At 37.0% G+C, this 72,089-nt stretch overlaps 1 protein-coding gene and 2 pseudogenes across 1 annotated transcript; 1 reads left to right on the forward strand and 2 right to left on the reverse strand.

Annotated features, from left to right (window-relative positions):
- Nucleotides 1–1,157: 1,157 nt before the first annotated feature.
- On the reverse strand, nt 1,158–24,195 carry AGR3 (anterior gradient 3, protein disulphide isomerase family member). Its single transcript, XM_003252610.3, has 8 exons — nt 24,156–24,195; nt 20,545–20,680; nt 15,803–15,866; nt 4,340–4,392; nt 3,714–3,790; nt 3,126–3,189; nt 2,269–2,352; nt 1,158–1,382 (listed from the first exon to the last, which is right to left on the reverse strand). The coding sequence occupies exons 2-8, from the start codon at nt 20,651–20,653 to the stop codon at nt 1,333–1,335; spliced, it is 501 nt and encodes a 166-aa protein (XP_003252658.1). The 5' UTR covers nt 20,654–20,680; nt 24,156–24,195; the 3' UTR covers nt 1,158–1,332.
- On the reverse strand, nt 5,979–8,017 carry LOC100603800 (annotated as a pseudogene).
- Nucleotides 24,196–31,248: 7,053 nt separating the features above from the next.
- LOC100604138 lies at nt 31,249–31,519 on the forward strand (annotated as a pseudogene).
- The last annotated feature ends 40,570 nt before the right edge of the window (nt 31,520–72,089 follow it).

The following is a 72,089-nucleotide window of genomic DNA, read 5'->3' on the forward strand; positions in this document are numbered from 1 at the left end:
ATCTACCCAATAATTACGAAAAACAAGTAGCTGGATGCAGTGGCTCAGGCCTGTAATCCCAACACTTTGGGAGGCTGAGGCGGTAGATCACCTGAGGTCAGGAGTTTGAGACCAGCCTGGCCAACATGGTGAAACCCTGTCTCTACTAAAAATACAAAAATTAGCCAGGTGTGGTGGTACACACCTATAATCTCAGCTACTTGGGGGGCTGAGGCAGGAGAATAGCTTGAATGGGTAGCGGTGGGGACGTGGAAGTTGCAGTGAGCCAAGAGTGCACCGCTGCACTCCAGCCTGGGCAACAGAGCAAAACTTTGTCTCAAATAAATAAATAAATAAATAAATAAATAAATGTAGTTGAAGTTTTAAAATATAATTAGGTTTTAAATGTCTTAGTGTAAAGTATGAAAAGAAGTAAGTGGTTAGTGCTGTAATATGTAGCTAAAAATTAAAATCACAAGTGGGCAGAGATTTATCCACTTGTTTTGGTAACATGGAGATCATTTATGACCTGGGTTAGCAGGTATGGTACAGTGGAGGAGACAGAGTTAAAATTAGATTAGTTGGTGGTTAGACCAGGACAGTGGCTCAGGCCTATAATCTTAGCACTCTGGCAGGCCAAGGTTGGAGGATTGCTTGAGCCCAGGAGTTCGAGACCAGCCTGGGGAACATAGTGAGACTGCATCTCAAAAAAAAAAAAAATTTGGCCGGGCGCGGTGGCTCACGCTTGTAATCCCAGCACTTTGAGAGGCCGAGGCGGGCGGATCACGAAGTCAGGAGATCGAGACCACGGTGAAACCCCGTCTCTACTAAAAATACAAAAAATTAGCCGGGAGTGGTGGCGGGCGCCTGTAGTCCCAGCTACTCGGAGAGGCTGAGGCAGGAGAATGGCGTGAACCCGGGAGGCGGAGCTTGCAGTGAGCCGAGATTGTGCCACTGCACACTCCAGCCTGGGCGACAGAGCGAGACTCAGTCCCAAAAAAAAAAAAAAAAAAAAATTTAGAAAATTAAAAATAAAATTAGATTAGTTGATGGAGTGAAGGAGAGGTGAAGAAACAGAGTCAAACGGTATAGGCATCTCTTATTTAGGTCCTCCTGTCTCCACTATAACTCTTGGCAGGCTTTCTTTGCTACTGATGAGGCAGAAATAAAACTATATTGTCAGTCTGATTTAAAAAACATTTATTTTAATAAGACTATTGCAAACACATTAAAAAAACTAAATAGTAATATTACAAAATCTATATACTTGCACATTTAGTATTTGTCAATGTGCCAGAGGTTTTCTTCATGAAATTTGACTTCTCTGAAGTGAAGGCTTTTTTCCATCATCTCTTATAGCTCTGATTGAATAAGTCTTAATGCTTTCTTCATGTTTTCTATCACTGAAATAAGAGTTAATATATATTATGCTATTAATAAATGAAAGTACAAATGCTATGATCTATTAACTCTAGAACCTGAAATTGACCCATTTAAATTAATAGCTTTGAATATGGGAATTCGTCTATGACATTAAAGAATATGCTAAAAGTGTACATGTAAATTTAGGGATTAGACCATTGAGAGCTGGTTGATCAACTTTATCTTGAACAATTTCATCAGAGGGGTTTTGAGGAGTACCTCTTTTTTTTTAATGGATCACTTTGTATTAGTATTGCTAGATCTTATAGGCACAGTTGTCTTATTAAATATAGTTGATAATGAATGTTGTAAAAAACAGATTTGGCCAGGCATGGTAGGGCATGCTTGTAATCCCAGCATTTTGGGAGGCTGAGGTGGGAGGATCACTTGAGGCCAGGAGTTTGAGACCAGCCTGGGCAACCAAGACCCTGTCTTTACAAAAAAAAAAAAAAAAAAAAAAAAAAGAAAACAAAAAGGATTAAAGTCCTAAGTAAGACTGTACCTCCTTGCTTATAGGCATTAAAGAAAGATGAAATGATTTTACTATCATTTGATGAAATCTACATGATATCTTTGATACTAGAAGAATGAACTGTCTCAAGTTTGTGTCATTTTAACGTGTACTATATTCTTTTTAGTGAGCTCAGAATTTAGTAATCATAAAATCCCTTAGACATCCCTGTTAAAATAGATTCTGAGCTACCCCCAAAATTCTGATTTTGGTGGGAGCTAGAAGTTGGCATTTAAACACCACCACTAGCCTCAGTGACTGGTGTGTAGAAGCACTGATGTAGGGCATCATTGGCCCTTAACAAATAGTCAGGGGTCAGCTATGACCACTGTTTGAGATCATTTGTGAATACTTACATAGGGGTAAATCCCGAGGCTCATATGTGTACAATCTGTTCGAGTATCTTCCAGCTATATCAGCTCTAACTGTTAAAGAAGGGTCTGTCAAGAAAAAAACCAAGTCACAAAAGTATAATTTAGCATGCTCTTTTCTTTACTCTTGTAAAAACTTTATTATTATTTTATATTTGGGGGTTATGTGTACAAGTTTATTACATAGATATATTGAGTGATGCTGAAGTTTGGGCTTCAACTGAACCAACACCCAAATAGTGAACATAGTACCCAACAGTTAGTTTTTCATCCTTTGGCCCCCTCCCTCCTTCCCCCATTTTGGAGTTCCTATTGTTTATTGTTCCTCTCTTTATGTCCATGTGTAACCAGTGTTTAGCTCATATTTATATGTGTGAACATTCACTATTTGGTTTTCTGTTTCTGTGTTAATTTGCTTAGGATAATGGCCTCTGGCTACATCCATAAAATGTTCTTAAAATCATTTTTGTTTCTTAATCTAAAACAAATGTCAAGCCAATTTATAAGCAAAATTAGTTTTCATACATGTCGGTTCATGATGAATTAACCTGAATTCTCCTTTTAGTGTGTCATAGATCTCTGTCAGGCTAGTCTGGGGCACTATATTGAAAGTACATTGGGATACAGATTTAACAGCATACATGCTTTGAAAAAATACTTAAAATTTTCAAATTACAGATATAGTGGATTTTGATTGTAGAACTAACAAGAGCTGATATTATTGGATTAGAAATGACTTATCTTTAAAAAGAATAGTACTTGAACTAGCATTTAAAAATAAAAGCAAGAATGCTGATTTTTACTAATTTTGTAGATCTGATGAAATGAGATCACATACATACCTACAAACATGATTCTAGGCACATATTGCCCATCAGGTGATAAATTCTTATCAGTGGTTTCATGCTAGCAGGAGAAGAAAAAAAAGAATGTTATTGGATTCATTTGTTTTTGATAGTTTCAAGATGATTTTATGTGACTGTCAGTAAATTCTATTTTGGCCTTTTATAATTCCATATAACTTTCTGTATTATCAACATTTAGCTCTTTGTCCTTTAAAAATAGAAAAAAAGGAGGCTGGGCACGGTGGCTCATGCCTGTAATCCCAGCACTTTGGGAGGCTGAGGCGGATGGATCATCTGAGGTCAGGAGTTTGAGACCAGCCTAACCAACAAGGTGAAACCCCGTCTCTACTAAATACAAACATTAGCTGGGCATGGTGGCAGGTGCGTGTAGTCCCAGCTACTTGGGAGGCTGAGACAGGAGAATTGCTTGAGCCAGGGACGCTGAGGTTGCTGTGAGCCCAGATTATGCCACTGCACTCCAGCCTGGGCGACAGAGCGAGACTCTGTCTAAAAAAAAAAAAAAAAAAAGAAAAAGAATTTTCCATGAAATTATAATATTAAGAAAACATCATAAAGTTTATGTACCATAAGGTTTAGCATGATGAACTTATTCTGAGCCATTTCTTGTATTTCTTCATTTTGGGCAAATACTTTCTTTAGTGCTGTAGGGGAAAACAAAATTGCCAGTTAGTTTTAAGGATCAAGAGACCTTTAATGTAACATAGCAAAATAAAGCTAATATTTAGCATTTGTTTGCATATATAACTCAGGTGTAAATATTAATAATTCATTGGCCTATTGCCACTTTGTCCCTCATTGGAAAGCAATGAGGGACAGTCCGTTCAAGGAGACATCAAAGGTTAATCACAGTGAAGACACTAGTTTTATAATTTTATGTAACTCATTGACTCATTGGTTAAGACAACAACTTTTTTTCAGTGTTTCTACACCCTCTCAGCTCACCCTTTTCTTTTCTTGGGAAGAAGAGGAATATCTAATGCCCAAGGGAATATAATAGAAATATTCAGTAGATTGATAACAATCATTGTGGTCTTTAAGCCCTTTAGTAAAATGATGGTACTCTGGCAGTTGCCTATTTGTTTTTAATGGGATTTGCTGAGCACCTTCTTAGCTATTATTACCAGGTCACTTTTCCTATTTTATATTGGAAATATTATATATTATAATAAGATCTCAGGGGCTAAAATTACCTTGGGAGTATTGACAATCCTCCAGGTGATGAATAACCATTAATGGCTTCTTACTAAACAAAGAAAGTATGGAATTAAGTCAAATGATTAACTTTGGGTCAAAACATACAGTAGAGTTAGATTTAAAATTTTATTAGCTTCAATAAGACTTACAGTAGTAATCTCAGATTTACAAATCATAGCACTATAGTCAATAGCAGTGTTACTGTATTTGTGGTCCCAGAACTGATAGTATCAGTATCACTAGGTAACTTATTAGGAACTTAAATTCAAAGGCTCCATTCCAAAATTAGGAAAGGCTTCATTCCAAAATTAGCTGGGCATGGTGGCGTGAGCCTGTAGTCCCAGCTGCTCTGGAGGCTGAGACATGAGAATCACTTGAACCCAGGAGGCGAGGTTGCAGTGAGCCGAGATGGCGCCACTGCGCTCCAGCCTGGGTGACAGAGCGAGACTCTGTCTCAGAGAGACAAACAAAAAACCAAAGGCTTTATCCCAGACCCATTTAATCAGAATCTCTGGGGTTGGGGTGGTTTCAGGAATCTGTAGCTTAACAAGCTTATTAGGTAATTCTTATGTACTCTATAGTGCAGTTAGAGAAAATCAATTCTGTATCCAGAGATAAAGGGATATTATGAACAATGTATTCATTTCCAGTGAACACTTAGTATAAGATTTCAGGAAAGTCAAAGACTTTTAAATTTAGTTTTTTAAAAAGTTTTTACAAAAAAGCTGTTAATATTTGGCTATTTTCATATCCTTTCGTTCTTGCACATTGCAGAATGTACAAACAACCTGAGTGGGAGTTCTCTATTTAATACATTTTTGGGGGGTCATTTTGATTTTAACCATAAAAAGTTAAAAAGATAAAAATTCTTCCTCCTGCTGGCTTCTGTAACTATGCTGTATTACTTTTTCTTATATTTTCTCCCAGAGGTTTTCAGGTCATATAACTGAAAATCTATATGAATATGTTTATATATTGTATATACCCAGATGCATGTTCACATTTATGTGTATTTATTTCTTTTTAAAAAACAAAAATACTAGCACACAAGTATCTACATTTTGCTTTTAAAATATAAATCTTAGATATGCCACTGTTCTTTTATATTATATTCTATTATATATTTTATCTTATTAGTCTCCCCAAAGATGGATATTTAAATTGTTTCCAATCTCTTGTGTTTAGATCGTTCCTAAACATTTACATTTGTACATTTATTTGCTAAACATGCTGTTTTTTTAAGGCACACAATTTCTTTACACTCATAATTGCATCCTAAACTCTTGTATAGTTCATATTTACAACCCCCTATAAAGTTTTTGCATTCTGAATTAGTCCTTCACATTTTGATATTTGGCATAATGTTCAAACACACTTTATACACACTGACCTCTCCTTAAACCACTCAGAGATTTAATAAATCCTACAGAAAAACATTCAGAGATTATTTGAAGGCTTGATCTTCTATTTACTTCAAGGTGACAGAAGAGTTAGTTTCTCGTGATGAAATACTACAAGAACGGAGAATTAACAAACTGTTGTGTAATTCATCAGAGAAGTATATTAACTCTGCTGAAGTACCACTGAATGAAACAATGAATCTGTGAAGTAGCAATCTGATTAGCAGGCTGCCTTCTATGTCCCATCACTCTCATAGTCTTCTATTATTACCTTTTCTTCCACATCTCCTTGGGCTGGAAAGGGCTGAGGCTGGCTGGCACGCAATTCACTGGCACTATTCTGACTCAGAGGAAGAGACCAGGTTTCTGGCTTTGTGTCCTGAGCGGGTTGACCCAGAGATTCCTCGGCAGAATGTCCTCCATTAAGCTGGGCTTCATTTCCGCTGTCAGGGTCTATCATTCCATGTTCCCTGTCAGTCAGGGCTTCCATTTTCAGTCTTCCAAAGTGTTGCTTCAGAGGGAGCCTTCCAATATCTTGGATAAAAGAAATCTGAGCTTGATTTCTCATTGGAATGGTTAGTAGAGCAAGGTATGGCAGTAGCTGAGTTTTGAGGCATAAAGCTCGTAGGCAGAAGTCAGGAAAAAGTGCTTTTGCTGCCAGGCAATTTTCCCAACACTTTTTATTTATTAGAAACCACTGGGGTGTGTGCAACGGTCAAAAACTTGATTCTCCTCCTTGGCAATGAGCATATCCTCCGGCTTTGCTGGAATGTATCACACCTCTCATAGCTGTAGATGTCCTATATTTCCTGAGTAAAGAGCATGTATTCCAGTCACCACTGAGGATATCTGCAGAACTTAGAAATTCACTGGCTCTCACAATATCATCAATTTCCATGAAGAAATCTATGTAGTTTTGGTGAAGATATAAATTAGTCTCCTGGCATGTGTGACATTTCTACTACCTCCTCAGGTTCAACAAGTGTGTATCCCGTTCATATGCAGATAAATGAGAGGGCAACCGAGGTGAGTCTAATTCTGTTAAAGATGCTCTTTTACTATATAGAATTTTCCCCAAAGCTCGGAAAAGAAACAGAGAAACATCTTTGCCATCAATAGCTTGGACCTCTTGATTTTCAAAAACCCTATCAGTTTTTTTTCTTCGTTTTGATTTTGACAGCATGGCATTCGATTTTAAAGACATTCATTTTTTCCTTGGCCATAAGTTGTTTTCTCCTTTTGAAGACGAAATCTGGAGGCTATTTATTGCACTTCTCATATCACCAGAACATCCTTGACAGAGCACCTCTAGAGAAGTTTTGTCAGGGACAGTAATTTTTCCTCCATTCTTGTTAGCTTCTATAGTCACTATTTGATTAAGAAATTTCATCATAATTGTTGGTGCCACAGGATTGAAACTAATATTTGAGGTAGAACACTCTTCCTGATTTCTTTGGGAAACAAGAAACTTTGATTATTATCACCACTGAGACTGTCAGAGATTATAAATATAAGAGGATATTGACCAATCTTCACATACTTCCGTAGAACTTCATGTAAAGTATGAGAATCCCGATAAACTGGTTAGGTAAATCTTCAACCAGAATTATCTTCTTATCAGTTCTCAGATGATCTCCAAGCATTTGTAACTTTGTTATACTTTGTTGCTCTTAGTAGAAACTCTTTGAAAACTGCTATCTGAGACTGATAGGGAACCATATGGAAGCTTGATTCAGTATGAAACATTTCCTTGAAATCATCTTTTTGGAAGTCTGGTAAAACTGGATTAATCCACTCTTGTACTTGAATACCATGCTCCTTTGATAGTGTGTTTTTTGGTCATTGTCTTTCCACATCCAGGAGGACCTGTTATTAATAAAATAGATTCATCCTGTTTTGGTTGCCTTTCTAAGACTTGAGCTTTTTACCAGATTTCAACTTCTTCGATTTTCTTTTCATGCACAGCAAGTTCATGCTAAGTTTCTGGTTTATATTTATCTACCCATGGTTCATTTTCAGACAGGTAGTCTTTTGAATTTTCTAAACCATAAATCTGTTCTAAGGAAGACAGATTTCCTATTTTTCTAGCTGGAAACATCTTACCTTCTAATGTAGAAGACTCATTTTTTCTCTATGACTTCAGTTATTCACACCTAATGATGTGGCAGTAATAGTAGAGATGTCTCTACACTCTAGAAAATCATTGAATGATGGACCAATCCAGTCTGTTACCTTTGTGGAAGATACCTTTGGTCTAAGAAAAGTTTTTGACATTATAAGCTGTAATAGTTCCCATCCGTAGTATAGGACTTGTAGTACATTAAACTATAATTCACCTGCTTAAAAAGCAGGTAACTGTCCCTGAAGATGCCAGGTTTCTGAAATGAGAGACCATGCTGTTTTTTTAAAAAATGATTTTGCACATAGGTGGGTATGTTTGTGAATACATTTCCAGAAGTAGAATTTCTGGGTCAAAGAGTGTGTGCATTTATAATTCTGATATATATTCTCCATAGAAGCTGTACCAGTTCATACTCTCTCTGGTAGTGTGAGCAGTAATTGTTTTCGCTATTCTCACTAAAGCTGGTTATTAGTTTAAATTTTTTTTTCTCCAACAGGTGAAAAGAGGGAAACGAATGTGGTTTGTCTTTCTTATAAAAAATAGTCAACCTTATATGTTTGAGTTATTTTTCTATTCTGTGAACTTTCATAATCTTTGCTCACTTTTTTCTGTTGACTTGTTGACCTTTTTCTTATTAATATATGAGTATGTTGTATATTAGAGAAAGTCACCCTTGTAATATGTGCTGCAGTTTTCCATTTAAAAGAATATTTTTCCTTTGTTTACTGTAAGTTTTCGGTTATGCAGAAAATTCCATGTAATTGAAAATATTAGTAATTTCTTTTTAGACTTTTTCTTTTATCTTCTCCTTTTCTTTGTTTGGCTAAGCTCAAGCCTAGCACACAGCACTAGCATGAGGCCAGGGGAGCATCTAGAGGACTCAAATTAGAGGCTTTATTTTTATACCCCAGGTATCTTTCCTGCCTCACTATAATCTTGGTTCTCCCCTATTCCAAGCATTTAAAGAAATAAAATTTTGCAGTAGTATCTTCTAGCACCTTAACGATTTAATTTTCATAATTATATCTTTCTAATTTATTTTTGCATAAATGTGAGATATGGATGCAAATTTATTTGTTTTCCCCAGATGGCTATCAACTTCTGATACTAATTATTACATAACGTGTCTCCCCTATTCCTGATTTAAAATACCACTTTCTGTATTAAAAAATTCCTGTAGTATCTATTTATCTATGGAGTTTGTCAACTACCTATCAATAATTGATTTACTTATTTATTTGGCAAGTAAAAGTTGTATATATTTATGGTGTACAATATGATGTTTCGATATGTGTATCTGTTGTGTTGTGCAGTGGCTAAATCAAGCTATTTAACATATTCACCACCTCACATACTTATTTTTTGTGGTGAGAATATTTAAAATTTACTCTTAGCAATTTTCATGTATAAAATATATTGTTATTAACTATTATTCCCACAATGTACAACAGATCTCTTCAATTTATTTCACTTAACTGAAATGTGTGTCCTTTGAGCAAGAACTCCCCATCCTCACCCCCAGACTCTAGTAACCACCATTTTCCTTTGTTTCTATAAGTTTGATTTTTTAGATTACACATGTGAGATTATGTGACATTTGTCTTACTGTATCTGGCTTGTTTCAGTCACCATAATGTTCTCCAGGTTCTTCTATGTTGTTGCAAATTACAGTGAACCTGGGAGTGCAGATATCTCTTAGACATGCCGATTTTATCTTTTCGATATATGCCCAGCAGGGAATTGCTGGATCATATGGTAGTTCTATTTTTAATTTTTTGAGTACTCTCCATACATTATGCTTTCCATAATGGCTGTACTAATTTACATTCCCACCAACAGTGTAAAAGGGTTCTCTTTTCTCCACATTCTTGCCAACACTTGCTATTATTCATCTTTTTGATAATAGCCTTTCTAAAAGGAGTGAGGTGGTATTTCACTGTGGTATTAATTTGCATTTCCCTAATGATTAGTGATGTTAAGTATTGTTTTCATCTACCTGTTGGCCCTTTGTATGTCTTTTTTTTTTTTTTTTGAGATGGAGTTTCACTCTTGTTGCCCAGGCTGGAGTGCAATGGTGCGATCTCGGCTCACCACAACCTCCGCCTCCCAGGTTCAAGCGATTCTCCTGCCTTAGACTCCCGAGTAGCTGGGATTACAGGCATGCACCACTACGCCTGGTTAAATTTGTATTTTTAGTAGAGATGGGGTTTCTCCATGTTGGTCAGGCTAGTCTCGAACTCCTGACCTCAAGTGATCCGCCCGCCTTGGCCTCCCAAAGTGCTCGGATTATAGGTATGAGCCACTGTGCCCAGCCTGTATGTCTTCTTTTAAGAAATGTCTATTTAGGTCTTTTGTCCATTTTTAAAACACAAATTCCATTTTTGTTTTGTTACTGAGTTGAGTTCCTTGCATATTTGCCTCTCTTCAGATGTACGGCTTTCATATATTGTCTTCTGTTGGTTATTTCTTCACTCTGTTATTGTCTCCTTTGCTGTACAGAAGCTTTTTAGTTTGATGTAATCTCACTTGTCTATTTTTGCTTTTGTTACTCATGTTTTTGAGGTCATATGAAAAAAAAATCATTGCCCAGACTAATGTCTGGGTATATAGAATGACTTTTAAATACTGCTTTAATTTTAAGTGGATTGTGAGCATCAAAGGAGATAGGCTCTTTGGATAGCTATTCAGGATTTCCTTCATTTCAATGGCTGAATAGTGTTTTATTGTGTACATATACCATATTTTATCAATTCATCTGTTGATGGTCAGAAAAGATACTTGATGTAATTTCAGTCTTCTTAAATTTGTTAGACTTGTTTTGTGTATCATGTGATCTGTTCTAAAAAATAATCCCTACGCTATGAGAACGTATCTGCTCTTGCAGTTTGATTAAGTGCTCTGTATATGTTTGTTAGGTCCATTTGGTCTACAGTGTAGTTCAAGTCCAACGTTTTCCTTATTGACTTTTTGGATGATCTGTTCATTGTTGAAAGTGGGGTATTGAAGTCCCTTACTATTATTGTGTTGTAATCTATTCCTCTTTTCAGATCTATTAATATCTGCTTTATGTATTTAGGTACTGTGATGTTGGATGAACATATATTTATAATTGTTATACCTTCTTGGTAAATTAATCTCTGTGTTATTATATAATGACCTTCTTTGCTTCTGTTTACATTTTTTGATTTAAAGTCTGTTTTATCTGATATAAGTGTAGCTACTTTTTTTGTTTTGTTTCCATTTATATAGGATATACTTTTTGATCCTTTCAATTGCAGTTAATAAACATCCTTCAAGGTGAAGTGAGGCCCGGCATGGTGGCTGATGCCTGTAATCCCAGCACTTTGGGAGGCCAAGGTGGGAGGATTGCTTGAGCTTAGAGTTTGAGACTAGACTGGGCAACATGTCTCTACCAAAAGTACAAAAATTGGCCCATGTGGTGGCACACATTTGTAGTCCCAGCCACTTGAAAGGCTGAGGCAGGAGGATCGCTTGAGCCTATACTTGGGTCTTGTAAATTTTTTTTTTTTTTTTTTTTTTTTTTGCAGGGGGCAGGGGGAACCTGTTTTTTAACCCATTGAGTCACTCCATGTCTTTTGATTGGAGGTCCAAATCCATTTACATTCAAAGTTTTATTTCTATACTTTAGTTATATTTTATGTATTTACAAGTACCTTACTGTTTATTATTGCTTTGTAAAATGTTTAATAATGATAAAGGCCTAATCCCTATTGCTCTCTTTTCAGAATGTTCCTAACTATCCTAACTACTCATGTCTATTTTTTCATTTCAATTTTAGAATTATCTTTTTAAAAAATCTTATCACCGGCCGGGCGCGGTGGCTCACGCTTGTAATCCCAGCACTTTGGGAGGCCAAGGCGGGCGGATCACGAGGTCAGGAGATCGAGACCACGGTGAAACCCCGTCTCTACTAAAAATACAAAAAATTAGCCGGGCGTGGTGGCGGGCGCCTGTAGTCCCAGCTACTCGGAGAGGCTGAGGCAGGAGAATGGCGTGAACCCGGGAGGCGGAGCTTGCAGTGAGCCGAGATCGCACCACCGCACTCCAGCCTGGGAGACAGAGCGAGACTCCGTCTCAAAAAAAAAAAAAAAAAAAAAAAAAATCTTATCACAATTTATTGTGATCGTCTTAAAAAGTTTTTTAAGTATAGAGAGAATTGGCATTTTTATGATGTTAAAGTCTTTCTATCCAAGAATATAATAAGCACTGCCATTGGTTTGGAAATTTCTTTTTTCTTTTCAGTGTATTTAGGTTCATATAGATTTTGCACATCTGTCAAGTTTGTTCTGGGGTATTTTCTTTTTTGTCATTGTAAATGAGGTATTTTACAAGTTTTTTTGGATGTGTTTTTCTATATATAAATGCAGTCAATTTTTAAATATCAATTCTCATCTAATTCAACAGAATTTTTGTTATTCTGAATATTTAAATTTTTTAGTTTTTCACATATATAAATTATCATTTGCAAATAAAGATATTTTAACTTTTCCTTTGTACATTTTCTTTTTCCTCCTATAATTGCATTAGTTAGTACCTCTAGAAAAATGTTAGTAATTGTTGTGATTGTAGATACACTTGTCTTATCCACACTTTAATGGGACACTTCTATTTGTTTTCCCAGTAAGCATGATGTTGGTTTTTTGTTGTTGTTGCTACTGCTGGAATGCTATTGTTGGGTTAATTTAAATAAATTAATATTGTCAAATACAAAGTCTTAAAAATTCAAATATAGATGTTTTATTCTATTAATGCATTTTCAGAATTGATGGAGATGAGACATACTTGTATGAATTGTCTCCTTATAAATATTAAATTATTTTAATTAGCACATTTCTTAATCCTAAACCACCCTGGCATTCCCAGACTAAACCTCAATTTATCAGGGTATATTTTTTAAATGTTCTGCTGGTGCTCCTTACTAATATGTTGTTTGTTTGTTACAATGATATTTGGAAGTAAGATTCTTCTGTAGACTTCTTTCTTTTCTAATACTTGTCCAATATTGAAACAATAGTCAATTTGGAATCTTTATTCATCTTTAAAGAGTATTTCCATAGAATGTTCTTTAGATATTTCATTAATTCTTGGGGAGCTTTTAATAATATGTTTCTCAGCTTCATTCCCAAAAACTTAGTAGGTCTTTAAGAATAAAAATGGTATCATACTTGGTCATTGAGCCTAGAACAGTGTCTGGCACATAGCAGTGGACATTCAAGGAATACTTGACTGATTGATTATAAATTTGGATTTTTTAAAAAGCTACTCAAATTGCTCTGATATTCAAACAGGCAGGCCTTAGAACTGCTTCCCTAAACCAGTTTTCTCTCTAAGCTTGTATAATGCCTAATAAGTAATACTACTTTGTTTATACAACATACTTAAAAGCTTGATTGAGTAATAAAGACATTAATACAGAGGTATTTGGAGCTTTTGTTTATAAAATGCATTCTAATAGCAACTATTAGTCCCTTTGGCATACAATAGCAGAGCAAATACTTGTGGCATCCTTTTGAAAACTAAAATGCTTTTTTTGATTCATCTATGAGGTATCTATATGATCTGTTAAAATTAACGGAAAGTGGGAGGATATAAAATCAACATGCAAAACCAGTAGCATTTCTATACAACAATAACAAACTAGCTGAAAAAAAGAAACAAGAAAGCAATGCTATTTACAATAACCACAAAAAGGCCAGGCGTGGTGGCTAACGCCTGTAATCCCAGCACTTTGGGAGGTTGAGGTGGGTGGATCACCTGAGATCATGAGTTCGAGACCAGCCTGGCCAACATGGTGAAACACTGTTTCTACTAATAATAAAAAATTAGCTGGGCATGGTGGCATGTGCCTGTAATCCCAGCTACTCAGGAGGCTGACGCAGGAGAATCACTGGAATCTGGGAGGCGGAGGTTGCAGCGAGCTGAGATCGCGCCACTGTACTCCAGCCTGGAGACAGATTGAGACTCCATCTCAAAAAAACAACAAACAAAAACCACACACACACACACACACACACACAAACCTAGGAATATATTAACCAAGGAGGTGAAAGATCCCTACAATAAAAACTATAAAACATTGATGAAAGAAATTGAAGAGAACACCAAAAAATGGAAAGACATCCCATGCCATGGATTGGAAGAATGAATTTTGCTAAATGACCATACTACTGAAAGCAATCTACAGATTCAATGCAATCTCTATCAAAATACCAATGATATTTTTCACAGAAACAGAAATAAAAAATCTTAAAATTTGTATAGAACCACAACAGACTCCAAATAGTTCAAAGCAATACTGAATGAAAAGGACAAAACTGCAGGCATCATACTACTTGACTTCAAAATATACTGCAAAGCTATAGTAAACAAAACAGCATGGTATTGGTATAAAAACAGACACCTAGACCAATGGAATAGAATAGAGAACCCAGAAATAAATCCACATATTTAAAGTCAATTGATTTTTGCCAAAGGTGGCAAGAACATGCATTGGGGAAAGGATACCCTCTTCAATAAATGGTGCAGGAAAACCTGGATATCCATATGTAGAAGAATGAAACTAGACTCCTATCTCTCACCATATGCAAAAATCAATTGAAAATGGACTAAAGACTTGAATGTAAGACCCCAAACTATAACACTCCTAGAAGAAAATATAAGGGAAGCCCTTCAGGACATTGTTCCTGGCAAAATATGTATGGGTAAGACTTCAAAAGCACAGGCAACAAAAACAAAAATAGACAAATGGGACTATATCACCTGAGAAGCATCTGAACAGCAAAGGAAACAAAAGAATAAGCGGATAACCTGTAGAATAGGAAAAATTATTTGCAAAGTATTCATTCGACAAGGGCCTTATATCTAGAATATACAAGGAACTCAAACAACTCAACAACAAAAAACCCCAAATGATTTGATTTTAAAATGGGCAAAAGATCTGAATAGACATTTCTCAAAAGAAAACACAAAAATGGCCAAGGATATGAAGGAATTCTCAACATCTCTAATCATCAGGGAAAGGCAGATCAAAACCACAGTGAGATATTATCCCACCACAGTTAGAACTGATATTATCAAAAAGATAAAAAATAACAAATGCTGGTGAGGATGCAGAGAAGAGGGAATTCTTATACACTGTTGGTAGGAATGTAAATTAGTACAGCCATTATGCAAACATATAGAGGATTTTCAACTAAAAATATAACTACCATATGATCCAGTTTTCCTACTACTGAGTATTTATTTTAAAAATCAGTGTATCAAAGAGATATCTGCATCTCCATATTTATGGAATCACTATTCACGATAGCCAAGATATAGAATCAACCTAAATGTCCATCAATGGATGGATGGATAAAGAAAAAGTGTTATATATTCACAGTAGACTATTACCTAGCCATAAAAATAATGAAATGCTGTCATTCACAGCAGCATGAATGAGCCTGGAGGATGTGGTAAGTGAAATAAGTCAGATATAGAAAGATAAATACCACAAATTCTGACTCATACAGGGTAGCTTAAAAAAAAGTTGTACTAATAGAAGTAGAGAGTAGAACTCTGGTTATTAGAAGCTGGGAAGGGTTCAGAGATGGAAGGATAAGGAGAGGTTGATTAATAGATGCAAAAATACAGCTAGATAGGAGGAATAATTTCAAGTAGTATTCTACAGCACTATAGGGTACATACAGTTAACAATAGTTTATTGTATATTTTTAAAAAGCTAGTAGAGAGGATTTTGAGTGTTCCCACCATAAAGAAATGATATGTTTGAGGAGATGCATATGCTAATTACACTGATTTGATCACTACACATTGTGTACATGTATCAGCATATCACTCTATATTCCATAAGTATGTACAATTATTATGAGTCTACTACATATAAAAGGAAAAAAATGAGCTGAGAGGCATGTTACCTTTTTTGAGCATAAAAGAGACCTTCTTCATAAGTTTGTACCCAAGTGATGTCATCTCCCCATCCTGAAATAGAAGAGAGAAATCAATGCAGTAACCCAGAACTAGAGAAGAGCTCTGAAATGGGTATCTATTAATCAGATATCTACCTACAAATATTTAACTAAGCCATCAAGCTGTTGGCTGACATATGGTGCAGAGGACACACAATTTTCACAAGATATGGAGGTGATTTCCCTTTAGATTGCCGTACTGAGGTTTTGCTACTGCATTTCAAACCTCAAGGCCCATGGCCTTGAACCCAGTAAGTGCTTAATACATGTTGTTATGATTAGAGCTGATTGAAAGGACATCTTTGGATAATGTAAAAGCTGTGGCTTTAGGAATGTTTGGAAAGTAACAGTTCATCTTTGCATACTTTGTAATATTATTAGGAATCCTGTGGGCTGTACTCTACAATGTCCTCCTATTTTGGGTCCCAAGAGATGTTGACCTCTTCTAAATCAGTATACATTGTGAAATAAGGGAATTCCAAGTTTTGCTTTGAATTGACATGGAAAAAATTCTTGTGTGGGAATTTCATGGCCGAGAGACATAATAAAACACATGTGTTTTGGAAACACCCAAAATAATGGAGAGAAAAAATAGAAAGCAATGAATATAGAGAGAACGCATTAGCCTTAAAGAAATAGTATGAGTAGTTGGGAATGTTTATTAGCAATTAAACAATAAGATCATCAAGGAGAAGAACGTGCAGAACCTCCAAAAACATTACTGAGTATTTTCAGGAAGTGTCTCAGTCTACGAATGAGAGAGATTGAATTAATGTGAAAATTAGCAATATTTGGAAGTCAGTTTGGGCCCAGATTTTCTTGTACGTTTCAAATGTTGTCAGACCACAGTTTCTGGCTTTAATATCATGGTAAATATGATAATAATTTGATAAATATGATTCCATGATTTTTGCTTGTTTTTCATGTTTGTTTTCTGGCGACAGCTTTATTGAAATAAAATTCATATACCAATACAATTCACCTATTGAAAATATATACTTTTGGCCAGGCATGGTGGCTCATGACTGTAATCCCAGCACTTTGTGAGACTGAGGTGGGTGGATCATTTGAGGTCAGGAGTTCAAGACCAGCCTGGTCAATATGGTGTAACCCCGTCTCTACTAAAAATACAAAAATTAGCTGGGTGTGGTGGCATGTGCCTGTAGTCCCAGCTACTCAGGAGGCTGAGGCAGGAGAATCGCTTGAACCTGGGGGTGGATGTTGCAGTGAGCCAAGATCGCGCCACTGCACTCCACCAGCCTGGGTAACAGAGCAAGACTCCATCTCAAAAAAAAAAAAAAAAAAAAATGTATACTTTTTTCAGCATATCCACGAAATTGTACAACCATCATCATATCAATTTTAGAACATTTTCATCTCCTCAAAAAGAAACCCTATACCATTTAGCTATCACCTGCTCCCCATTTTCTTCAACTGCCACAGCCCTAAGAAACCCCAATCTACTTTCTGTCTCTATAGATTTGCTTATGCTTGACATTTCATATAAATGAAATCGTGCAATATGTAGGCTTTTGTGACTAGATTTTTTCACTCAGCATGACCTTTTTAAGGTTCATCCTTACAGTGAAATGTATTATTATTTAATTCATTTTTTATGGTCAAATATTATTCCATTGTATGAATATACCATATTTTATTTATCTGTTCATCAGTTAATGGATATTTGGGTTGTTTCCACTCTTTGTCTTTTACGAATAATGCCGCTATGAACATATGTATACAAGTTTTTGAGTGGTATATATTTTCATTTATCTTGGGTATATACCTAGGAGCAGAACTGCTGATCCAATGGTAACTCTATATTTATATTTTTGAGGAGCTGCTGGGTTATTTTCTAAAGTAGCTGCATCATTTTATATACTCACCAGCAACATTTTTGTTTTTTGTTTTTTTTTTTTTTGCCTGATTTAAAATGTTAACATTGAAAAACATCTCTTGTTAGTTTAATGCCACATCTTAACAGGAACTCTTGCTCTCTGTAATAATCCTGAAAGATTCTCTTTCCAACTTTGGTTGCACACATGCAATATCTATACACCACATTTTACGTTAAGTAAAAGTTATTCTAAAACAGCTAGTGAGACTAGGCCTCTGCTTAATTTTCCCTCTTCTGTTGCAAATATCATTCAATGCTGGAGCATTAGCAGTGGGGAAAATTTCTATTCTCTGCTCCTGCTCAATTTAGTTCCACAAACAGTAAAGGAACATCTGCTACATAACTTACTCCACAAAGCAGTGGGAATACAAACATAGAGCAATATAATCTCTATTCTCAACAAATTGTCCATAGCTCTGTAGGAAAGCCATACTGCATTATAATGATTTTTTTATATACTCTGTTATAATCACAATAGGTCAAAGCTGGTACACAGTTTAAATGCACTTCATGGCTTCTGCTCATTACTCTAATTCTAGCCCTATCTCTATCTCTGGCTATATTTTCTTGTCTTTTGAGATTTTATTCATTTATCTAACATATATTAAGTATTTACTATCTGCCAATCACTGGACTAGGTACTCAGCAATTCTGATTCAAAGGAAGCTGGATTTTTTTTGGATCACTCTATGTGTGTGTATTTTTTTCTCCCTGAACCTTCTACTACCTTTTTCTAATTAATCTTCCTTTTCTCCTTACTACCTTCTCTACTTAACTGGTGCTGCCCTGTGATCTAAGGGGCTCCATATGCTACTTTATACTGTATCCAGACTCCTCCCACTCACCCCTACCTTTAATCTTCATTCATTCTGAGCCTCATTCTCTCCATTGTCTCCCATGTAGCAATAGATGGTAAAAGACTTTGCCAAATATAAACCAATTCTCAATAATGGTGTTCTCAGCTAATATCAGTCATCTTGTGTGTTAAATTGGTTTCTTATCAATTGAAATAACAGAACCTTTAAGTTGTTTAAAATAGGGCATACAAATGTAATATATTTTTCAAAACATTCAACAAGAGTTTTAAATAAACATTTACAAGTTAGCACACAGAATATTGATGCCTTGAGGTATAGTTATCACAGTGCTGCTTAATGCAGACCTGGAAAATCTTTAAGGGCAATAACTAGTTTAGTCTTTGTCACTTTAAGGCTACTGAGCTCATTGTTTTACAACAATTAGGCTTATATATATAGAGAGAGTTATGTTTAGGAAAATATTTCAACTTTTTCATTCCTTTCTTTTGCAAAAATATATTGACTTTCTGTATATATAGTTTGTGTGTTTGTTAAACTGAAGTAGAGTTAATTAGCTTAGGTTAACATTGATGAGCACTTGGCTGGCACTCAATACATCTGTTAAGAAATGAGTGTACTTGGGAAGCAAGTCAATGTTTTAGAATTTGAAATTATATAATATATTTATATTATAGCATATATTTATATATAATTTATTATAACATAAATGTATACTATAATATATATCATATATAATATATAATTTATGTTATAATTATATATATTACATCTATATTACATATATATTACATATATATAACATATATTACATATATATATCAGAGGTAGGAACAGGATTATTTGTTCCCACATGGTTATTCAAAACTAGCAGTATTACTACAAGGCACTTGACCACTATTTGCAGTGGTAATGTGAATGGAGCAAACGAATGGTCAAGTACTTTGTGGTAATACTGCTAATTTTGAATAGCTATGTGGGGACAAATAATTCTGTTCCTACTTCTGTTACTTAGAGATATAGAAACTAACTTTGAGAGTATTTTCTTGGCTGGGCGCAGTGGCTCACGCCTGTAATCCCAGCACTTTGGGAGGCCAAGGCGGGTGGATCACAAGGTCAGGAGATCGAGACCATCCTGGCTAATACGGTGAAACCCCGTCTCTACTAAAACTACAAAAAATTAGCCAGGCGTGGTGTCGGGCGCCTGTGGTCCCAGCTACTCAGGAGGCTGAGGCAGGAGAATGGCGTGAACCTGGGAGGCAGAGCTTGCAGTGAGCCAAGATCGTGCCGCTGCACTCCAGCCTGGGTGACAGAGCAAGACTCTGTCTCAAAAAAAAAAAAAAAAAAAAAAGAATTTTTTTTATAAAGTGTTTCTTTACACATAAATATATATTTGTTTCTTAGGCCAAAGTAAAACAATAAGTACAAAAAGAAGTGTTTTCTAAACATGTAGCCAATGGTAATCCTTGATTATGTCTAAAACCACTGTCTTCCAGAGTCAATATAGCAAAGACTTAGTTACCCCGAATTCTCAGGGTTTGGGGTATAGTATAATTTTCTGGGAAGGCTTATATAAAATCATTCCAAATTTTTTTTTTTGGAGGACTGGGAAATAGAGGACTGGGAATTTGAGCAAATTTTGAGGAATCTTAAATTGCTATTAGGACACCAATATGACATAGCAATCAATCATTCTTTTCTAGGACTCTGGTTACCAAAGTTATAGACAGCAAGCCAATTCTCCATTATTTTGGCAAAAGATAATGCAAATTTATGTTATTGTTTTCTAGTTGATTTGATTCACTGCCTAAAATAAACTGATTCCTTCTGTTTTTGAAAATCCATTTTGAAGTCACACACAACAAAAATCATTCAGTTAGTTGAATTTGCTTTATAATTAGACTATGAGTGAAGACACCAGATATTTTAAAAAGCAATCCAAATGACTGAGTTTAGAAAATAAAATGAGATTACAGCACCTCTTGAGAGTGTCTGAGGAGGCCTCTTTTCCTTTTTTATTGCAATGGCAAGGTTGGAAGAAACTGTGACGAGTAAGAGGCAGAGACCCAAAGCTGAGTGTAGCATCATGTCTTCTAGAGAATCTCTCAGAAGAAGCTAGATGACAGAAAGGAATTCTCAGAATCCAGTGAGTTACTTCAAGCTATTATTAGAAGATATTTGCTAAGAGTTGGACCAATACTGTGATGACAAACTGTTCTGCTTTTTTGGTTTGACATGGTTTAACCAACCACATAGAACTTCCATTCACGTTTTATTTTTAAAATACTTAATCAACTCAATACATGCTCAGCTGGTGAGAAGTCATGTTCTGAGCCTCCAGGGCATAGTGCTGTATAATTAAAAGAGAGCTGGATCAGGGCACACAAAGCCTGCTTCTGAACCGCCCTGTAGTGTTCACACCAACAAGATGAAACTCAAATAGGATTATGTTTTTTAATGTCTTGTAAACTATGAAGTGACTTTTAGCATGCAGAAATATTCTTTGCCTTTTGATTCTCCTTCATCTAATAAATAGGTCAGAACATTTTAACTCTATACTAAGATAAGATTATACATGAATAAATATTGCTTAAAATAGAAATCAGAGGAAAAATAGAATATGGAGGATTCTTGTCCTTCAGTTCCTTTATAGTTTCTTGACTTTCTCATCCTTCCAACAATTACTCAGACTTTTGCCCTTCAGTTTATGATACAGCTCTTTATAAAAATCAAGTACTGTCATATTACTATAAATTAGACATATGTATAGAAAAGAGTAGACGTGTCACGATTACATTCTCTCCTGGTTAGCTAGAATTCAAACTGATTCTTAACTCAATGTGCGTCTTTTGTACTTTGCACGTTAAGATAAAAACTAAAGTCCAAAGTTGGGCCTGATCTGGTCATAAACCACTTGATAAATATATTACAGAAAGTCTTTAATACTTGTGAGATGTTTAGTTACAGCATTAGCATGTAAAACTCATTTGAAAATGGTTGGCACATGCAGTTTTGAAACTTTACCTCAAAATATAAAATAAATATACAGACATCCTTCACATTGATTTAAAGTTCCTTTAAGATGTCTTTCCTATTGACTTACATTATTTAGTATTGAATTCGTCACCAAAATAGTAAAATTCCTTAGCCAAAATGGCTAGTGACTGATTCTTTAGTGATTCTGTTCAAACAAAGATGTTGCTGTATTTTATTGTAGTAGGCACTGTGGAAAATGAAAAATAAGACACAATGTTTTGGCATTAGTAAAACATTTGGCAATTTTAATCACCTAGTTATTGTAAAATAGCAACCGCAGTTGTAGAGGAGAACAACAATTTGGTGGTAAAGAAGTTTACAGATTCTAGATTTCTCCAGACATTTCCTCATTCCTCCCATTATACTAGTTTCCCCTTCCCAGTGGTGTATCTATTACAGCCCCTCTGTGGACTGAAAATCGTTACCACTCCAGGTTAACCTTAATTTATTTCCCTCCCTAATCCCCAGTAGTCCCTCCCTCCTCCCCTTCTCCTTCCCCTTCCTTCCTTCCTTCCCCTTCCCCTTCCCCTTCCTTCCTTCCCCTTCCTTCCTTCCCCTTCCCCCTTCCTTCCTTCCCTTTCCCCTTCCTTCTGTCCCCTTCCCCTTCCTTCCTTCTTTCTTTCTTTCCTGTTTCTCTCTTTCTTTTCTTTTTCTCTCTTTCTGTCTCCTTTCTTTTTTTTTTTTTTTTTTTTGACAGAGTTTTGCTCTTGTCACCTAGGCTGGAGTGCAGTGGCGCCATCTCCACTCACTGCAACCTCTGCCTCCCGGGTTCAAGCAATTCTCCTGCCTCAGCTTCCCAAGTACCTGGGACTACAGGTACCCGCCATCATGCCCAGCTAATTTTTGTATTTTTAGTAGAGATGGGGTTTCACCATGTTGGCCAGGCTAATCTCAAACTCCTGACCTCAAATGATCCACCTGCTTCAGCCTCCCAAAGTGCTGGGATTACAAGGGTGAGCTTCGTCGCCCGGCCTCCTTTCCTCTCCCCTCCTTTCCCCTTCCCTTTCCCCTCCTTTCCCCTCCTCTTTTCCCTCCTTTTCCCTCTCCTCCCCTCCTCTCCTTTCCCCTCTCTTCCCCTCCCTCCCCTCCCCTCCCCTCCCCTCCCTCCCCTCCCTCCCTCCCCTCCCCTCCTCTCCCCTCCCCTCCCCTCCTCTCCCCTCCCCTCCCCTCCTCTCCCCTCCCCTCCCCTCCTCTCCCTCCCCTCCTCTCCCCTCCCCTCCTCTCCTGTCCTTTCTTTCCAGGCGTATAAAAACCCTGTTAAACAATTATCATGATGCCCGATAAGAATTTCAGTTTAAGTTCTCATAACTTATTAAACCATAAAACATTTCAGAATGTCATCTTATACCTTAAGGCCTCGGTCATCTTATACTTTAAAGACTGAAACAAAAAAAGGGTGGATTTTAGTAAAGGACAGGGACAGTTGACTCTGGAACATGAAGCCCAAGCCAGGGAAGGCAGCCTTCGTTAGACAGGTTGGGAGTTGCAGTGGAGGAACTGAAGCAACCATCTAGGACAGGATCTTAACCTGGATCCAGCAGGCTTCTAGAAGGCCTGTGGATGAGCTAGAGAAGGCTCAAAACCCCTGGAAATGGTGTGCAAAATTTTATCTGCCTCTGTTCCTTTTCCATGCGAATAGGGTCCAAAACTTCATTAAAATTCTTCCAGGGATCTTGGATATAAAGAAGAGTTAAGAAAAGTCAATCTGGAGGAATCTTTAGAAAGATTTTTCTATGTTAGGTACAGAGACAAGCAGGTGGAATCTGCATTTTAAAAAAGAAAAAGCATAGCTTCATCATTCTTGCTATTTTAAAGCTGCCAAGCTTAGAGTTAAGTGGGAACCATTTTTTCTTTAAAATTTTAAGTATTTATGTATTATTGTCAAATACTTTCTAATTAAAAAATAAAAATCATGGTTTTCTGGTTTTACATTGATAAATTATAAAATAGATATTAAATATATCCTGTGACAAAGCAGTACAACTTGTACATTGTAGATTTTGAATAAATAATGCTTTCCTTGGTAAAATATAGTGTAAACTACTGAGGGTCCTTTATCAGTTGCAAGGTTAAGCTACTCGGGGGAACACAGATAAATATGGCGTGGTTACAGGCCTACAGCAGCTTAAAATGCATTTGGGAGGCACATAACCATATGTCAGCAATTAGATTGTATAAACATTGGTCAATTAACGTTTTCTGACACTAGTATTTTATTTTTCAAAAGTAATTTAACATAAGTAACTGACACTATAAGTTCCTATATTTTAAAATAAGACTTAATATAAAGAAGAGCTATTATTACTCGTAGAATACTTTTTAAAGAGTCGTTTCTGTGCTTGATGTCAATTTATTCTAATACCATTAATATAAATAGAGATAGAACTCTGAAACCAGCAAAGGAAATCCAGTTCAGTAAAAGAAGAAAAATAAAAATTCATTTTACTTTCCTACCCTTTACTGAAAGCTTCACTTTTAAATAGCAAAAGGTGATGATTTAAATATAGCAAAGCTTGACCACTGATTAAGTAATCTGGAAACTTTGCTTGCTTACCTGACTTGGCCAGTGCTCTTGTTGGAAATGTATTCTGGATGTTTCTGGTTAAAAATGGGTGTGGATTTATAGACACACGCACACACCTGACCTACAACCTCACCTGCATAGAAACAAGAGCATAGTTACCGGAAAACAAACTTAGAAAAATAGGCTGGTCTGAAAAACTCTGTACTTCTTTCCAGTTCTCATGCTTCTCACACTAAAAAAGCTCTTTTCTTTTTCTGTAAATTAAGATTGAATGTCCTCATAAAATAAGGTCAAATACCATCTTTGTGTTTCTTTCTCTTTTACCTTTTATTTCCCAAGGTAATTTAATGTTTGGCTGAAGTTCAGCACAAAAAAAAAAAAAAAAGAAAGAAACCGGAATGAATTTAAGAACTGTGTGCATGCCATTGTTCAAATAGAAATTCCTAAGGGTTACTCTGTTTACAGGAATATAATTAACAGCTAAAGAGATTGGGTCCTTTTTTTTTTTTGAGACAGAAGGAAATAAAAATTCTGTTTTAAAATTGAACATTTTCATAATTTGATTATTCTTTACAATTTTTCTATAAAAGCTTTACTGCGCAAAAAAATTAGAAAAATAGGCAATTAGATAAGTTTAAATTTATCAATAGATACTGTTTAATTAATTGAGAGTAATTATTTAATTACTGTTAAAATAACGTAGGGCAGGGTGTCATCAAATTTGGTATACCTGTTTTTTGTACAGCCCAGCAAACAGGAACGATTTTGACATTTTTAAATGGTTGGGGAAAAAAAACCAAAAGAATCATATTTTGTGATATGTAAAAGTTATATGAAATTCAATTTCAGTGTCCATAAGTAGAGAGAGATGTGGCGGATGGCATGCAGCCATGTGCATTTGCTTACTAGTGTCTATGGCTACTTTTGCACTGCAACAGCAAAGTCCGGTACAGTCCAGGACAGTGGATACCAAAATCTGTGCACACTCAAAGTCCCATATCTGGCCCCATGTAACACACAGATATGAAAAGTTGGTCCTCCACATATGCAGGTTTGGCATCCCGTGAACACAGTATTTTTGATCCACTTTTGGTTGTGGATGCAGAACTTGCCCATGTGAAGGAATATATTTATTAAAAAAAAATCCTCTGCTAAGTGAACCCACACAATTCAAATCTATGTTGTTTAAGGGTCAACTGTGCTTGTGACAGGGACTGTATGATCTGCAAAACCTAAAATATTTACTATCTTTAGTAAATGTTTACAGAAAATGTTTGTTGAACCTTAATCCAGGGTATTGTTTATGAATTCCTTCCTTCCTTCCTTCCTTCCTTTCCTTCCTTTCCTTCCTTTCTTCCTCCCTCCCTCCCTCCCTCCCTCCCTCTCCCTCCCTCCCTCCTCCCTCCCTCCCTCCCTTCTTCCCTCTCTCCCTTCCTCCCTCCCTCTCTTCCTCCCTTCCTTTCTTCCTCCCTCCATCCCTCCATCCCTCCCTTCTCTCACTCTTTTTTTGTTTCTTTTTTTGTGGGGAAGGGTCTAATTGCTCTGAATATATTAACAAATATACTGTGCATGAATGGGAGTGATGATTGTCTTGCTCCTGATGTTAAAGGGGGTGTGCTTCTAATATTTTAACTTTAGATGTAGTGCTGGATTTGGCTGAGTTGACCATGTTAAGAAGGTAACCATTATTCTTAAACTACATCTCTTAAGATCAGGAATGTTGGATTTTGTTCTATAAAGATGGCTATATGGATTTTCTCATTTGATATAGAAAATTTTACTGTTTTCCTAATTAAACTCTCCATTGTCCAGAAAGAAACTTCATGTAGCTAGGCTGTGTATTCTTTAACCGTACTGCTGATTTGTGTACTTGTCTAACTGTGCTTTCTTCCTTACATAGGATTCTCAAAGGGACCCTTCCCTGGAACATGCTATTCAAATGGAATCCTTCTTGCTGAAGGTTATGAAACTTGACATACAATTTTAATTTTAAATCCAACCAGCCTTTGCAAAGCAAAGAAATGGCTGGGCAATAAGCCTTACATTTCTCTGTTAGTGAAAAGTCTGGGAATGCTTTCAACTTCCTGTTGACTGAGAGTGGTTATGGAAAAATCTCAAAATATTCTGCATCCCTGTTAAACTTCTCACATAATATTCATTTAAATAAATTATAAGATAAGAGTGAGAAAGAGGAAGTCGAGTACCTGTAGGGTAGTGAAACTAGATCTTGTCATGTCTGAGCTGATCAGTGTCTTTGGGTCTCTCCTACTAGGGTAATAATGCAATGTGTCCTCTAATCCGGGACAATTTTGAAAGTAAAAGGAGGTAATAAAGCCATTGGAATTATAGCATCTTAAAATAATATTTTGAAATGTATATTTGTCAGCCAAAATTGGTTTTATTGTGTAATAGATCACAAATAGTTCTATGAAAGATTATTCTTGGAAGTAAAATTATTTAAAGTATATTCATGTACATGATGGCAAATTATACAAATTATTCTTTGTATATATTTATGTTAATCATTTTCTTAACTGTACCTATCTGATACCAGGTGGCTGGTATTTTTCTGGCATTAACTGTCTTTCTTTTTTCAATGTGACCTCATATTTATTTTTTCGTAAAATTGCCTGCAATAATCTTCAAAGTCAATTTTACGGTTAATGGATTTGGAATTGTCAACAGCTTCAATTGACTCTTCCTGTAGCTCATATTACATCCTATTTTTAATTAAGAAAATAATTTTTCTATAACTGATGGGTTACCTGGTAATTTGAGAAAGTTCAGTTCACTGGAGGACAGTTTTAATTCTAATTTTAATCTCACTGAAATATTATCTCAAATATTGTCTTTTAGCCTCTGCTTAGAGTACCTTCTTCAACAGAAAATTTTACAAGATGAAACAAGTAAAATAAGTCATCTTGCCTTATAATTATTTTAAATGTTTCATTAAATTTCCAAGCTGCAAAATTGCAGGGCCTCTCTATTTCATTCTATTCAGGAACAGAATATAAGTGCGTTTAATTATATACTCTTTTAATAATAAATCAAGCTATTTTGCTCTTGGAGTTGATTCTTTTGGGGGCATTGTTCTATATTTTTACAAGTTTAATTGGTCACATAAATATTAGTTAAATATAGGATTAGGATTACCTATTCACTTTGTGTGTGTGTGTGTGTGTGTGTGTGTGTGTGTGTGTGTCCATCTGTTTGTCTGTATTTCAGTTTATCAGTCTCTTACTAAGAAAATATATATACATTTTAAAAGGCTGACAGTGGAAAGTAGGTATTCCTCTTGCCCAGTCTATGGGTCTTCTTGAGGCAATAACGATTACTTTCTGAGCCTTCTTCCAGAAATACTTTCTCTCTGTTAAAGCATGTCTCTATCCGTTTATCATCTATCAATAATCTGTTTATCTCTTTCTATAGCTACCTATTTATGTTTGTATCTTAACACAAATGGTGTCATTCAAGGAATACTTCTGAACCTCTTTTTTATGTAATAATATTGAAGATTGTACCATATTAGGACAGGTATTTGTGAAACTATTCTGTAATTGAAAGAGAATAATGTCTTGCAGAGAGCATTTGTGTATCACTATTTTCTAAATCCTGTAGAGGCAAATAGTTATATTGGGTTTGGAGAAAAAAGACTCTTTGGATTAAAGGAATAGATAGCTCCAGAATTCATTATTGAGCCATGTAATTTTATACCAAACATTTAAATGCATAGTGTTTTTATAAGCCTCTCATAATCAATGTCTGTAATCTACAGGTTCTTGCTCTGTCAAAATTAGTTACACTTCCTATTGCAAAACAATAATGTTTTATTTCCATTAAGCATAAAGTCTCTGAACTTGCAGGGTAGTACATCTAAACACTTGATAAACCTGTGGTATTTTTACAATATAAATATAAATGAGATTTTCTCCTTGGTATTTGCCCTGTGAGCTAAATAAGATTAAGTAGAATTGTGCCTGTAGCTTTTGGATTAGAGATTCAAGTCCTTCAATCAGGCTCTTACCTGTAGCTTGTCATGATAAACTTTGTACTTTTTCCCATAAAAATACTCTTATATTTTAAACAGGCATAGCCTTTTTTCCTCCCGTGGTGGAGATCAGGGACTTAGCCTGGCCGGTTTCCTCAGCCCAGGTCAGGGAGGGCCTGTTTTGGAAGACGTGAATAAAATTAAAATGGATTGTGTGTAGCTCGGAGGCAGCTATGGTAAATCTGAAGTGAGATCCCCAAATAGTTCTCAAGTAGATGAAGGATAGATACAGAAGATGGGAAGAAGAAAGCGGAGCCAGAGAGTAACAGAAGCAGGGAAAGGAGGGAGACGATAATGGGTTTGGGGAGGAAAGAGTGGTAGGGCTCTTGAGTGATGTGTGGGGCATTTGGCTCCATACAACAGGCTGGAGAATATGGATGTGGTCTTACCATGAGATTAGAGGATAAAGAACCTTTTTAAGTTGGCAAATAAGGTGTTATAATGTGATCCAAGTTTTAAAAGTTATGTTTTAACATGAAAAAATAAATATATTCATAAGCTGCAGATGTAAAAGCACCAAGCCATAGAATAAAGTATGTTTCTAGGGAAGCTATGAATCTTTCCATAGGGAATCATTTTATTTTGATAGCTTCAAAAATTCTAATAGAAGATTATCTCCTGAAAGAGAATATAGCTCCTCTAGTTGATCTTCTTCTTAAGGGCTAAATATTGTATATAAAATCTACAGTGAAAATTAGTTTTCAAAGATGTATTTCTAAAAGTCAACTAAATTGTATATTCTTATAAGTAAAAATTGATATTTTCTGGCCTTGATGATTAAACCATACACTAACAGTCCTCAGTCCTGCTAAAACTCATTCGTTTCCCTCTTGATTGATTTTATTTATTTATTTATTTTTTGAGACAGGGCCTCACTCTGTTTCCCAACTTCGAGTGCAGTGGCATGATCACAGCTCACTGCAGCCTCTACCTTCTGGGCTCAAGTGATCCTCCCACCACAGCCTCCAGAATAGCTGGGACCACAAGCACGTGCCACCCATACCCAGCTAATTTTTGTGTTTTTTTGTAGAGACAGGGTCTCACTAAGTTGCCCAGCCTCCCAACGTGCTGAGATTACAGGTGTGAGCCACTACACCCAATCCCTCTTAGTTGATTAATACAGAATTTTAGGTTTATATTTTTACCATTGCTATATATTGCTTTTAAAGAATTACCATACAAGATATTGTTGGTTGTTTACTTAAGACTATTTTTCTTTCACATAACTCTCTTTTCTGAAGCATGCTGATTTGGTTCAGCTTTTCCCTTTCTACTGTGCTGTTTTATATTTAAGATGGGCCCCAAAGCCAGACTCCGGGGCTACATTGATTAGTGTATTCCAGTGGTTCTTAACCAGGGGACATTTGGCAATATCTGGAGACATTTTTGACTGTTGCAATTGGGGAGGGTGCTATAGGTATCTAGTGGGTAGAGGGCAAGGAGGATTTTAAACAATGTACAGAATAGTTCCCTCCAACAAAGAATTATCCATCCCAAAATGTCATTAGTGATGACATTTTTACCCAATCATGGTGGTCCCCTTTCTAAATCACTGTTGGTTTAGGCATAAACATGTGATATAATTCTTGCTGATGAAATAGGGGAAATCTAAGGAAAGTTTCGTCTCATTAATAAAAATCAATAAATGTGGCTGGGCGCGGTGGCTCACGCCTGTAATCCCAGCACTTTGGGAGGCCGAGGCGGGTGGATCACGAGGTCAGGAGATCGAGACCATCCTGGCTAACACAGTGAAACCCCGTCTCTACTAAAAATACAAAAAATTAGCCGGGCGAGGTGGCGGGCGCCTATAGTCCCAGCTACTCGGGAGGCTGAGGCAGGAGAATGGCATGAACCCCGGGGGGCGGAGCCTGCAGTGAGCCGAGATGGCGCCACTGCACTCCAGCCTGGGCGACAGCGAGACTCCGTCGCAGGCAAAAAAAAAAATAAAATAAAATCAATAAATGTAAAGAAAATGGCTCCCTTTTCCACTGATACAGTCATATCTGGATGCAATGTATTGAACTCTGACAGCCACCTTAGATTCATGAGGATGATTAGGAAGAACAATGTTGATGTACCTTAAAGAGCCTGAGAGAAAGATGGAGAGAATCTGTGTGTGTGTGTGTGTGTGTGTGCCTGTGTGTGTGTGTCTACATATGAGAATCACCATTTTAACCAGCCTCCAGCCTGAAACTGTCATATCTCAGGGCTTTTTCTAAGAAAAAAATTTTCTTCCTGTTGTTTAAGCCAGCTGAATTTTTGTTACTTTTAGCTATCAGGCAGCGTCTTAATTGATAACATTATTTAGCATTTGCTTATTTCATAATTAAATATTTAACCTTTTTTGACATTTAGTTTCATTTTTGATTGAAATTTCTTTTATGTCCTATCTTTATCATTATTTATTTTGCTTTACTAATAGGCTGGGTAAAATTTGCGTGTGTGTGTATAATTTTAGAAGAAGGGTACATTGGTGATATTAATTAATCTTTGTAAGTCCAAAATGCCTTTTTGTTCATCTCATGGGAACGAGAGCTTGCTTGAATGTTGGATTATTCATAGTTCAGTACATTTTAGATATAGCTGTTGAGGGTTCTGCCTGTTTAGTGTACACCATCCTCTATTTGTTATGGAAGAAAGGTTTGAGGACCATCTGTCGTTATTGTGCGACCTATTTTTTTTTTTTTTTTGTCTAGAAGCTTATAGAATTATTTGCTTGTTCTTAAAATTAAAAATGTGAATCAAAGCCGGGCGTCGTGGGCTCACACCTGTAATCCCAGCACTTTGGGAGGCTGAGGCGGGCGAATCACCTGAGGTCAGGAGTTTGAGACTAGCCTGGCCAGCATGACAAAACCCAGTCTCTATTAAAAATACAAAAATTAGCTGGGCGGTGTTGCACACCTGTAATCCCAGCTACTCAGGAGGCTGAGGCAGGAGAATCGTTAGAACCTGGGAGACGGAGGTTGTGGTGAACCAAGATGGCACCACTGCACTCCAACCTGGGCAACAGAGCAAGACTCTGTCTCCAAAAAAAAAAAAAAAAAAATGTTAATCAAGGCCATTTCCATCACAGTTATGGCGGCTAATACGAGTATCAGCTCCTTACAGCTGCTACTGCTAGAGCTTGTAGACAAATCTAAGAATCAAAAATTCTCATTGTGATGAAGAGTGATAAGGAAATTGTTGATACTCTTCTGGGATTTGATAACTTTGTCAATATGGTACTGTAAGATATCACTGAGTTTGAAATCCCACCAGAAGAAAGAATACTAAATTAGATCAGATTTCGCTAAATGGAAATAATATAATAATGTTGGTTCATGGAGGAGGAGGACCTGAGGTATGAATGTGTTTCCTTGACTTATGCTGGATTGTGTTTTGTCTTGTAATGAAAAGAAAATAGATTTTTTTTTCGCCTTTTAGTGTTTAGATCCTATAAAGCTAAGTTTCCTATTAAGGGAAATGTTTTGAAGATGTATACCCATTTTTGTAAGTTAATCATGATTATCTTGGAAAAAAAAGAAAAGAGTTTATTTGAAGACTAAAATGGAAGTGTTTTGGTTAAAAAATTTCATCAAGATATTATAAAATATAAATTGCTACTTCTTAATTTTGCCCAAGACTCAATAAATGTGTTTAATTATAAACACCAAGGCTGTGTTTAGTTTCTAGAAATGTTTCTTCTTATCATCTAGCTGGTTATTGATTTTCATTATGATCAACTCTTTATTTCTGGAAAACTTGTTTTCCAGATTTGAGACGTTCCTCAACTTATGGTGGAGTTACATCTTGATAAACACATTATAAGTTGAAGATACTGCAAATTGAAAATGCATTTAATGTACCTAAACTACTGAACATTGTAGCTTAGCCTAGCCTACCTTAAGTGTGCTCAGAACGCTTACATTAGCCTTCAACTGGGTAAAATCAGCTGGCAACACACGGCACTGCAGAGTATTGGTTTACCCTCCAGATCGCATGGCAGACTGGGAGCTGGGGCTCGCTGCCTCTGCCCAGCACAAGAGAGTCTGCTACTACGTATCACTAGCCTGGAAAAAGATCAAAATTCAAAATTTAAAGTAGGATTTCCACTAAATGCATATGGCTTTTGCACCATTATAAAGTTAAAATTGTAAGTCAAACCATAGTAAAACCATCTGTATTGGAAATCTGACATTATTATCTATGTGTCCTTTAAAATTCGCATCTCTTTAGCCTGCCTCCACAAAGGCCTGAATTTCTCATTGTTTTTTTTTTAACCGATTTGATCGTTGTAGTAGTCAGTTTATTCTTTATTGTTCCCATTACAGTAAAAAAGTTAGCAATCACACTTTTCAGTTTGAAACCTCTTTTCTATTTTCAAATTGTTTTGTTTATGACTACAGATCTTGTTTTTTTTATCTGTATGATAAGATGCTTCTGTAAGGGGTTTAGCCAGCTATTAAACCTCCAGAGTGACCTCATCTCCTAAGCCAGCACCTTTGTCAGGTTTACACTGTGGGTGCCTTTGTAGCTCCCCACTGCATTAAGACTCCAGGTTTTATTGTACTTCCTGGAAATGCCAGCAGAATGAACAATTTCTCCCACAAATCATCACATGACTTAGCTTTATTTTCAGGCCCCACTGCAAACTTGTTGGAGGCAGGTAATGTCCCTTCCCTTACTCCCTGCAGGCTGTCTTTTATACATATTAGATTATGGGCATGTCAGTCCTCACATCTTGTCTGTGCTGTCGTAGAGAGATTTCTTGAATTTTCAGTTTGACTAAGTACATCTTTCTGTCATTTCCAAGTGGGTATAATTGTCTCCTTACTATATTCAAAATAGAAGAATGTGGGCTGAGTTTGGCATCTTGTATAGAATGCTACCATTTACTCCACTTTAAATTGAACCTAACATAGGTTGAGTAACTTGTCCAAACTCACAGTAAGTAGCAGAGCCTGGTCTTAAACTTAGATCATTTGAACCCAAATTTTGTGTTCTTCGTACTATGGAAGGCAGTATGCATAGTAGTTAAGAGTGGGAATCCTAGAGAAGGAGAGTAGACAGGTTCTGACATCTGGAGGAGCAGACCCATAGGGAACCATGACAAGGAATTGATTCTCTAGTCAAGCAGGAACATGAAAAGAGAATTTTCTTTTCACACCTTACTTCACAGTGTGACCACTGATTTCAATCCCACCTTTTGTGATGCTTCCTCTAACATTGTTGTCATTGCCTTAACAGTTGACATGGCTTGCTAGTTATGCGAGGAGAAGTGATCATGGGGCCATTTGCCCTGAGCATCCAGCCTCTAGTGGTCCTTGTATACTGGGGCTAGGATGTCTGGGTTCCAATCCTGCTCAGTAGCCACCATGACCACAGACAAATTACTAATGCAAATAGAAATGATGATAATGTTTATCGTACAGAAGTGTTGTAATGATGAAATGTGAAAGAACATGAAAAGTGACAGAAAGCAGGCAGTACCTTCCCAAACATGTGGGCCTACCCTAGAGCAGGCTCTTTGGTAGTTAATGAAGATAAGACAGCAAATACAAAGGTCAAGTTGCTCCTTTTTTTGGAAGAGAAAATAAATGAGTATTTAAAAAATGATAGTTGATGAGTTCCCAATAAATATTAGCTTCTCTTATTTATTATATAACTATTATTCAAGTGAGCCCACTAAGCCCAGGAACTAGTGAGAAAACTCTCTTAGCAATAAGATGGACTGATGTATTACGTATTTTCCCAAAACATGATTTTTTAGAGGGTAGAGTTCTCTCAGGAGAAGGAGCTAGTTTTGAAAATTCATGATTCAAGTACTAATTCCATTTCAATTTAAACAAGTTTAATTCAGTTTTGTTCATGTTTTTCTTGGCCCAACTAATTATCCTAGTGAACTGTCTGTCTGCCGAGGAGGTAGGTTTACAACCTGAAGAGTAAATTTGGAAGCTCAACAGGAACTGAGCTGAGCTGCTCTCTGACTCTGACATTAGATGTCACTACAGTCAAAGGAAAGCAGAGTGGGCAAGCTAGCAGTGAAGTGAAACTTGAACATGGTGGAGGAAAGAGACATGTTTAGATTGTGGTGCAAAGTTCCTGGATAAGAACTTGTGACATGATTTTCCTATCCACCTTGCCATGGGGAAAAAGGAGCATTTTAAGATATGTATGACAGCCACATTCATTTTCCTAAGACATTGACTAGAAACAACTCCTAACCACTTTGCACATCTTGGTATTTCTTCCCCTAATAGATAATAGAACTGATAGAGGCCCCCAAGGATTTTCAGTGCAGAATATTCCTAATAGGTTCTAAATGAGAATTTTACTGGACCAGATCACTAAGTCTAGTTCTTCTAATGAGCTCAATGCTTAAAGCTTAAGTTGTCTTTCAAATATTCTTCAATTATATACTTTATCAGGTGTTTCCAAAGTTTCTTTGCTTAAAGATGTGAAGAACCCCAGGTTACTGGTATTTGTGTGTTAAGAGTAGAATTATGAGGTACATTCACATTTGTTTACTTAAGCAAAATATCTACAAACAGTTGGAGGGCAGGGGACCCAACTAATGTTTCCAATTATTGCTAGGCAACTGGGTGAACTGAAAAGTCCGTCCTCCCAAGGGATATTATATTAAATATATCTTTTTATGTGTGTGAACTGGCACACACTATTGGAATAGATTGAGAATATCTAACAATTGATGTGGCATAGGTACCAATGAATTAAATCTAGTGATGGCTATGGCTTCCAGGGGAAAATAAGGGTGCTCCATATGGGTATAGGGAGGATCTGATGGGGAACAACTGCTGCAATGCCTATTTATCAACTCCTGAGGGAAGTACTTACACATATTAACAACTGGGATGACTGTACCAGTATCTATTGGTTGAATATCAGCCTGTGTATATATAACTTGGCTTATCAAGAGCCCTCAAGATCTCTGGTTTAGGTTCCAAGTACAAGTATCAAAGTTCATTCTCATTACCCTCTTGATAATGGTCTGGGCTGCTAATTTTTACATTGCTTTAGTGATGGGAAGGTCCCACATGGAGGGAAATTTTATGAAATATGCAGAGAGAAGCTTGGTCTTTACATGTCTACATCTTTTTTCAAGCTGTGATGAAGGCCTTGATTCTGAAGGGCATCAAGAGGCAGATACAGCTCTGAAGATTCAGAAAGGCAGATTCGTGTCTAGCATAACTACATTACCTTGGTGATCCCAGGAAGTAGACTGGGGATAGGAGTGGGGTTCTCAGTATTGGTGACAAAGTTTGTTTTAAAGTGTCCTGATTTTTTTCCTTTGCTCTACATGAGAATTAATGCACCAGTTTGCAATATATGTAAACTGTTTCATGTAGATTGGTTGAAGAAAACTGGATTGCAAGGGCCTAAAAGCAGGCAGTTTTCACGTTCAAGGTGTTTTTGCATCATGTGCAGTGCTTAGATTACTGAGCTCATAGTAGTTACCTAAATCTTATTTGATACTTGATTGATATTTTTGTTTTCTGTCGATTATTCTCATTGAGAAGAAATGGACCTATGACTGATTTCAGACCAGTGATTTTGGTAATGTTTTGAATTTGCTATAATTATTTAAGCTGTTCTTCTGAATACTTGTATCATTTTCTTGGTGATTCAGAACCAAACTTACAGCTAAATTATCTGCATTATATTAATCTTTGCATGCATTAAAACTGCTAAGTTTTTATAATGGAAGGAAAGAGGACTACTACTTATATATGTCTCAATGTGCCTGTGCCACGTTGTTTTAATTATGCCAAGTTTTCACTGACAAAAGTGTGAATGGAGTATACAGTTTAAAAATATGAATATGTTATTAATATTTGGCACTATAACTTTAACAATCACTGATTACCATCATGATTAGGGACCTTATCTCACCAATACCAGACACATATTGATGTCACAATGAACTGTATTTTTCTACTGTTATGTGAAATTACTTTCTTTTAATTCCACTATTTCTCATTGTTTGGCCACTTTTACTTAGGGGTTTTCTCTCTGTTTCATTGTTACATGTATCTTTTTTGTACAAATGTCTTAAAAATTCCAGTTCTTAAGGTTGATTCCATTGTACATCTTTACATTTCACAGTATATAGTTAGGTTGTAGTCTTGTCAAGATGAGAAATTACCATGATGCCATGATAGCTTCTAACTATGCTACTGTTTCAGAAGTCAGGATCCAAGGTCTCATAGACCAAATTAAGACCTCAAACTACGTGGCTTATTGAGTCAGAACACAGTGAGAAGCAAAGGACAAAGAGTAACATAACTTGGATGGGATGCAAATAAGAAGGAGGGACTACAATACTTAAATCTAGAGCTGCATAATATCCATATATCCTGCCCCTTTCCACTTCATTAGTATTCCCTGTTAATGGTAGGCAAATGATGACTGAGTTGCATGTGGGAAAGGAGGCTCAGCAGAAAGAAGGTGCTCAGAGACACCTTGGTATATCTGAGAGACCACAGGGCAAAATGACCAGTAGCTATTTTTATATAGCAATGACTTTTGTCTGTATGGGGCAGAAAACATGAGGAGCCAGAATAAGTGTCAACAATGCGTGACTGACTTAACTATGATGTTACTGAAGGTGGCATAATTTGAATCTAGAAAAATATATAAAGATATATATATACACACACTTACATATGTGTACTTTTACATCTTTAATGATATTTAATTTGAAAAAAATGCATCCATTTAAAATTACATTTCCAAGACTTTTGAAGAAATTACACACTTATGTAACTTCCAGCACAATTAAGATAAAGAATATTTTCATCAGTTTCCAAAATTTCCTTGTGCCACTTTGTAGTCAATGGCCCACCCTAAACCCTAGACAACCACTACTCTTCTGTCTGTCTGTATAGATTAATTTAAACTTTTCTAAATAAAATTATATAGAATGCGGTCTTTTGTGTTTAGCTTCTTATGCTAACCACATTTTTGAGATTCATCCATGTTATTTCTTGTATCAGTAGTTCATTCCTTGTTATTGCCAAGTGTTATTCCACTATATAAACAGATCTCAATTTGTTTAGCCACTCAACTATTTTTTTTTCTGATTTTTTTCTTTTCTATTTTTTTAACTTTTAAGTTCAGGGTTATGTGTGGAGGTTTGTTACATAGGTAAACTTGTGTCATGGGGGTTTGTTGTACTGATTATTTCATCACCCACGTATTAAGCCTAGTATGACTTAGTTATTTTTCCCTCTCTTCTCCCTTCTCCTATCCTCCACCTTCCAATAGGCCCCAGTATATGCTGTTCCCCTCTATGTGTCCATGTGTTCTCATCATTTAGTTCCCACTTAGAAGTGAGAACATGTAGTATTTGGTTTTCTGTTCCTGCGTTAGTTTGCTAAATATAAAGGCCCCCAGCTCCATCTATGGCCCTGCCAAGGACATAGTCTCATTCGTTTTAGTGGCTGCATAGTATTTCATGGTATATATGTACCACATTTTCTTTATGCAGTCTATTATTGATGGGCATTTAGGTTGATTCCATGTCTTTGCTATTGTGAATAGTGCTGCAATGAACATACATGTGCATGTGTCTTCATAATAGAATGATTTATATTCCTTTGGGTATATAACCAGTAACGGTACTGCTGAGTCAAATGGTATTTCTGTCTTTAGGTCTTGAGGAATTGCCACACTGTCTTCCACAGTGGTTGAACTAATTTACACTCACACCAACAGTGTTTAACTATTCCTTTTTCTCCATAAACTCACCAGCATCTGTTACTTTTTGACTTTTTCAAAATAGTCATTCTGACTGGTGTGAGATGGTATCTCATTGTGGTTTTGATTTGCATTTCTCTAATAATCAATGTCACTGAGTTTTTTTTTCCAAAGGATTGTTGGCTGCATGTATGTCTTCTTTTGAAATGTGTCTGTTCATGTTCTTTGCTCACTTTTTAGTGTTTTTTTTTCTTGTAAACTTGTTTAAGTTCCTTATAGATGCTGGATATTAGACCTTCGTCAGATGGGTAAACTGCAAAAATTTTCTCCCATTCTGTAGGTTGCCTGTTCACTCTGATGATAGTTTCTTTTGCTGTGCAGAAGCTCTTTAGTTTAATTATATCCCATTTGTCAATTTTGGCATTCATTGCAATTGCTTTTGGTGTTTTCATCATGAAATCTTTGCCCATGGTTGTCCTGAGTGGTACTGCCTAGATTTTCTTCTAGGGTTTTTATAGTTTTAAGTTTTATATTTAAGTCTTTAATCCATCTTGAGTTAATTTTTGTATATGGTGTAAGGAAAGGGTCGAATTTCAATTTTTTGTATGTGGCTAACCAGTTCTTTCGCATCGTTTATTAAATAGGGAATCCTTTCCCTATTGCTTGTTTTTGTCAGGTTTGTAGAAGATCAGATGGTTGTAGGTGTGTGGTCTCATTTCTGATTTCTCTATTCTGTTCCATTGGTCTGTGTGTCTGTTCTTATACCAGTACCAGTGTTTTGGGTACTGTAGCCTTATAGTATAGTTTGGATAGCATGATGCCCCCAGCTTTGTTCTTCTTGCTTAGGATTGTCTTAGCTATTTGGGCTCTTTTTTGGTTCCATGTGAATTTTAAAATAGTATTTTCGAATTCTGTGAAGAATGTCAGTGGCAATTTAATGGGAATAGCATTAAATCTATAAGTTACTTTGGGCAATATGGCCATTTTAGTGCTATTGATTCTTCCTTTCCATGAGCATGGAATATTTTCCCATTTGTTTGTGTCCTCTGATTTCTTTGAGCAGTGGTTTGTAGTTCTTGAAGAGGTCCTTCACTTCCTTTGTTAGCTGTATTCCTAGGTATTTTATTCTTTTAGTAGCAATTGTGCATGGGAGTTCATTCATGATTTTGCTCTCTGCTTGCCTGTTGTTGGTGAAATGCTAGTAATTTTTGCACATAGATTTTATATCTTGAGACTTTGCTTAACTTATCAGCTTAAGAAGCTTTTGGGGTTTTCTAGATATACGATCATGTCATCTGCAAACAAAGATAATTTGACTTCCTTACTTCCTATTTGAACACACTTTACCTTTTCTCTTCCCTGGCCAGAACTTTCAATACTATGTTGAATGGAGTGATGAGAGAGGGCATCCTTGTCTTATGTCGATTTTCAAGAGGAATGCTTCCAGCTATTGCCCATTCAGTATGATATTGACTATGAGCTTGTCAATAATGGATCTTATTATTTTGAGGTATGTTCCTTCAATATGTAGTTTATTGAGAGTTTTAAACATAAAGAGATGCTCAATTTTATTGAAGGCCTTTTCTGCGTCTATTGAAATAATCATGGTTTTTGTCTTTAGCTCAATTTATGTGATGAATTAAATTTATTGATTTGTATATGTTGAACTAATCTTGCATCCCAGGGATGAGGTCAACTTGATCATGGTGTATAAGCTTTTTGATATGCTGTGGATTCAGTTTGCCAGTATGTTATTGACAATTTTTGCCTCAATGTTCATCAAGGTTATTGAGCTGAAGTTTTCTTTTTTTGTTGTACCTCTGCCAGGTTTTGGTGTCAGGATGATGCCTCATAGAATAAGTTAGAGGGGAGTCCCTCCTTTCGGTTTTTTGGAATAGTTTCAGTAGAAATGGCACCAGCTCTTCTTTGTACCTCTGGTAGAATTCTACTGTAAATCTGTCTCGTCCTGGGCTTTTTTTTTGGTTAGTAGGCTATTTACTACTGCCTCAATTTTGGAACATGTTATTGGTCTATTCAGGGATTCAGTTTCTTCCTGGTTCAGTCTTTAGAGGGTGTGAGTGTCCAGGAATTTATCCATTTCTTCTAGATTTTCTAGTTTATGTGCACAGAGGTGTTTATAGTATTCTCTGATGGTTGTTTGTATTTCTGTGGGGTCAGTGGTGATATTCCCCTTATTTCTGATTCTGCTTACTTGATTCTTTTCTCTTTTCTCATTTATTAGTCTGGCTAGTGGTCTATTTTATTATTACTATTTTTTTTCAAAAAACCATCTCCTGGATTCACTGATTTTTTTGAAGGGATTTTTGTGTTTCTATCTCCTTCATTTTGGCTCTGATCTTGGTTACTTTTTGTCTTCTGCTAGCTTTAGGGTTTGTTTGGTCTTGATTCTCTAGTTCTTTCAGTTGAAATGTTAGGTTGTCAACTTGAGATCTTTCTAGCTTTTTGATGTGGACATTTAGTGCTATAAATTTTCCTCTTAACACTGATTTAGCTGCTTTCCAGAGATTCTGGTACATCATCTCTTTGTTCTCATTAGTTTCAAAGAACTTCTTGATGTCTGCCTTAATTTTATTATTTAGCCAAGATTCATTCAGTACTAGGTTGTTCAACTTCCATGTAGATGTGTGATTTTGAGTGGATTTCTTAATCTTGAGTTCTAATTTGATTATGCTATGGTCTGACAGACTATTTGTTATTATTTCAGTTCTTTTGCATTTGCTGAGGCATGTTTTCCTTTGGCTTATGTGATCAATTTTAGAGGAAATGCCATGCAGCAATGAGAAGAATGCATATTCTGTTGTTTTTGGGTGGAGGGTTCTGTAGATATCTGTCAGGTCCACTTGATCCAGAGCTGAATTTAGGTACTTTGTTAACTTTGTCTTGGTGATCTGTCTAATATTGTCAGTGGGGTGTTAAAGTCTCCCGCTATTACTCATCTTTGCAGATGAGATGGGTCTCTTGAAGACAGCATACTGATGAGTCTTGGCTATTTATCCAGCTTGCTATTCTGTGTCTTTTATTTGGGGGCATTTAGCCCATTTATATTTAAGATTATATTGTTATGTGTGACTTTGATCCTGCCATTATGATGCTAGCTGGTTATCATGCAGACTTGTTTGTGTGGCTGCTTCATAGTGTCACTGGTCTCTGTATTTCAGTGTGTTTTTGTAGTGGCTGGTAACAGTCTTTCCTTTCTATATTTAGTGCTTCCTTCAGGAGCTCTTGAAAGACAGGCCTGATGGTAATGAATTCCCTCAGCATTTGCTTGTCTGAAAAAGATCTTATTTATCTTTTGCTTATGAAGCTTAGTTTGGCTGGATTAAAATTCTGGGTTGGAAATTATTTTCTTTAAGAATGTTGAATATTGGCTTCCCTAATTCCTCTGGCTTATAGGGTTTCCACTGAGAGGTCCACTGCTAGTCTGATGGGTTTCCCTTTGTAGGTAACCTGGCCTTTCTCTCTGACTGCCCTTAACGTTTTTTCTTCTATTTCAATTTGGAGAATCTGATAATTATTTGTCTTGGGGTTGATCTTCTCATGGAGTATCTTTCTGGGGTTCCCTGCATTTCCTGAATTTGAATGTTGACCTGTCATGCTAGGTTGGGGAAGTTCTCCTGAATGATATCCTGAGGTATGTGTTCCAACTTGGTTCCATTTTCCTTGTTTGTTTCAGGTACCCTCATCTGTCATAGGTTCAGTCTCTTTACATAACCCATAATTCTCAGAGGTTTTGTTCATTCCTTTTCATTCTTTTTTCTCTATTCTTACCTGCCTGTCTTATTTCAGAAAGATAGTCTTTAAGCTCTGAGGTTCTTTTCTCCACTTGGTCTATTCTGCTATTGATAGTTGTGACTGCATTGTGAAGTTCTCATGTTGTGTTTTTCAGCTTCATCAGCTCAGTTATGTTCCTCTCTAAACTGGCTTTTCTGACTATAACGTCCTGTATTGTTTTATCATGATTCTTAGCTTCTTTGCATTGGGTTACAGCATGCTCCTTTAGCTCAGTGAATTTGGTTATTACCCACCTTCTGAAGTCTCTTTCTGTCAATACAACCATCTCTGCGTCAGTCCAGTTCTGTGCCTTTGGTGGACAAGTGTTGTGGTCATTTGGAGGAGAAAAGGCATTCTGGCTCTTTGAGTTTTCAGCGTTTTTTCATTGATTATTTCTCATCTTTATGGGCTTATCTACCTTCAATCTTTGAGGTTGCTGACCTTTGAATGGGGTTTTTGTGTTTTTTGTTGGTGTTGGTGTTGGTGTTTTCTCTTTGATGGATTTTCCACCTTGGCAGGGACCTGGGGGTCAGAGTATGTAAAACTCCTAGGTCTCTGCATGCTTGAGTGGCTGCTTTGCCAAGACTCCATACAGCTCTGTGTATTGGACCCAAGGCCCTGGTGGCCTGGGCTCACAAGGGGATCTCCTGATTCACAGATTGCAAAGATCCATAGGGGAAGTGTGACTTCCTGGGTGGGGTTGCACAATCACTTACCACCTCCCCTGGCTGGGGGTAGGAGTTCCCTTGGTTCCGTGCCACTCCTGGGTGGGCCGCTGCCTCTCCCTGCTTCTCGTTGTTCTCCATTGGTCCAGCTGCTTGCCTATTTATGCAAGAACCTGGATACCTCAGGTGAAGGTACTGAATTCACTCATCCCTTTTCTTTCCTCTCTGTGAGTGCCATGGACCCTAGCTTTCTAATCAGTCATCTTGCCTCCACCTATTTCGTCATCCAAACATGCCTCCATTTCTTTATTTTAAACATGTGGTAGAATTCACCATAAAGACAATTGGAACAAGAGTTTTATTTGTGGAAAGTTTAAAATTAAAAAAAAAAAAAGCCTTTTATTTTAAAATAATTATATATTCTCAAGGAATTGCAAAGATAGTCCAGAGAGGTTCTGCATAGTCTTCAGCAGTTTTCCTTGTTGGTTATATCTTACCTAACTACAATACAATAACAATGCCAGGAAACTGGTATTGCCACAAAATGTGTATATAGTTCTGTGCAGTTTTTATGCTGTTAATATATACAGCTCTTCCATCATCACAAAAATCTCCCTCATACTATCCTTTTATAGTCACCCCTATCCTCTTCCCTCTTTCAACTGTAAGCCATGACAACCACTAATCTCCATTTATGGCCTTTAACCTTCCTCTTCTTATAATACAATTATCTTAAAAATTTACTCTATATAAATTAAGAGCTACTTCGGTGTTCTAATGTTTGCTTCAACCTTGAAACATAATTTAGAAAACTCAAGAAGTCTGTTGTATTTACTGATATTCTTACTTGTTCTGTTGTTCTTCCTTCCTGATGTTCTCAGATTCTATCTTTTATTATTTCCATTATATTTCAAGAACTTCCTTTAGCCATTCTTTCAGGGTAGATCTGCTGGCAACAATTTCTCTTTATCTGATTTTGATTCCCCATCTAATTTTTAAAGGGTATTTTCACTGGATGGAATTTTGTATTGATAAACTCTTTTTTTCTTTCTGCTCTTGAAAAATGTTGTTCACTATAGTGTCTGATGATAAATCTGCTGTCATTTGAATTGTTGTCACAAATTAATTGATAATATATTTTTTCCCTTTAGGTAATGTATAATTTTTCTCTCTAGATTTTTTTCTTTGTATTTAGTTATTTAGAATTTTTTATTATGATATGTCTCTAGGAGGAGTTCTCTGGGTTTTTTTCTATTTGAGATTCACTCAGAATCTTGAATCTGTGAATTTCTGTCATTTACATTTTTGGAAATTTGTTAGCCATTATTTATTTTAATATTCTTCCAGCCTTACCTTCTTTCTCTTCCAAAATTCCAATGACATGGATGTTAGATCTTTTGTTATGGTCTCACAGGTTCCTGAGGCTCTGTTTATTTTTTGCCAGTCAATTTTCTTTTTGTTGTTTGGAGTGGGTCATTTATTTTATTCTATCTTCAAGTTCGCTGATTCTTTCTTCTGTTTTCTCCATTCTGCTGTTGAGCCCATCTAGTTAGTTTTCATTTTTGTTACTGTATTTTTCAGCTCTAAAATTTATTCTGATTTTTTAATAGCTTCTATTTATGTATTGAGACTTTCTCTTTTCTGTCTTTTAAAAAAATTCGTTTTATCATGTTCGTAATTGCTCATTAAAGGATTTTTATTATCACTGTTTAAAAATCCTTGTCAGAGAATTTTAATATTTCTGTCATCTATTGTCTGTTTTCATGCAGGTTGATACTTTTCTGGGTCTTAGTATGATGCATGATTATTGACTGAAACCTGGACATTTTTGGTGTTATGTTATGAGACTATCTTAATAAATTTTCTGTTTTAGCTGTCCTCCTCTGACTCCACTCTTGTAAGGGTAGGGAATTAGGAAATAATGCCCACTTATTTTTAGGGGAAGATGAAATTCCAGTTCCCCCAAATGGCCTCAGTTGGCACCTAGGGCGGGAGTACTGACACCCCGTTATGCCTTGCTAGTACCACTCTGCCTGAGAAGAATAGGAGGACTTTGCCACTTTTCCCAATGCAGCCTCCATGAGGCCACAGGGGAGATGACCTCATTAATACTGAGTGACGGTGAATGTCCCGACTTTCTACTAGGTTTCTGACACTAACCCAGAGGTGAATGAAAAGAGTACTTTGTTATCACCTAGTGGGTGTGGAAGTCTAGGCTCCCTGTGTGGCCTTCACAGACACTATGAGAGTGGACCTCACTGTGACCTCATGAATATAAAAATCCAGGTTTCTCCTTGGCCTTCTTTGACATCACTCTGACAGGTAAGTTGAGGTGATTCCTTCCAGCCTGGCAATGATAGGAATCTAGATTCTTTGTTTGACCTGTGTTAGTGAGCGTGAATTTGTAGGGGTTTTTCTTCTATGGTACTTTGGTGGAGTAGAGAAAATATTGTCTAAAAATGTTCTGTATTTCTAGGTTGTCCCTTTCCTGCTCTTTGGTTACATGAACTGACTTTTGTTGAAATTTCTTGTTGATCAACTCCTGCTGGTGTTTTTGACTTGCTGCCTTCTTCAACACTAAGTTTGAGATATAAGAGGATAAAAAAATTCCTAAAACTCATGAACATAATCTTTTTCAAGACCGGAGGTCTCTAACTTGTCTGCTTTCTTCTCTCCATCTTTCAGAGTCGTCGTATGTTAATTTTATATATAAATGTCCTGACTGTTAAGTTGCACTTATTGGGAATAGTAGAAAAAAGTACTTCTTCTACTCCATATGTGCAGAAGTGGAATGAAAAACTTCTGATTATGGAATTCAGTTTTGTTAAGTTGATATTCTATGCAGATTTTCTCTTTCTTCTTGGGTCAGTTATTGTAATATGAATATTTTAAGGAATTTGACTATGTCATGTATATATTCAAATTTGTTGGAATATAGTTTTTCATAAAGTTATTTTCTTATGCTTAAAATCTCTGCCATAATGTCGCCTTTTCTCTAATATTGGCAATTTGTTTCTCTTTTTTCTAGATAAGTCTATGTTGTAGTTTATAAACTTTATTAATCTTTTTATTGAACCAACTTTGGTTTCATTGATTTTTCTCTATTTTTGGTTATATATTTTATTGGTTTACACTTTATTATTTCCTTATTTCTGATTCCTTTCTATTTAATTTGCTTTTCATTTTCTGACTTCTTAAGGTAGGAGATTAGGCCACTGATTTCACATCTTCTTTTCTAATAAAAATATTTAATTCACAGATTTCCCTTTACACACTACTTTAGCTGCATCCCCCCAAATTTTGATCTTTTCAAAGAATTTTGATTCAGTTCAAAAGATTTTCTAAATTTCTCTTTTTTTCCTTTTTTACACATTGGTTGGTAAAATGTGTTAATTTCTAAATATTGAGAATTTCTTGGGTATATTTCTATTATTGATTTTTAATTTCATTTTGATGTGTTGAATTATTTCTGACAAAAAATCTATGATAATACTTAGATTTATTCTTTTTTGGGTGTGTATATATAAATATATAAACATATAGATACATATATATCACAGATATATAACAAAAAGATATATGTTTTGTCATTCTTGGGTAAGGTGGTCTATAAATATTAATTAGATTAGAGTGGTTGACAGTGTTCAGATTTTCTATGTCCTTACTCATATTTTGCCTACTTGATCTATCAGTGGTTGGAACAGATGTGTTGAATTATATTTCTACATGTTTAAACCCCATAATACATTGAATTATTTTTGCTTTATACCATCAATTACTATTTAGAGAAATTAAAACGGATTTAAAAAATGTTTTCCTACATGCTTACTATTTTAAGCTTTATTCACTCCTTTGAGTAGAACCAAGTTTTCATTGTGATCATTTTCCTTTTGCCAAAAGAATGCCTTTAATTACTTGCTTGAGTGCATGTTTGTGGCTGATAAATTCTTTTCACTCCCACTTTTGAAAAATGTCTTTATTTTGCCTTTTGTTTTTTAAAGACTGTTTCTTTAAAAGTGGATTTAGAATTCTAAATAGACATTCTTTTCTTTCAGCACTGTAGGATATCATTACATTGTTTTTTGTGTTAAATCGTTTCTGACACAAAATTTATGACAATACTTAGATTTATTCTTTTTAAAATATTGAATCCTTTAGTTCTGTCTGCTTTTTAGAATTTTTTTCTTTATCACTATTTTTCAGAAATTTGACTTGCCGTGATTGACTTTGAGTTCTTCCTGCTTGGGATAAATTGAGTTTCTTGTATATGTGAATTTAAAATTTTACCAAATTTGGAAACATTTTCAGCCATTATATCTTCAACTTTTTTTTCACTTTCTTTCCTGTCTCTCTTCTATCACTTTGTGAATGTTTATATAATATATAAATATATATGTATTTGACATTTCTTAGAATTGTCTGTACTCCAGTATGCATAGTTTCTGTTGTTATATATTGTCGTTGATCATTTATCCTGAAGTGTCTAATGTGCTGTTAATCATACCCCATGAAATTCTTATTTTAGATATTGTATTTTTATCTCCAACAGTTTCATTTGATTATTTTTATATATTCTATTTCCCTGTTTACTAGACTTATGTTTTTCTTTATATTCTTAAATATATACTATTTATATTTATAAAAGCTTGTTTAGAATTATTCTTTGTAAATTCTTTCATCACTGTCTTTCTTGGATCTGTTTATATTGATTGATTTTTTCCTGTATAGTGGTTAAATTTTCTGCTTCCTTACATGTTTGGTAATTTTTGATTGGATGACAAATATTTAAATTTTTATGTTTTTGAGGGATTTAAAAAAATTTTATTTAAAATGTGTAGGATCTTTTCATGACAGTCTTGATTACTACAGGCCATGTTTTTAAGCTTTTTGAAGGTGATCTTGGTGTAGCTTTTATTCTAGGGCAGTTTAGTCTCACTATTAAGGTATGACCCAAGGGATTTCTTGTGAATGTTCATATGTTCAATGAGGTATTTCCACTCTGGCTGGTGGAAACTCAAACAATTCCCAGCCCTGTGTGAACTCAGTGAATTGTTTAGTTTACAGATTCTTGATATTTGTTCTTTCCCAGCAGTAGCTCTTCTCTGGCCTCCTGGAATGTCACTTTATGTGTTTGTAAATTGGCATTCAGCCAAAGACTTAAGGAAAACCCTATGCATATTTCTGTAGTTCTTTCAGTATATAACCCTTTCTATACCCAACCCATCCTCTGGTCCATAATTTCTAACCCTTGTGGTCTCCCTGAACTTGAATCTTTTTCCCCTCAGCTCTGTTAATATTATCCTTCCTTGTGCTATGGTCCAGAAATTACCTCCAGGCAAAAAGCTGGGGTGATCGTAGAACTCACTTCATTGTTTATCCTCTCAGGAATTACCTCCTATATTGCCTATTGTGTAATTCATGAAAAACAGTTGTTTCAGTATTTGTCTACTTGTCTTGTTGTCCAATCTTGTAACAGTTACTCCTTTATGAAAAGAAGTGAAGATTTGTGCCTTATGCATGGTTAATGTTTACCTCATCCTTCCCTTCCTCTTTATTCCTAAATAATGCTCTTGGGATTTTTTCCCCTTATCCTTTTAAGTCTATGTAAAAATATCATATGTTCTACTTGCTTATTTCATTTATTCTATGCTAACATGTTTCACAGGTTACTCACTTACTACCTATACTGGACACATCTTACACATATTTCCCACCACATTTTTTTGTTCTTTATCGTAATTCTTTATATGTTTGAGGTTTAAAATTTTCGAGTACTTATTAAGAATTGTCCAGACAGATAGTTTATGATAGATTTCTCCATAAATGTACACATGTGGTTATTTTCTTAGATATAAGGAAAGAACATCTTTAAAATTTTTTAGTCAAAAAGGTCCGTGGTGCATGATGAGACTCATTCATTTTTCATTTTTGGTCAAGCATTATTGGCATGATCTCTTCCTACAGTGGTTCTTCAGGTCAAAGTTACTTTGTAATATTGTTCTGAGTCTTTTTTTGTGTGTATAAATGATTTTCTCAAGCTGATTGAAATTTTGGAAAAAATGCTATCCTATATATTTTATTATGTATTTACTAAATCTCTTTGGCCTGGCTGGATGCAATCATGAGAATAAAACTAAGCTTGAGTTACCCTTTTGCTATTATACTCTACCTTCCTTTATAGTATTCTGCTGGCCCCCCTGAATTCTGATCCCTTTTTTTGAGATGTTTAAAACTCTCTTTGCTTATTTTATTCCTTGCAAAGTAAAATTCTGACTTGGGTTAAGGGTGAAGTTTTCACTGGGCTATTGTACTAAAGGAGTGAATGTTTTGGTGAAGCTCAAAGAGGTTAAAAGCTTCTGTTTCCTCATGGTATGTTCTGTTTGGCTACCCCTCTCAAAGGGTTTACGTGAAGCAGACATGATAAAACAGCCCAAGGTGCTTTTTTCTTGGGAGAGCCTTATCAAGGAGATTGTGGTAGCTGGCTTAGCTCTGTTTTCTCTTATTGAACTTTTCCTTGAGTTTATATTTCTTTGATTCTTCTTGATAGAGTGGAAAAATGCAAAAGGTCAAGATATGGGTGCAAATTTAAAGGCCAAAGACACCATTAGTTTCAAGTGGCCAACAAATATATGAAAAAATGCTCAACATCACTAATGATCAGGGAAATGCAAATCAAAACCACAATGTGATACCACCTCACTCCTGGAAGAATGGCCACAATCAAAAAACCAAAAAAACAGTATATGTTGGCATGGATGTGGTGATCAGGGAACACTTCTACGCTGCTGGTGGGAATGTAAACTAGTACAGCCACTATGGAAAACAGTGTGGAGATTCCTTAAAGAACTAAAAGTAGAACTACCATTTGATCCAGCAATCTCACTATTGGGTATCTACCCAGAGGAAAATAAGTCATTATATGAAAAGATACTTGCACGTGCATGTTTATAGCAGCACAATTCACAATTGCAAAATTGTGGAAACAACCCAAATGCCCATCAATGAGTGAATAAAGAAACTGTAGTATATATACAGGATGGGATACTACTCAGCCATAAAAAGGAACGAATTTATGGCATTTGCAGCAACCTGGATGAAATTGGAGACTCTTATTCTAAGTGAAGTAACTCAGGAATGGAAACCAAACATCATTTGTTCTCACTGATATGTGGGAGCTAAGTTACCAGGATGCAAAAGCATAAGAATGATGGACTTTGGGGACTTGGGGGGAAGGGTGGGAGAGGGCGAGGGATAAAAGACTACAAATAGGGTGCACTGTATACTGCTCGGGTGATGGTTGCATGAAAATCTCACAAATCGCCAGTAAAGAACTTACTTATGTAAACGAATACCACCTGTATCCCAATAACCTATGGGAAAATAAAAAAAAAGGTAGGAAAACCTTTTGGTTTAAATTTTTTTAAAAAAATTTGGTAATAAATATCAAGGAACTCAAAAAAAAAAAAAAAAAAAAAGACTTAGAAAAGTCTTCACCAAAGCAGGTCAGTGCCTCACCAGAGCTGGCTGTTTTACATAAGATTTTGACTTCAATGTCTTACAGTACTGAAAACATACATTGTCTTGAGTGTCCACTTTCTGAATCTTCATAAACTAGTGCTGGTGGTAGCAGGTTGGCTGAAGCTTTAGCATTTGTTAACTTTGTTTATCTTAACTTTTCTTTTACCATGAAGACATGGGTAAATTTTAGTATAGTTTGACAGATTGTAGTTAGAATGTTCAACATCCACACATTTAAGAAATAAAGTTCCTCATAAAGTTTAAAACTGACATCAGGAGCAGCCTCTGCTGTTAGTACTACAACTTGCAAGTATTGTAAGTGCTAGGTGTAGTTAGTAAAATCTGGAATGATGAAAATAGTGATTCTGAAACTTTAGGTCAAAATTCCACATGGAAAAACAAGTTTGACAATAGAGAATATCTTTATCCCTGCCTCTTGCTAGTAGAAAACTGGTACTAGCTAATTATTTTGGGGGACAAAAAAATCTCCTCTCAAAACAGTTAATGGGTGCAGGAAATCTACATGAGATATTTTGATGCAGGCATACATTGTGTAATAATCATCTGGGCAAATGGGGTATCCATCATCTCAAGCATTTATCCTTTGTTTATTGTTACAAGCAATCCAATTATACTTTTATTTTTACATGTACAATAGATGATTGTTGACTGTAATCACTCTGTTGTGCTGTAAATTCTGACTTTAAAAGAAAAATAGTTTATTTCAGATGCCAATTTCTCACCTCTCAGTAAAATTGCTCTCTCAGATAAGGTGAATGCAAGAACAGAGTGGTAGCATTTACCTCTTTTTAAGAAAAAATTCAACTATTTATTTGTTTGTTTTTTAAATTTTTGTGGGTACATTATAGGTGTATATATTTATGGGGTACATGAGATGTTTTGACACAGGTATGCAACGTGAAGTAAGTACATCATGAATAATGGAGTATCCATCCCCTCAAACATTTAGCCATTGAGTTGCAAACAATCTAATTATACTAAGTTATTTAAAAATGTACAGTTATTATTGACTATAGTCACCCTGTTGTGCTGTCAAATAGTAGGTCTTATTCATCTGTCAAACTATGCTAAATTTACCCACGTCTTCATGGTAGAAAAAGTTAAGATAAACAGCCCTTTATGTTCATGAGTTCAATTGTTGTGATTTTTAGACCCCATATATAAATGATAACATACATTGTTTGTCTTTCACAACTGGTTGCTCATAGTAACCACCAATGATACTTTGAATTTCCTCAATATCGATTGTAATGTCTCCTTTTTCATTTCTGATTTTATCTATTTAGATCTCTTTTTTTCTTATTTAGTCTGACTAAATGTCAATTTTGTTTAACTTTTCAGAAAACCAACTTTTTGTTTCATTGATCTTTTGTGTTGTTTTTTTCAATTTCATTTATTTCTGCTTTGATCTTTATTATTACTTTTGTTCTACTAATTTTGAGTTTGGTTTGCTCTTGCTTTTCTAGTTCTTTGAGATGCATTGTTAGATTGTTTATTTGAAGCTTTTCCTCTTTTTTTGATGTAGGCATTTACTGCTATGAACTTCCCTCTTAGTACTATTTTTTGCTGTATCCCACAGGTTTTGGTATGTTTGGTTCCCATTGTCATTTGTTTCAAGAAATTTTTCAATTTCTTTCTTAATTTTTTTATTGATCACTGGTCATTCAGGAGCATATTGTTTAATTTCCATGTACTTGTATAGTTTCTAAAATTCCTCTTGTTATTAATTTCTAGTTTTATTCCATTGTGGTCAGAGAATGTACTTGATAGTATTTCAATTTTTCAAATGTGTTAAGACCTATTTGTGATCTAACATGTGGTCTATCCTTGAGAATGATCCATGTGTGGAGAAAAAGAATATATTCTGCAGCTCTTGGATGAAATGCTCTATAAATATCTGAGATCCATTTGGTCTGTAGTGTAGATTAAGACTGATGTTTCTTTGTTGATTTTTTTGTCTGGAAGTTCTGTTCAATGCTGAAAGTGTGGTGTTGAAGTCTCTAGCTATTATTGTATTGAGGCCTATCTCTCTCTTTAGCTGTGATAATATTTCCTTTATATATCTGGGTGCTCCAGTGGTGGGTACATATGTATTTAAAATTGTTATATCCTCTTGCTGAATTGATCCATTTATCATTATATAGTGACCCCTTCTTACAGTTTTTGTTTTGAAATCTATTTTCTCTGATATAAATATAGCAACTCCTGCTCTTTTTTGCTTTCTTTTAGCATGAAATATCTTTTTCTACCCCTTTATTTTCAGTCTGTATGTGTCTTTATAGGTAAAGTGTGTTTCTTGTTGGCAACAGAGCAATGGGTCTCATTTTTTCATCCATTCGGCCAGTCTACGTCTTTTGATTACAGAGTTTAGTCCATTTGCATTCAATGTTATCATTGATAAGTAAGGACTTACTACTGTTATTTTGTTATTTGTTTTCTGGTTATTTTGTGGTCTTCTCTCTCTTCTTTCTTTCCTGTCTTCTTCTAGTGAAAATGATTTTCTTTGGTGATATTATTTAGTTTCTTGTTTTTTATTTTTTGTGTATCCATTGTATGTTTTTTGGTTTGAGGTTACCATGAGGCTCGCAAATAATAACCCATTATTTTAACCTGATAACAGCTTAATACTGCTTGCATAAACAAGCAACAGGAAAAGTATAAAAACTCACCTTAACTAGATCCCCCCACTTTTTTTTTTAACATTTTGATGTTTCTATTTATACCTTATTGTACTGTCTTGAAAAGTTGTTGTAATTATTATTTTTGATTGGTTTATTGTTCAGTCTTTCTACTTAGGAGTGTTAGAGTAGTTTTCACAACACAGTTGTTATAATATTCTGTGTTTTTCTATGCACTTATTATTACCAGTAAGTTTTGTACCTTCAGATTATTATTGCCAATTAATTTCCTTTTCTTACAGACTGAAGTACTCCCTTTAGCATTTCTTTTAGGATGGGTTTGGTATTGATGAAATCCCTTAGCTTTTGTTACTCTGGGAAAGTGTTTCTCCTTTATGTTTGAAGGATATTTTTGCTGGATAACTATTCTAGGGTAAAACATTTTTTTCCTTCAGCACTTTAAATATGTCATGCTACTCTCTCCTGAGAGTCTTTAGTAAATAAGGTTTCCATTGAAAAATCAGCTGCCAGAGGTATTGGAGCTCTGTTGTATGTTATTTGTTTCTTTTCTCTTGCTGCTTTTAGGATCCTTTATTTATCCTTGTCCTTTGGGAGTTTGATTATTAAATGCATTGAGGTAGTCTTCCTTGGGTTAAATCTGCTTGGTGTTCTATAACCTTGTACTTGGATATTGATATCTTTTTCAAGGTTTGGGAAGTTCTCTGTTCTTATTCCTTTGAATAAACTTTCTACCCCTGTCTTTTTCTCTGCCTTAAGGCCAATAACTCTTAGATTTGCTCTTTTGAGGGTATTTTCTAAATCCTGTAGGCATGTTTTATGTTTTTTATTCATTTTTCTCTTGTCTCCTCTGACTGGGTATTTTCACATAGTTTGTCTTCAAGGTCATTAATTCTTTCTTCTGCTTGATCCATTCTGCTATTAAGGGACTCTGATGCCTTCTTCAGTATGTCAGTAGCATTTTTCAGCTCCAGAATTTCTGCTGGATTCTTTTTAATTATTTCAATCTCTTTGTTAAGTTTATCTGATAGAATTCGGAATTTCTTCTCTCTGTTATCTTGAATTTCTTTGAATTTCCTCAACACAGTTACTTTGAATTCTCTGTCTGAAATTTCACATATCTCTGTTTCTCCAAGGTTAGTTCCTGGTATCTTATTTAGTTCATTTGGTGAGGTCATATTTTCCCGAATAGTGTTGATGCCAGTAGATGTTCTTCAGTGTCTGGGCATTGAAGAATTAGGTATTTATTTTAGTCTTCACTGTCTGGGCTTATCTGTAGCCATCCTTCCTGAGAAGGCTTTCAGATATTTGAAAGAATCCGGTAACACTGTGGTTCTTGCAGACTTGTAGTGGTGCCACCTTAATGGTCTCAGATAAGAATTAGGAGAATTCTCTGGATTACCAGGCAGGAACTCTTGTTCTCTTCCCTTACTTTCTCCTAAACATACAGAGTTTCTCTCTCTATTGTGAGCCATCTAAAGCTAGGGGTGGAGTGACACAAGCACCACTGTGGCCACCACCACTATGACTGTGCTGGGTCTTACCCAAGGCCTGCTCTAACCACTCCCTGTCTACTGTCCAGGTTTGTTCAAGGCCCTGGGGCTCTACAATCAGCAAGTGGCAAAGTCAGCCAGGGCTGTGTCCTTCCCTCCAGGGTGGCGAGGTCCCTCAGGCCCTGGGTGGGTCCAGAAGTGCAGCGAGTCAGGGACTAGAGTCAAAAACCTTAGAAGTCTACTTGGTGGTTTATTGTACTGTGGGTGAGCTGGCACTTAAACCACAAGACGGGGTCCTTCTCTCTCTTCCCTTCCCTTTCCGAAGGCAAAGGAGTCTCAGCCCATAGCACCACCACCCTGGGCCATGAGGAGTACTGCCAGACTACCACCACTGTTACCTTAAGGCCCAAGGGCTCTTAAGTCAGCTTGTGGTGAATTCTGCATGGCCTCTGACTCACCCTTCAGGGCAGTGGGCTCCCCTCTGGCCCAGGGCAGGTTCAAAAATGCCATCCAAGAGTCAAGTCCTGGAATTGGGGACCCCAAGATCCCACTTAGTGCTCTGCCCCCTTGTGGTGGTATTCATACCTAAAGTACACAACAAAATCCCCGTTACTTTTCCCTCTGCTTTTCTCAAGCAGGGGGAGTTTTGCCCCATAATCACCACAGTTGGTAATGTGCTGAGTCTCACATGAAGCCAGCAAGTCCCAGAGGCTCACCCATGGCAGTTGATGTACTATCTGGGTATCGCTGTTGGTTATTCAGGGCCCAGGGGCTCTTCAGTTAGCAGGTGATGAATGCTGGCAGCACTAAGTCCTTTCCTACAACGCAGTGGGTTCCCTTCTGTCCTAGGGTATGAGACCTCCGGAAAGGGGCCCTCACGACTCTGACCGGTATCCTATCCTGTTGTGGCTAAGCTGGTATCTAAGATGCAAGGCAAAGTCATCTTCAGTCTTCCTTCTCCTTTCCTCAAGTGGAAGGAAGGGGTCTCTTTTGGAGCTGCGAGCTGTGCAGTCTAGGGCTGGGGCGGGGGGGCGACGATGCCAGCACTTCCTTGGCTGACCCAGCTGGTGTCTCAATATGTTGCGTGCTCCCACAATATATAGTCTCTGAGCCTAGTTCAGCCTAGGACTTTCCTAAGAGTTGCAGTCCTTATGGCCTAGACTGCCTTTCAAGTTTACTTAGACAATGAGCACACCTTGATCCTCAGTGGTGAGGTTTGCCAGCACTCAAGTTTGGATCCCTGGGATGAGCAATTCCCCTCTGGCTAGGACTGGTTTAAATGCTCCCTCTGTGGGTGTCAGCTGAGTTTGGTCTGTTTTTTCTTTCTGCTCTGATAGGACAGCACCTATCAGTGCTTCACAATTGCTGTGTTCTCTTCCCCCAGCGCCCAGAGATGCTCTCCACACCGCACTGCTGCTGCTGCTACTGCTACTGAGGGAGAGGAAGGGATCACGTCTGAGATTCAGGATTGTTTTATCTGCTTCTTCAGTGCCTGTTTCAGCGATATGAAGTTAAAACCAGGTACTGTGAGTGCTCACCTGATTTTTGGTTCTTAGGATGCTTTTCCCTGTGTCGATAGTTGTATTCAGCCATCTTGCTCTGCTTCCCCCTCTTTTATTTTTTAAAAGATTTATTTATTTAAAATTTTTTTTAAATTTTATGGATACAGAAGAGTTGTATGTGTTTATGGGGTGTACATGTGTTATTTTGATACAAGCATACAATGTGTAATGATCAATCGGAGTAATTGGGATATCCATCAGCTCAAACATTAATCATTTCGTTGTTTTAGGAACATGCCAGTTTCAGTCTTCTAGTTATTTTGAAATACACAATGTTGTTGTTAGCTACCCTACTATGCTACAGAACCCTAGATCTTATTTGTTCTCTTTAACTGTATTTCTGTACCTGTTAACCAGCCCCTCTTTATCCTCCGCCTCCGCAGTTCCCTTCCCAGATTCTGGTAACCATCATTCTACCCTCTGCTTCTATGAGATCAGCTCTTTTAGCTCTCTCATATGAATGAGGACATATGATATTTGTTTGCCTTTCTGTGCCTGGCTTATTTTGCTTAATACAGTGTCCTTCAGTTCCATCCATGTTTCTACAAATAACAGGATTTTATTTATCGCTTGATAGTAGATTTCTCCAAGTCCAAGCTCCTTTAAGTTTATAGATGAAAGACTGAGAAAAACTGAGGTTTCTTGTACAAATGGCAACAGGCAAAAATATAGTCTTTCTTTTAATCTTCAATGTCCTCTACCTAATATTTTAGGATGACAGATTCTCTGCCATTGTGTATATGTGGCTCAATACCCTGCATCTAGATCCGTGATGGTAAATACGCTATGTGATTGCAGTCACTCCTCTGTTTCATAACCGTGCAGACATTGCTCCCTGATCACAGCCTCTGTTGGTGTCAGATGTCAGGGAGGAGGCCTCTGGCTCTGAGCACTGTGTGGATCATCAAGAGACCTGGTGTGCTTAGGCTTACTTGGCTATTTTCAAGTGTTCATTGGCTTGCGCTATTTATGTTAGCATTTTAAGCATTCTATGATCACCAGAAGATATTTTTGAGGTACAACAATTCTCAAAGTCCCTATTTTAAGATTCTGATTGTTAGGGGGTTAAATTATTGAGGAAGAAGCTCTGTGAAAAATATTATAAAGTATTTAGCCTATGTAGACTTTAGTCACTATTACTTGACCTGAAATTAAGATGTTCCCTCTATTATTCTCAAGATGCTGGTATGTGTTATGAAGTAAATAAAAATCATAAGGGCCTGCAAACCACAGTGGCTTCAGTCTTCAATATGTTACTTCAACAATTTCCAGGAAGCCATAACTACTTACTACGGGGAATTATAGAACTGGTTAAAGCATTGTCACAAAATGTGTGATGTAATATACACCCTACCCTGCAGGTACAAAATGGTCCAGAACCTGTTCTGCAACACTAGAACCCTAGTATCTTCATGAATAGAAAGTATTTAGATGGGCTTTCAGTGCTTGAGAAGCCAGGAGAGTTGCTTACCCCAGGGTTTATTGCAAGTGATGAGGAATGCATGGTTGTTTCTTGTGGTCTAGATGTGGAATGTACTGGCAGATGCAAAGGTTTTCTACTATTTGCATGAGGACAGTGAGATACAGAACTTTCACAACAAGTCAGGCAAAGCAAATTTATTATTCACTGATAGACAGCAAAAACACATAGTCTAGGATTCATGGTGAGCTGGTCCCCCAGGGCTCAGGAAAGCTCTCCAGTGTGGATAGAGTCTTGTCTGTGTGTGTCCCATATTGTACTGCAGCCAAGGGACCCCCAAAGCACATCATCTTGTATTTTGCGCCTTGGGTATCATTTGCTCCCTAAGCTCAAGTGTTGCAGAATATCCTGTTCTAGAAGGGACATAGCTCTGGCTATTCTAGCCTGTTTCTTTTTTTTCTTATGGTAATGTATTCTGTACAAGTTCTACAGTAATTCTGAGAACTACAAGTTGGAGAGGGGAGAGCTGGGTCGAAAAAGGCCACCCGAGGACCTGCCCTCCTACAGCAGGGACATTTGTATTCAAAGAGTGCTGCCTATAGAGGAGCAGCAACTTGGAAGAAAAGGCCTAATACTTAAGGGTCAAGGAAGGAGTTGCAAGTGCTCACCCAGCGTGGAGAAGCATCTGCCCAAGTCAAGGAAACTTTACAAGAGAAATCCCCAGTGTGCACCTCTATAAAGAGCCTACAATGGTATTTCTACAAGAGTGAGTCATCCTTACTTCTGCCAGACCCAGAGAGTTGCAAGCTGTCTTTGCTACCATTTCAGGTAAGACATTTCTCATCTAATTTCAATGCTTTGCTCTTTCTCATCCTGTACCCAGCCCTTCACTCCATTCAGGAGGAAGAAGAAACCAGCTGGGAAACAGGGAAGGAGACAGGAGGGAGAAAAGTACAAGCGGGAGAAATACAAAATAATCCATCTGTGCCTTTTTCCCCTATTGTAGGTTTAGCCTGAAGCCAGCCTGAGCCAAGAAAAGGAAGAAGGTTTTTATATTTAATCAAAGTAGTTTTGATTTATATTTTGTACTGAAAGTTTTATTTTTTGAAATTAGTATGTTGGCAACTTCCAATGTATGTAGAAATGTATGTACCTAAGAATGAGCAGAAAAAGCATGGGACATGCTGTTTATCCAGGGGCAAAGAAAGATTACTCCCACTGGATATATTTTAAAAGGCGACAGGAGGCAAAAAATAAAGTTGTGTTTTGCATACAACATGAGTTGTGCTTAGTCAACACACCAGAAATAGTATCAAAGGGAAGAAAACTGATGGGCTGTGGTGCTAGGAGTTGGGCGGGGGGCAGTGCAGTGTGAAGAATGAATAAATTGGAAGCGATGCTGTTGTATGTTAGGGCCTCTTGGTGTTGCTTTTGTCCTTATGCTCCCTCCCATGTGACCTGTGGGATCTGCCATGCTTAGGAGCTTAGGAAGGCCTCTCTGTCCTGGGGATGCCTGAGAGAGCTTTCTCTCATCTTGGGTCTGTCCTGATTTGCTGTGGGAAAGGTAAAATGACAAGGGCTAATGTTCAGATGTGGCTTCCAGTAAAGGGACTCTGGGTTTTGTATTATGCCAGAGAAACAACATGGTCTAGTCCAGTCCGTGACGGTTGATCCTAAGTACCTGGGAATAAAATCTTATTGAATTTATTAAAACCACCATCATGTGCTTGAAGTGTTCCTTCTTCTCCTGAGGGTGATGGTATCAAATGACTGAATGAGAAAATAGAGCAATGGGTTCTGACCAGTCCTCAGTTTATCTTTACTTGTGAGATGGCTAACGATTTTTGTTTTTAGAGAGAAGAAAAAACTCATATAGTGTTCAATTTGTTAAAAACAGATAACCTTTATAGATTGTTACGTAGGATGTGTCTATCAGAAAGATTTAGAATACTTATGTTGTGCTGTACTTCCTTTTTCTTCAACTTTTGCATTATATATCAAACTGTTTACTCAGAATAGTGTCATAACAGCAGACGACTATCTGATCATGGAAAGGTCAAATTTCAAGTATGCAAATAACCTATTTCTTTCTCCCTTCTTTGCTGCTGAAGTTTAGCTTCCTTTTGTTTCACACAGTAAATGGAGTTGGCATGATTTCCGTGTTTCAGGGTGCCTTTCATTCTGAATATTGTGCAAAGTCTTTGTCCTAGACAGTTTGACTCAATGGAATATCACCTTTCACTCTTAACTTTTCCCAAACAGAAACAAGGTCAAACTTGTTTTAGGCTTTGACTGAATTCTGAATACAACTGGTGCTTAGGAGTTAAATGAACTTAGTTGTCTAAATGGCTTGAATGAGGGCCACCTACATGTTCAGTGGTTTCAGGTTATCTACCTTGATATTCATCTAGTAAACCTGTCTTTGAATGTCTTTCCAAAATGCTGGGAATCCTAGGGCACTATGGCACTATGTGTGATGTGGGGTGATATGGTTGAGGATGTGGGCCTTGGAGGGAGTCAGGTCTCACTGGATCCTTGTTCTACTCCTTGCAGAGATGTGTGAGTTGGGCAGAGAACAATTTACCTGTCTGTTTTCTCCTTTTTAAAATGAAATGAAAATAATACCCTTTAAATTTATCAAGATTAAGGAGAAAGCTGATGTGAGGGTGCAGTAAAGTGCCTACCCATAGAAAATACCCTATCCATGTTAGTTAATAACGAAGATAATGTTTTAAAAGCTGTTTCCATGAGTTAATTGAATTAAATTTCTTAAGATTTCAGAACCTTAAATATACCCAACTAATGCCAAGAATAGTAAAATGTATTTCAAGCATGAAATGGATTCAAAAAGTGAATTATTCCATATTTCCTGTATAATAAAGGGCTTGAAGAAAATGGCCAGGCAGCTTTTGAACTTCAGTTATGTTGGCAGCGCCACCTGCTGTTGGAAATAAAAACACTTCTGGAATATTTTGAGAAGCAAGAAATACAATTATGAGTTCTTTTCTACTTTTTTCAGCAAAGTTGGATCAATCTGTCATGTTTTTAACTGAGAAATTCAATTTTGTTGAAGAGCTAGGTGAAAAATACCTATGACATTCTTTTGAAGTATCAGTCACTGTCTTTAAAGAAATGATTCCCTAATGGTGTCATCATTAACTTCTTAATCCACTTAATGACTAACTCTTATTATCAAGGGTTTAGTTTCCTTATTTTAGGGTATCTTGATCTCACATTAAAATGTTGAAATAAAAGACCCACATCACTCTAAATGTTGCATAGTTTTTCTCACTTAGCCCAGGATCAGATTAATCAGGACATGACATTGGCTGGCTTTTTATTCCATTTTACAAAACAATCTATAAGTTTTAGGCCCACATGAAAAAAACTTTTGAGTGTGACACTGAGAGATCACAGACAGGTGTCTGTGTGTTATACACCCTAGATTGTACCCTTGCTAACAAAGGAGTAACTCAAGCCCTAAAGCCACTTGGGGCAAACGCAGCATTTCGGATATCTAACCATAAGTTGAAATGGTTATATAATAAATTGTCTATCAGTCATGTGGCAAATAAAGGAAAATCTCACATGAAATACATTTCCCATCATCTTTTTTATTGTGGTAAAATTCACACAGTGTAAAATTCACCATTTTAACCATTACAAAATGTACAATTCAGTAGAATTTAGTACATCAACATGTTGTACAACCATCACCACTCTCTAGTTCCAGAACATTTTCATTACCCCAAAAAGAAACCCTGCACCCGTTAAGCATTTACTCCTCATTTCCCCCGCAACCCCTGGCAGCCACGGATCTGCATTATGTCTTGATGAATTTGCCTATTATGGATATTCCATATAAATGGGATCATACATTATATAGCCCTTTGTGTATTCTTTCACAAAGAATAACACTTTCTAGGTTCATTAATGTTGTAGCATGTATTAGTTCTTCCTTTTTATGGGCAAATAATATTCCATTGTGTGTATATACTAAAATTTGTTTATCTATTCATCCATCTACAGATGCTTTAGTTATCTCCATCTTTTGGCTATTGTAAGTAGTGCCACTGTGAACTTTTGCGTACAAGTTTTTGTTTGAACACTTGTTATTTAATTTTGGGGGGTGTATACGCAGGAGTGAAATTCCTGGGTCATGTGGTAATTCTATGTTTAACTTACTGAGGAACCATCAAACTGTTTTCTGTGGTGGCTGCAGTATTTTGCATTCCGAGCAGCAATGCATGAGAGTTCCAATTTTGTTGCATTTTCCTCAAAGCTCTTTTGAGGATAACTATCCACGTGGGTATAAAGTGGTGTCTCCACGTAGTTTTGATTTGCATTTCCCCAGTGAACTTGAGCATCTTTGGATGAGCTTCTTGGCCATTTGTAGATCTTCTTTGGAGAAACGTTTATTCAAGTTCTTTGCCCCCAATGATTTTTTTTTAAATAACATTATAAGGATAAGACTAGAGAGGAGAGAATCGTGGTTAGGCTCTTCAAAGTTGTTAAAAACAGGCCGGGCACGGTGGCTCATGCCTGTAATCCCAGCATTTTGGGAGGCTGAGGTGGGAGGATCACTTGAGGCCAGGAGTTCGAGACAAGCCTGGCCAACGTGGTGAAACCCCAACTCTATTAAAAATATAAAAAATTAGCTGGGCGTGGTGGTGGGTGCCTGTAGTCCCAGCTGCTTTGGACACTGAGGCAGGAGAATTGCTTGAACCCAGAAGGCGGAGGTTGCAGTGAGCTGAGATTATGCTACTCCACTCCAGCCTGGGTGACAGAGCACAACTTCTGTCTCAAAAATAAAATAAAATAGAGTTGTAAAAACCAAAACCTACTCTGGTCATCTCAGGTGGGAAGTGATTATTGTAAGGCTGCGTGGGGAAATATGGAAGCACAAAAACCAATCTTAGCAGTAATGCAGTGATGTCTCATGAAGAAATGGAATGCACTTTACTATTGTTCAAATGTTCAGCAATCATTTGAGGGCCCCTGTGCAGGTTTATGGTAGGCACTGGAGCCGTGGAGAAATGTGGCGGCCTGGTTCCCAGAAATTGGTGTCCCTTACTCCCTCTTCTCCTGACTCCAACCTATTGGCCCCTTATCCTTTTTCTCCATTTTCCCTTCCTGTCTTTTTTGTACTTCCTGTTCTTTTCCTTATAGTTTTATTGCCTTGTCAATGTCCTGCACTCAAAAGTCTCTGGGAGAGAACCTGATTCCTTTGGTTGGTCACTGTCCTTCCTGAAGTGTCTTCCAAGGCGGACTTTTTGCACCAGGCTTCCTCATAGCCGTAGGCCTGTGTGTGTAGCTTATAGGGGGTCCAATCAGATGTAGCCAGGCCGATGGACAGCTTATTCATGAGGAACAGACTGACCACTGTGCTCAAACAGCAGTGGAAAGCAAGGCAGATGTTGAGGGTGTTTCATGGGCTGTCTACAGTGATATTTCAAACTTTCATACATTTACAAGAAAGTTGCTGTTGCAACAAGTGTTTGCCACATACTTAGTGGCTACAAACGATACAAATTTCTTGCCTCAAAGTTCTGGAGGTAAGAAGCTTGAAATGAGTCTTACAGGGTTAAAATCAGGGTGGTAGAGCATCTGATTCCTTCTGGAGGCTCCAGGGCAGCATCTGTTTCTGGCTCTTCCAGCTTCTAGAGCTGGAAGCTTTGACTGAATTTGGCTGCTGTGTTCCCTGGATTGTGCTTTCATCACCCCAGTCTCTGCCTCCATCGTCACATTGCCTTCCCCTCTGCCTGACCTTCCTGTATTCCTTTTATAAACACCCTTGTGACTACAGGGCCCCACCTGGGTAATCCAGGACAATCTCCCTATCGCCAGATCCTTAACTTATCCACATCAGCAGAGTCCCTATTGCCATGTAAGACCACATCCAGTTCTCAGGATTAGGATGTGGACATCTTTGAGGGAGTTATTATTTAGTCTACCATGGGGTCATACTAAAAAGCAAACAAACAAGCAAACAAACAAAAAACCAAATAGCTTAGGTCAAGGGATTTTAGTCTTTAAAGCACTGAATAGAACGATTCAAAGAAGTGAATGTAATTGAAAGTTTCTGCTATTTCTTTTAGCATTTTATTTATCAGACTGTGGTTTGCAAATAGTGTTGTTGCCTTAACGTTAGCATTTTGGAAATGAGCCATGAAAGGTCGAACACAGAATAAGTATTGCTTGGCAAAATTAATGAAGTGGATTACTCACCGGAATTAAGCAGTTCTAAAAGCAATTAGGCCACTCCAGGGGTTCTTTACAGCTTGTGGATTCATTAATATTTAACAAATCATGCTGCAGGAGGCACAGTGGATTCCTCCAGAGCAGCATACATTAGAAGGCCCTCTCTTTCTGAAAGCGTATGCAGTATTTAGTCTTAGAAATTACCTTCCATAGAGTTCATTTCTTAAGCAATTCATTTCCCACGTGATTTGCTGTTTTCACCAGATAGGCCCAGTCCCCAGGCCATGAAGAGATGGGGTCAAATTGTGCAGTGGCCCAAGGTGTTAGACTGGTTAGACCTTTTCTAGAGCCAACCTGTCATAGAGAAATGGGGTGGGGTGTTACCTCTACAAGGGAGATTAAAACACATCTTTTTTTTTTTTTCTGTTTGTTTGAAATATTTGCCTAGGGAGTAGGCAGGAAATGTCTTTTACATGAAACACCAGTGTTTCTCTAGTGAAGCATTAATTTTTATTTCTGCTTATACATCACCCCATCCCCATTCCCAGGAAGTACAGGACTTCTAACCCACTGTAAATGTTTTTTTAAATTATTATTATTATTTTTTAAAAACACACACACACACACACACACACACACAACTTTCTTTTGTGATTGATCACATTTCTTCTCATCACACCTTCACCTACTTAGCCCCAAACCTGTGCATGTAGAACTTTCCTTTCCTTTGGGGGGTCGAGGCGGGCAGATCACCTGAGGTCAGGAGTTTGAAATCAGCCTGGCCAACATGGTGAAACCCCGTCTCTACTAAAAATATAAAAATTAGCTGGGCATGGTGGTTCGTGCCTATGGTCCCAGCTACTCGGGAGGCTGAGGCAGGGAATTGCTTGAACCAGGGAAGTGGAGGTTGCAGTGAGCCGAGATCACACCACTGCACTCCAGCCTGAGCAGCAGAGCGAGACTTGGTCTCAAAAAAAAAAAAACAAACAAAAAAACAAAAACAACTTTCCTTTCTACCTGCTCTAATAGGAGAAGAGGTGGGTACTTGGTCGGGTTCCTAATCCCCATGATGAAAGCAAATGAGGCCTGGTGGCCTCAGCCTGCTAACAATTAGAGCATGCCTCCTTGTAAAATCCGCATTTTAAAATCCTTGCTTTGGCTATAATCTATTTCTCCCTAATCAATACAAATCACCCTTTGAAAAACTCTCAGCCCATCCCTCACTTCAGCCCAAAGCTGTCCTAGCTATTTTTTCACTGTATACAGTTTGGTAATAGGGGTCCGTCTCACATCTAAGTCCAAATTTCCATTTCTGGTGAAGAAGTCTTTCAGTTTCTATCTTTGCCACTATCTTTTTTGAGATCTCAAATATATTCAGTCAGAGCATAAGTTCAAGGCACTGACTTTCTTCACTCTTTCAGTCTCTGTTTGATAAACATGGTTTTTAACACCCAGCCTGAGAGTGAGCTTGAACCCCACCTCATCTTCCCACCCACTATAGTTGATAAGCGGTCATGGCAGTGTCATGATAGCTGCCAACACTTGTACTGGAAATAGGCCTAGAGGAGTGTTTCCAGTGACTGGCTTCCTGGCCATTTAACGTAAGTTTCACTGTTACTGTGCTTTGAGATCTAGTCTTCAGCTCTGAAATGTCAGAAATTTGGCATTATCCTTGAAGCTGGGTTTGAGGGGACTGATTCACAAACAAAACTCATGAAAGACAAATACGTAAAACCAGAATACTAGTTTATTACTTTACCAAGGAAAACAAAATACTTTCCAGTAAGGCAGGTTAAAGGAATTACCTTTAGAATCAGACCACGGTGCCTCTGAGTATAACAACTTCTCTAGGTATCTGTTTAGTCAAATGGGAATGAGTATAATACTTACATTATGGGGTTGTGTGAAGAATGATTGACAGAATGTAAGCAAGTGGTTTGTTTGGCGTAAAGGAAGTAACTGTTATGATCATTTATATCATTTTACAATATGATGTAGAGAGTAATTGATTAACTCCCAGGTAGCAGAATCGAGCTGGAACCAGGTTTTCTGACATGTGTTTCTACAAGAGCTTTGTGATCATGGATCTCAGCAGTTTGCTTCACATCGAAGGTTCTTTCCACGTCCAGGGCTGCCCGAGATTACCCATCACACTTTGCCTTCTATGAAAGTGCAAATCTCACCTTCAGAACTGACCATTCAGCAGTTGTGAAGAAGTAGTTCTGGAATTTTTATCTCTCTTAAATCATTTTGCTACTAGATATAAAATCTTCTGATAAATTGCCATTTTATAGGCCAACATATTTTTTCTTAGTTCAATATTTGTGACTAACATGATGTGTGGCAATTGTCTAAGTTCATGGATACAGTTTTAGAAATCCCTACTTCTCCCTTCTTTATTGCTTTCCAACTAATTTTATAGACATTTTTTCTTTGAAGTCTTTTTTTTTTTTTTTTTTTTTTTTTTTGATGGAGTCTCACTCTGTCACCCAGGCTGGAGTGCAGTGGTGTGATCTTGGCTCACTGCAACCTCTGCCTCCTGGGTTCAAGTGATTCTCCTGCCTCAGCCTCCCGAGTAGCTAGAACTACAGTCACATGCCACCATGCCTGGCTAATTTTTTGTATTTATTTATTTATTTATTTTTTGAGATGGAATTTTGCTCTTGTTGCCCAGGCTGGAGTGCAATGGCGTGATCTTGGCTGACTGCAACCTCCACCTCCCAGGTTCAGGCGATTATCCTGTCTCAGCCTCCCGAGTAGCTGGGATTACAGGCCCCTGCCACCATACCTGGTTAATTTTTTGTATTTTTAGTAGAGACGGGGTTTCACCCTGTTGGCCAAGCTGGCCTCGAACTCCTGGCCTCAGGTGATCTGCCTGCCTTGGCCTCCCAAACTGCTGGCATTACAGGCATGAGCCACTGTGCCTGGCCTAAAGTCTGACTTTAAAGTCTGACTTCAGCTTTGAGTCTTGCAATAGATGACTTAGGATCTTGAAGGTGGCAGTAGAGAATAGTAGGAAGAAAGCAAGTGAGGATTCAGGAGATATGGTTCTACTCCTAGCTCCAGCTATTCTGGACCTTGGACCAATTGCTTTCTCTCTGTATTGCCAATTTCTTTACTTGTTAATTAGGAAAGATGTTTGCTTTACTCATATGGGAGAAATAAATGAAACACTACAGTGTGTTGAAAACTATAAAGTCAATGCAAATTATTGCAGAATGAGGTAACCCTGCCTGGTTCTATCCCTCAGCCACTCAACCACTACCAAATCTTTACTCTTTCTGAGAGCATAATCACAGTCTCTAACTTTAAAGGGATGATGTGCACTCTACATTACAGCATTTTTGTAAGGTTCAAATGAAGGGGACAAAAGGACCTGAAAGCATTTTGTAAACTGCAAAATACCACATGAATGCAAAAGTGGCATCACAGGACTTTACTGCTTCCTTGCTCTGTGTCCTCAGGCAAATTGGGCACCTGTCGGGTCTCCAGTTCTTTACCTGAGGGCTTATGTAACTTTTAATCACCGTCTATTTAGAAATCTGTTTAAACTGACTACGTATATATATTTTTCTTTTGTAAAAAATTTTAAGGCGTGTCAAGTATATTTTTAAAAACAATAGTAATACTTCTGACTCTTAAATACCTTTCAAGTGCGTTATGACTTCTACTCTAGAAGTAGGCTTCTTCTACTCTAATGGCATTTGTTACTAATTGCTTCGTGAAGTCGTAATCCTTTGTTTATTACTTACAGAAATGATTTCCAGTCAACATTCTTTGACCCTAAAATAAGTTAAAATTCCTAAAATATTGAACAAATCTTGACCAATTATAATTTGCTTTTTGTTTGTCAGAATGGGAGTGAGCCATGACTTGGATGGACAGGGCTAGGGATGGAGGCTCTGGAAGACGTTCTTTGAAGTATCACTTTCAGCTTACTCTTCTCACCAAAGGCCATCCAGCGGCCCTCTCCCCTTCCCCACAGCACACATTTTGCATTTGTAGCCAGAGAAGGGAATGATGATGTGGTAGCATTGTCCTTTGAGTCTCATCTTCTCGAAGGCAGAGGTCACATTTTCTAGTGTTGTACCTAAGCTAGCTTTTGTATAGTTAAAAAAAAATCAGGCAAGTTGTCAACGTGAAAAATCTTTCAGCCTCGTGTTTGTACACATACGAGATGAGAAATGTTTTAATATGAAACTAAGAATAGTGGCAATTCATCTCCTTCCTGTTCCTAGGTTACAGCTGCTCAGTAAAGTTGGGTTGCATCTCAGGAACAGAGAGCAATTTATTTCTACAGCTGTGTGAAATGGGGCCAGCTTGCATCCATGGAGGCAGAGATGCCCTCAAGTTTTTGGCTTATTTTTAGTTCCCTTGTATCAATGTATACACATGTGATAATATAGTGTAGTGCATCCCAATGGCACTTTTTAGGCCCCACATTTGGGATTTCAGATGGCAGCAGGAATTCTTATTTTTTGGTTAAATTTTGTGGAAGTCTAACAAATGGATTCTCTGAGTCATTGAAAGGTATGCTTAAAAACTGGTACTCTGAATGGGTGCAGGAAATCAACATGGCACATGGATACATATGTAACAAACCTGCACATTGTGCACATGTACCCTAAAACCTAAAGTATAATAAAAAAAAAGAACAAAAAAAAAATTAAAAAAACAAGCAAACAAACAAAAAAAAACTGGTACTCTGTATAAACAGCTGGTCAAGTTTTTGGACTAGAACCTTGCAATCAAGTAACATCTTGGGAGACTGTAGGAGCTGTACAGGCCACTTGGTGGTGCTCATGACAGGGCAGCTCTCTTCCAAAAGATATGAATCTTCACAGTTGTGACATTTTAGTTCTGCTTTACTGAACAGAAAGAGGTTCCATTCCAAATTTGATCCTAAATGCGAAACCACAGTGTGCTATAAAACATCGAACATTCCTGCGAAAACAGACAGAGGTGGAGTTTGTTTGCACAGATCCAGAAAAGTCTTCTGTCAACAGCCTCTTCTCACAGAGGATTGTACATCTAATGTGTGGCTAAAAGGCATTTGAATATGTCAAGTCCAAGCAAACCATAACTAGCATTCTAATGACCTTCTATTGTTAGATAAATGATAACATTATAGAATGAAGTTTACAAGGGAAAAGGAACATATTCTCTTCCTCACTCAGTAAATTTATGACAGCAAGGATCCAGAAATCCTGGGGAACACAGGCCGAATACACCTTTTGCTTGAGGGGTCTATTTAACAAAATGATGTGAGCACAACAGGGAAGTTTTTTTTAAAACTTTGCTTTATTTATAAGTAAACATTGGACACCAAGATTTACATATTATGTATGACCTGTACATACCTTGAGGGCTGTTTACTGTACCTTGTCTGTCTTTATGTTAGTTAAATAAAACAGTGAGCCATAAAAATGCCCCAATAACACATTTTCTATAAACTGTCCAGGAAAATCTAATTCCTTTACCACATAGAAGCAAAAGTGATATTCTTTAAAAGGAAAACCAGATAATGTCTGTAAAAAATGGCTTCCCAATGGTTTATGATGAAATCCAGACTCGATTAGGCTGACATAACATGCCTTTTGCTAATTTCTCTGCCCTCATCTCTCAGGATGCTTCTCTCCATTCTCTGGGCCCCAGGGTCCTGATTTCCTCAAGCTCCTGCAACCTGCCTGGCTTCTTCTGGCTGCAGGACGTAGACACGTGCTCCTCACTCTTCCCTGGTTTGCCTTGCTCAGGTCTGTCTCTGAACCATCCTCTTTATCCTCCAGTTTTCAGGTGAAATGTGGTCTTCTCATAGAAGTCTTTCCTGTTGACCTTATCTTAAGTGGTTCCCTTGTTATTTCTGGGCCTTTACTTGTTTTATTCATAGTATTTATCCAGTCATTAAAGCTTATCATTTGTTGTTGTTTACTTGTTTTTAAAAGGAATTTTATCTGCTTGCATTCAAATTGTGACTCTAAATATTATGAATTAGGGACCCTGAACAATAATGCGACTTCTCTAAAACTCAGTTTTCTCATCTAGAAAGTGAGCTTACTATTTACCTGATAGGGTTGTCATAAACAATGAACACATGAAAACAAGCAAAGTGTGTAGAACCTGCCCTGGTACATAACAAAATATCAATATATATTAATTATTATTAGTGCTATTTTAATCAACACTGCCTCTGGGTGGTAGATCATTCCTCCCTTGCTAATTGCACCTTCCTCTCTTTTCCTTCCTTTAGGGAGGGCTTCCCTGACCATGCTTCATAAACTCAGGCCAGCCCCCCTAGTATTCCATTCCCTGTCCCATTGCCCTGCTTAATCTATCTCCACAGTATTTAAAAATTTTTGTGTATATTTATCTGTTTTTATTGATGATGTCTCTTTCCCACTATAAGCTCCATGAAAGACCCTATATTTCAAGGGTCCAGTAGAGGCAGATATTATGCACTCAATGAATATCTGTTGCATGAGTAAATAATTGAGAAATCATTGTCATTATCACCATCATCATTTTCCCTCACTAAAAAGTAAGCAGGGGTTGTACCTGCCTACCTTACGTGTACATTCCTGACATGAATCATAGTTGTCGGCAAAAAGTCCTCTGTCAATATTTGTCAAAGGAATGAATTTTTTTTTTTTTTTTGAGACAGGAGTCTTGCCCTGTTGCCCAAGCTGGAGTGCAGTGGCATGATCTCGACTCACTGCAACCTCTGCCTCCTGGGTTCAAGTGATTCTCCTGCCTCAGCCTCCCAAGTACCTGGGACTACAGGTGCCTGCCACCACACCCAGCTGATTTTTGTATTTTTAGTAGAGGTGGGGTTTCACCATATTGGCCAGGCTAGTCTCAAACTCCTGACCTCAAATGATCCACCTACCTCAGCCTCCCAAAGTGCTGGGATTACAGGTGTGAGCCACTGCACCCGGCCTAGGAATGAATTTTTAAAATGTGAAAAAATTGTGTTTTGAGACTTTGCCAAAATCATAGACACAGGAAATCTTAGCAATCAACACATTAGTGATTATCACTCTGTATTGATGGTAATTATGGTATTTTGTGGTTAAATCAATTTTATAAAGGACTACATCGATTTTTGAAATCCTGTTACTTAAATTTTATTTTGTTGCTTGTCCTTGCAGTCCAATTCGTACACATATAAAGACATTCCCTTTTTTTCTTACGTACTTTGAATGAGAGATGCAGCATGCATATGGTACTTATATCATGATCCAATCAGATTATGTTTATCAGGGACTTGGTGCAATGCCCATACCTCCATCTTTATTTTTTTCCCCTTAGTTTTTCAAATCTCTCAAATTGATTTGATGTAAGTAATAAGTTTGGTCACTAGACATCTGTTGAACATCAAGCATTTTCCTTTTCATTTTAAAGATATCTTGGCAAGTAAAATATACTTTTCTCTATCAACATTTTAAGGGATACCACTAGCACCAAACAGATGCCATTTCCTTTTACACTGCAAAGACTGATGGAAGAATAAGAAGACAATTTCTTTGCCCCCGAGAACCTTCAGATCTATTGGTGGGCGTTCAGATACCCACAAAAAGAGAGTTAAACATGTTAAGTGTAACACTGAAGGAGCTGAAGAGTCGAAAGAGGAAGTAGGTGCTGAATAGTTCAGAAAAGGAAGCAGTTCACTGGTTCTATTGACCACAGTTTGCCATTCTTGAACAGGGTTGCCAACGTCTAGTGTTTGTATTTTGTTGTCTGACTCTACAAGTCCCAGAACTTCTTTCATAAATGATGTATGGGCATACCTAGGTGATATTGAAGCTTCAGGTCCGGACCAGTGCAATAAGGGAATATAAAAAGTGAGTCACATGAATGATTTGGCTTCCCAGTGCATATTGTATACTGTAGTATACTATGACTTCCTCCACTGAAGTCTTGAACCCCTCAAAGGTCATCCATCGAAGTTGGAATCAACTTCTTTCAAACTCTTGTTAATGCTGATATTTTGACCTTCTCCCTTGAATCATGAATGTTCTTAAAGTTGTGAAAATAAAATAAAATAAAATTTTGGGACGCCATACTAACTATGCCAAAAAGAAAAGTTAAGCTTAGAAACTGAGTCACCAAAAAAACTGCCTTTCCTTTTGTTCCTGAACCTGCAAGATAGAAGATCACATATCTTCCCAGGTGGGCTTCCTCACCCTGACAAGGTAAATTAACAGCTTATCTTCACAGGGTATGGAACAAAGACAGGTACAGGACAAATACGTATTTGACAGCTTGGCTTCCTTTACTGTTTATTTTTATCTTGCGTAAAATGCCGTCTTACTGATACATGAGACAAATGTTTAATTGACTGCTCCTCTCCCTCCTCCTTTCACATGTAACATGTGGATTCAGTAAACGCTTATCAAAGCCTCACAAGAGTGTGACCGCTTACCTCACTTTATACCTTCCCTTTTTTTCTTTCCTCCTTCCCCTCCTGCCTGCTCTTTCCCCTTTAAATATTGAAACCCTCAAAATCCTCTTTATAAAAAGTGTGAACCACAGATCCTATTGTGATTTGTGTCTTCTCCAAGGTATGCCCTCAACCTTAGCAAAATAAACTTCTAAATTAATTGAGACCTATCTCAGACACTTTGTTTTACAAAGCCATCTAGCATGCTGAATCCTTTCCAGAAGGCATTCAATTTACTTTGCCCAGATCCTCAGAGAACTCACTATCTATTGAGCTACAGGCTTACAAAATGTATTTCTTCAATAAAACTTGAAAATCAAAATGATTCTCTGACGTATGGGCTACAGATAGGATGTTGTGTTTGCAGGCATGAAAACAACATTAACCTCCTCGTATATCTCCATTAGAGCTCCTGGATAATCAGGTGCATTGTCAATAAGCAGTAATATTTTGGAAAGAATCTTCTTTTTCTGAG

This window comes from Nomascus leucogenys, chromosome 11 (assembly GCF_006542625.1).
Source record: "Nomascus leucogenys isolate Asia chromosome 11, Asia_NLE_v1, whole genome shotgun sequence".
Classification (NCBI taxonomy): Eukaryota; Metazoa; Chordata; class Mammalia; order Primates; family Hylobatidae; genus Nomascus; species Nomascus leucogenys.

Bases quoted from the DNA above. Each gene is read 5' to 3' on its own strand.
- AGR3 (XM_003252610.3), bottom strand. From the start codon at position 20,653: ATGATGCTACACTCAGCTTTGGGTCTCTGCCTCTTACTCGTCACAGTT. The intron at 15,867-20,544 runs GTGCTGTAATCT...CTTCTATTTCAG, and splicing joins TCCTCAGACACTCTCAAGAG to GATGGGGAGATGACATCACT. The intron at 1,383-2,268 runs GTAAGTATTCAC...CTCTTATTTCAG, and splicing joins GCCTCGGGATTTACCCCTAT to TGATAGAAAACATGAAGAAA.